General features: G+C 40.7%; 3 protein-coding genes, 1 non-coding gene and 1 pseudogene across 8 annotated transcripts; 4 read left to right on the forward strand and 1 right to left on the reverse strand.

Annotated features, from left to right (window-relative positions):
• Positions 1 to 3969: 3969 nt before the first annotated feature.
• On the reverse strand, positions 3970 to 4076 carry LOC112319188 (U6 spliceosomal RNA). Its single transcript, XR_002976291.1, has one exon. It is a non-coding gene; the product is annotated as a U6 spliceosomal RNA (small nuclear RNA).
• Positions 4077 to 14487: 10411 nt separating this feature from the next.
• LOC139440820 (small nuclear ribonucleoprotein F-like) lies at positions 14488 to 17029 on the forward strand. Its single transcript, XM_071221115.1, has 2 exons — positions 14488 to 14558; positions 16900 to 17029. The coding sequence occupies exons 1-2, from the start codon at positions 14488 to 14490 to the stop codon at positions 17027 to 17029; spliced, it is 201 nt and encodes a 66-aa protein (XP_071077216.1).
• A 5563-nt stretch (positions 17030 to 22592) lies between these two features.
• Positions 22593 to 36307, forward strand: PRIM1 (DNA primase subunit 1). Of its 3 annotated transcripts, none has more exons than XM_024576466.3 (13): positions 22593 to 22782; positions 23463 to 23620; positions 26049 to 26155; positions 26228 to 26301; positions 27122 to 27258; positions 27686 to 27744; positions 29312 to 29421; positions 29844 to 29929; positions 30113 to 30254; positions 31890 to 31959; positions 32613 to 32704; positions 33598 to 33696; positions 35168 to 36307. In XM_024576466.3, the coding sequence occupies exons 1-13, from the start codon at positions 22680 to 22682 to the stop codon at positions 35185 to 35187; spliced, it is 1257 nt and encodes a 418-aa protein (XP_024432234.2). In that variant the 5' UTR covers positions 22593 to 22679; the 3' UTR covers positions 35188 to 36307. The 3 variants fall into 3 exon arrangements, with proteins under 3 accessions (XP_024432234.2, XP_045040588.2, XP_045040587.2); XM_045184652.3 differs by lacking the exon at positions 22593 to 22782 and adding an exon at positions 22837 to 23223; XM_045184653.2 differs by lacking the exons at positions 27686 to 27744; positions 29312 to 29421; positions 29844 to 29929.
• A 1709-nt stretch (positions 36308 to 38016) lies between these two features.
• NACA (nascent polypeptide associated complex subunit alpha) lies at positions 38017 to 49323 on the forward strand. 3 transcript variants are annotated; one of them, XM_024576329.3, is made up of 9 exons: positions 38017 to 38160; positions 39005 to 39076; positions 41449 to 46023; positions 47198 to 47283; positions 47453 to 47530; positions 48000 to 48146; positions 48544 to 48672; positions 48887 to 49009; positions 49195 to 49323. In XM_024576329.3, exons 2-9 carry the CDS (start codon positions 39007 to 39009, stop codon positions 49207 to 49209), a joined length of 5223 nt encoding a protein of 1740 aa, XP_024432097.2. In that variant the 5' UTR covers positions 38017 to 38160; positions 39005 to 39006; the 3' UTR covers positions 49210 to 49323. The 3 variants fall into 3 exon arrangements, with proteins under 3 accessions (XP_024432097.2, XP_024432096.1, XP_071077117.1); XM_024576328.3 differs by lacking the exon at positions 41449 to 46023 and having other exon boundaries at positions 38021 to 38160; XM_071221016.1 differs by lacking the exons at positions 38017 to 38160; positions 41449 to 46023 and adding an exon at positions 38227 to 38245.
• Positions 49324 to 49466: 143 nt separating this feature from the next.
• Positions 49467 to 53082, forward strand: LOC112319128 (small ribosomal subunit protein uS11-like; annotated as a pseudogene).
• The last annotated feature ends 6808 nt before the right edge of the window (positions 53083 to 59890 follow it).

Below are 59890 nucleotides of genomic sequence, written 5' to 3' on the forward strand. Positions count from 1 at the left end.
TTGGTGTCGGACCCCTTTGCCGTTGGATTCTCTGTGAGTTCTGGTTGTGCGAGGAGGCGCAGTGTGTCTACCTACGCCACCATCTTGGTTCCGTCCATTATTATATTTTTAACAGTGCAGACGTAAACATACCTTGTACTGCAGTCAAGTCTTTGCTTCACCCATACCTTATTTCCATAGAATAAAGACTTAAATAAATTGCTGTATTCATAACATTATAATTTCTAATGATGTGTAAACAAACGGGCCCCTAAAAGGTCACATCAGTTCACACGCCCACAGGCAGTGGGTGAAAGTGCCCTGAGCCAGGACATTAGATTTTTTAGGGACTTGCTGCTTTCATTTGGAGGGTGGCAGTTGCTGCTGGCCCGGAGGTGAAGATGAACCCTGAAAACCATTCCAGGACTTGGCTTCCTTCAGCTGGAAGACGGAGTACTGTCAATACTGTCAGGAGCTGCTTACTTGATCCTCTTGCAATAAGAAGCTATGCAGGTGGTAAGAAGGTCAACCTGGCTCTTAAATTACTACAGAGGCTTTAGGTGCTGCTCTCCCCAACTCCCATCCCATCATCTACCCCAAGTGTCTTCCCCTACTCCCTAAGAACAAGAACCCCACCACACTGATTAACAGACTGGTCTTCTGGCCCGCCAGAAATCAGTTAAATATAAATATCCCCCATCAAAAAAACAATATAAGTTATAAAAAACTCAAAGATTATTAAAATGTACAGTGCAAAAAGTGTAGGCTTGTTTTGCACTGTACAACCCCCATCCCACTTCTGTGACAAACACCAACATTTGGGATTATTTCACACACACACACACAACCCACATGCACACATGTATGTATATGTACATATATACATTTGTTTTTACAAAGGTTTGATACTATATATGCTACTCTCTATTTTTTTACTTAATAATTACACAGCTTTCCACATAGATAAGAAGTTGATGACTTAGAGATTTTGTCGAAGTAATTCATTAACAGGAAGATCAATGTTTTGTTTATCCTGTCCAGCAGATCTAAATAAATGTTTAGAGGCTTCCGGTATTACACAATAGTGTAGTCAGTGGGGAAAACTCCTAAATATTTACTGAGAATTCTCACTCTTTTGAGTTCCAGTTGGCAATTTAAATCGATTCTTGTTCCTACTACAATAAAAACCTCCCCCTAAAGCATCAGTGAAACAGCCTTTACATTTCACATAATTTTTTTAAGCAAACAATTTTAATCATTAATAGTAAGCAGTAAAAGTACAATTACATGAATAAACCCATACTTTACATGTTTAAATTATTTTTCATTGTCTTTACTTTTAAGGTGTTGAAGGTGGGACCCACTCCTGAATCTTCTTCCTAGGGGTAGGGTAAGGTACATGTTGGTCTGGAGGGTCACACTCCTTGAATTTATGCTTCATCCTCATTAATTTATGAGCAGTAGGTGGTTTTGTTGTTAGAGGATCGCCAGTCACACAGTGAAGCCAACAATGCCATTCAGAGGGCACCAGGCTTCCATCTACAACCCAGCGTGTGTTTTTGACATTCATTTCAGTAGTATAGACAACCCATCAGTGACGGCCAAAAAACTGCTTACTGTCTTCATAGCTTGTTTCTATACCTGTCTGTCCCCACGAACGCACCAACCTTCACATCACTTGCCCTGAGGAGAGTTCACAGGCAGCCCCCAACCTGCTGCAGCCCGCACTTCAGGACCTGCAGGAACTTCTTCGGAAAGAGGTATTCTAGGTGCTCTGGGGACAATAATGAGGGGTGCTCCCTAGGCTAGAGATTCAAGCAACCTTGCTGGAGCAGACAAAGCCCAAGTTGATGCCGAGGAGAAATGTGTGAAAGAATGGTTCGCAGGAAGGTAAATCACAAAGCATCATGACCCTCTAATGTAGCGAGTGGTTCTCAAAGTATAGGCCCCAAATCAGTAGCATCACCAGCAACTGGGAACTTGTTAGAAATGCACATTATTGGGCCCCAGTCCAAACTCACCGAATCAGAAACTCTGGGGGTGACACCCAACAATCTGAACAAGCCATCCAGCTGACTCTGAGGCACACTAAAGGCTAAGAACCACTGTTCTAGAGGAAAACCCTACATTGTCAAAACAAAACCTAAAACTTAATCAGTTAGAGCTTCAGAAAAAGATCCTGGGGTGCCTGTGTGTGCTCCTGAAGAGGGACTGTGCAAGCCAGAGCTGCCCCTGCCCTGTAAATTCTAGCAATATCTCCCCTCACGGCTTTCTCTCTCTGACTTCCACCACCGAACATCATCTCCATTCCCCTTTACGTATTGATTTTTTTTAGAAAGAGAGAGAAAAATTTGTTGTCACACTGATTTATGCATTCATTGGTTGAGTGTTGTACATGTCCTGACCAAGGATCAAACCCACAATCTTGGCTTATCAGGACCAGGCTCCAACCAACTGAGCAACCTGGTCAGGGCTCGATTCCCCTTTAAAGCTCTAACTCAAATGTGGGACAAAACTTCCATCCCCTGTTAATCCTTAGCACAATAAGGCAAACTGGAATTTTCTAAAGAAGTTAAATAGTGATTTGAATGTTGAAAGGACATTTGATGTTCAAATCACTAGTTTGTGATTTGGTCTGGGGATGAGTCAAGGAGTCTAAGAGACCAGTTGTGGGTGGTGGTAGATTAGCAGGCAGCAGCCCCATGGAAGTAGACATGACATTGTGTAGGCAGGAAGCAAGGAGAGGCACCTGCTCATGGTAACACTCAAGTAATCTTCTCAATTATTTCCCTAGTACCTTCCTAGGCAGGTAATATAATAGGCACACTATAATAGACATATACCAGTCATGGCATGTGGTAGGCTAAGTAATGTTCCCCAAAGATATCAGGTCCTAAACCCTGGACCTATAAATGTTATCTTATATGGCAACGACTTTGCAGGTGTAATTAAGTTAAGTATCTTGAGATAGGGAGATTGTACTAGATTATCTGGGTAAGCTTTAAATGCAATCACCACTATCCTTGTACAGAGGCAGAGGCAGATCTGAAGATCAACAGAGGAAGAGAAGGCACTACCTCAGAATATCTGAAAGAGCTTCTACCCCATACTTGGAGCTACAGTAGACTCCTCCATGGAAAGCAATTCTTCCCAGCACGCTGGAGACGTGGACAATCACTCCCCTCCCCGCTCTTATCAACAAGGGAGGCATGCTCAAGGTCACCACTATCACACCAATAAGGTTCACTTTGTGGACATTCACAAAGGCCTCAATCTTCTGCCACTCACTGTGGCCAATTGTGGGAAAGTGCCTGCATTGTGGACCAGGCCCCAGTGTCCTAAGACAATAAAAGTCGGAGCAGGAGTTGATTTGCAGAGAACAATGACAGAGTGTTTAGCTTGATCAATCTACCTACTGAAAACAACTAAAAATGCTAGACAAAATACATTTTTAATCTTCTTAACTGTATCTATTAATTAACAAAAGTAAAGAAAGTTCAGGTCCAAAAACTACGAGGAGACACATACAGAGAGAATAAACAGAACACCAACGTTGGCTTTTGTTTTGAGGGAATCTGCTAACCAATGTGCACTTGAACTTCAGTTTTTATAGCCTCAAAAAACATATACATTAAGAAGATATAAAGTCCTGGGCCTATATAATGTAGTGAATCTAATAAAAGACACTTTCTTGATTAAGCTGAGATCCTAAATAGCTATACTACCAATTTAAGGATGAGGGAGAAAGTCCTTCCTAAGGACTGAAAGTAAAACTGTCTTGAACATCGGTATTGGAGGGAAGGGGGAAGAATCACCCCTGAGGAACTGTAACCACAAACCATCCGTCATGAGAGTTTGCAGCCAAATTCACACTGTCTAGGTGGTCCAAAAAACCTCAAGCCAAGAATTAAGTTCAAGGTAGCCAAGGATTCTGAGTGCCCCCTGACACCTGATAAAAGCAAACATACATCCTTTCTGGAGAAATATATTTTTTATATGAAACACTTCACAAATTTACATGTCATCCTCGCGCAGAAGCCCTGCTAATCTTCTCTGTATCATCCCAATTTTAGTATATGTACTGCCAAAGCAAGCACTGGAGAAATCTTTATGTCAGGCCTTAAGGAATCACCAAACAGAGTTATTACGAAAAACAGCAATTCATTGTCCCAAATCACTAAATATGCAAGAAAACAAAGCATCATTTGCAATAACCAACAAAAACAAAAAGGTAAAAAAAAAACCTCACAAAGACTTTAGATATCATAATATAAAATACATGTGCTAAATACAACTTTAAAATAAAAGAGATTGCAAATATAAAGAACATGTCTATTCAGTCTTTTGTCCATTTTGAATTGGTTTGTTTATCTCACAATTAAGATATAAGTGTTCTAGCCCTTACCAGGGTGGCTCAGTGGGTTGGGCATTGTCCTCCAACGCAATAGGTCACTGGTTTGATTCCCAGTCAGGGCCCGTGCTTGGATTTCAGGCGAGTCCCGGTTGGGGAGCATGCAAGAGGCAACTGATGGATGTTTCTCTGACACATCGATGTTTCTCTCCCTCTCTTTCTCCCTCCCTTCCCCTCTCCCTAAAAATAAATAAATAAAACCTTTTTTAAAAGATATAAGTGTGCTTTGTGTGTTCTGGATACAGTCTTTTATCAAACATTTTTTAAAAGAAAATATTAATAGCCCTGGCTGGTGTGGCTCAGTGGATTGAGTGCTGGCCTGCGAACCAAAGGGTCGCTGGTTTGATTCCCAGTCAGGGCACCATGCCTGGGTTACAGGCCAGGTTCCCAGTTGGGGACGCATGAGGGGCAACCACACATTGATGTTTCTCTCCCTCTCTTTCTCCTTCCCTTCCCCTCTGTATAAAAATAAATAAAATAAAATGTTTTAAAAACAGAAAATATTAATAAAGACAAAAATACTATAAAATTGATCAAGCAGATTTAGAAGAGAGCCAAATAGAACTCCTAGGGAAAAAAATGGTATGGCAACTACAATTCACCTGTGAAGCCATCCAGTCCAGGGCTTTTGCTTGTTAGGAATTTTTTGATTACTGCTTCAATTTCAGTAGGTGTAATCTGTCTATTCAGATTCTCTGACTCTTCCTGATTTGGTTTTGGAAGATTGTATGTTTCTAGGAATTTATCCATTTTGTCCAGGTTGTCCAGTTTGTTGGCATACAGTTGTTCATAATATTTTCTTACGATCTTTTTTATTTCTTTATTGTCGGTTGTTATTTTTCCTCTTTCATTTCTGATTTTATTTATTTGGGTCCTCTCTTCTTTTATTCAAAGATTGATTTATTTACTATTATAGAGAGGGGAAAGAGAGGAAGAGAACATCAGTGTGTGAGAGAGACATCAACTGCTTGCATCTCACGTGCCCCCAGGCCCCCACCTGGGGACTTGGCCTGCAACCCAAGCATGTTTAGCTCTCCCACACCACATTGTCAGTCTCTTCACTTCTCATCCACAGATTGCTGCCTGGTTAATTTATTTTAATCGGTTTTTATTTATTTATATTCAGAGAGAGGAGAAGGGAGGAAGAAAGAGAGAGACATCAGTGTGTGGTTGCCTCTTGCACGCCCCAAATGGGGAGGGGGCCTGCAGCCCTGACTGGGAATCAAACTGGCAACCCTTTGGTTCGCAGGCTGGCACTCAATCCACTGAGCCACACCAACCAGGGCTATTTTAATGAGTTTTGAAACAACCTAGAAAAACACCTCCATAGTCACAATGCATTAAGTTATGATCTTCTGTTACTTATTACAGGCTTGACCCCCATCTTGGTCTTCATTATTTCTTAAAGCTGACCTTCTGCAAAGACCTTGAAAGCTGAAACTGCCTTCTCCGACCACAAACCCCTCATATCTTTAGGGCCCTTCCTCTCCTTCTCTCACTTCTCCCAGTATCTTTCCTCCCACTGTGCCCTCCCATTCTGCAGCATCTGTCTATTATCGCCATCCTCTCATGGCTTCATTTACCTCCTTACTCAGCCTGGGTCCTACACCTGCCATTTGAGGGGTGCTTTACTGGAACCCCAAAGCCTTCACCATATACATTCTCTAGTTGCCAGCTGCCAAGTGGTTCTAGAGAAAGGCCAAATACCAAACTAGTTATTTCTACAACAAAGCAATGATATCCTGTCTCAGCTGGTGTTCACTGTTATAAAGCAAACCTGTTTGCTTCTGACTCCTCCCTTATGTTTTCTCACCAAAAACCTGTTCCAAATCTTTTCCAGCATTCTCAATCTCCCATCGTCATGTTCATCTATCTCTCCTTCCATAAATGAGTTCACATATCGCCTCCCTGCCCAAATCCCCATCAGCTCAACCTCCATCCTCCTCACTTTCAAACCAATGACTTGGACACTCTAATTTATACCCAACATTTTGCCCATCATTTCAAGGGTTCTGCATCCACTAAGGGTATCTCTGCTCTAAACATTTCTATATTGTCCTCTATGCCGCTGCCTTTGACTTTCCTCCTCCTGAGACCATGCTACCCAGCCACCCCTTACATGACCATCCTCCCTCTTACCCCATATGTCCAAAATATTAAAGAAGCATATGCACAGGACCCCATTATCTAGCCACCCATGTGTTCTCCAACCCCTCATACTCCACCTTCCATTCCCATACCTCTCTGGAAGCTATCTCAGAGCTCACCAAGGTTCTAGCAGCCAGTTCTCAAGGTCTTTTATCTCTCCTCCTCCTCAAACCTCACTGCAATATTTAGCACTTTCTTATTTTAAGTGACTTTATCTGATTATCAGATTCCAACTTAGTCTTGTGTACAGGAAGAGATTGCTTTCAGATCGTGCCATGCCTTTATTGGAACCGGTCCATGTCTCCCTGTCACCCACAAGACAAAGTCAAAACTCCTCAGCTTGCTACATAATAACAGTGAACAGCAACGTAGGGCTCAGCTTGTGCCAGGCACCGTTCAAAGCAACACATACATACACATGTGATCCTCACACAACAACCTCTTGGGTTATGTACAATTATTATGTGCATTTTTCAAATGAGGAAACTGAGGCACATATTAAGGTAAAAATTAAGTGAATTGTGTAAGGTCAAATAGATCGTGAGTAGTAAAGACAGGATCAAATCTAGGGTATCTCCCTGAAGAAGCCTTGTGTCTAACCACAACACCACACTACTTCCCCTGGAAGAACTTTTATAGGCTGGCCTGGCCTACTTTTCCCACCTCAGCTCCTGCCTCTCACAGTCAGAAGCCATCATTTGATACTTCTGACTTCCCAATTTGGGAACACCTTCCTCCCTTCACTTCTGAGATACTCTACTCTCCTGATTCCGCTTCTGTCACAGCCCCTTCCCTTTCTCCCCCTCCACTCCTCCTTTCCCTCCCATACCCTAAAGGCAACGTTCTGTCCCAGAATTCTCCCTGCCAATCTCATTCCCTCTTAAGGCTTCAACTCTCACCTCCACACAGCTACCCAAATCTATACCTCTGACCTGACCATTTTCTAAGGTTGTCTCCTATATTTCTAATTTCCTTAAGTATTCTCCAGCCAGATGTTTAGCCAGATACTCAACATATCCAGGACAGAACCCATCACCTTCTCTCTTAAAACTGCTTCTCCTCTAGTATTCCCAATTTCTATCTGTATCACTTTTTAAGATGAAGGCAGTGATATTTTTCTTCCTTGCCCCATTCATTCCCTCAGGAGGCAAGGCTGGAAAGTCTAGCTCTCTAGTATCTGGTGCACCTGTCCCCTCCTCTTCATTCCTTTGGCCACATCCATAGTTCAAGCCTTCAACACTCAGTACCTCTTTCCTGTCTTGTCATAGACCCCCTCAATACCCCCCACAGTGGCAGTCTCTTGCCCTGGACACAGTCTTGTTAATTTTCCCAAAGCACAGCTCTGTTGATCTCACTACCTGAAAAGCATCTAACTTACTGAATAAAATCTAACTCTGAAACATTAGTTCTTCTTGGGTGTATGTGATCCTCCATGATCAGGCCTCAACCTTATCTCCCCTGTTCTGCCCACTCACACAGCTTATGATCCAGCCAAACCAAAGAGCTTTCTGCTCTCCATTTATTTGTGCTCTGCTCTTTACACGCTCCAGGTCTGTGTTCTCACCATTCCCTTTGACTTTAATGTCCTCTTTGCTCATCTCTGCATGTCAAATACTACCTGTCCTGCAAGGCTTAGCCAATCACACTTCCTCCATATAAATTCTCTGAATCATCAACCAGCAAGTCTGTTTTCCCACACCAATCTATTCATATCTCTTCCACATAACTCAGTTCTCCAACTAGACTGGTACACCCGGGGCAGTTCTGTGATTGATTCATCTTTAAAACTGACACAACATGTACTACAGGGCTTTGGTCCAGTATATAATTGAATTGAATAAACAATGACCACTTCCGGAAGAGCCTGTTTGTTTTTGACACACTGAAAAAATGATGTCATTGCGTCCAATTGATTGACTAGAGTTACATGTCACAGTTCTATTCTCTGCATCATTTTTCTTTTTCTTGAAGGGAGCAACTACAAAACGATATATTGTAAGTATTTTTACAGACTCTTTCCTTCTCTATAGATATTTAAAAAGTGTCTAACTTCACAATGACATATAGTGAAAATCAAGTATAAATCAAGTCTGGGCTTATTCAGCCTGACCATCTGCCTGGCAAAGCCTTTGACCTGTCTTTGGCTCCTCCATCTCCCTCACTCTTCATATTCAATCATTTTCCAAGCCCTACAAATTCTTTAATATTGTCTCTCACATCTCTTCCCTTCCTTATATTCTACCTTGACTTTTACCTAGGTTCATCTCACCTGGCTTACAGCCTCCTAATTTGTCTCCCACCTTCCAGTTCATTCTATGCACCACAGCTGGGTTAATTTTTTTCAAGCCCAGCCACACTCATGAAACCCTGCTTCAGCAGTTCCCAGTGGCCAACCAGAGGAAGGATAACCTTCTCACCAGATAATTCTAGGCCATGCAACTATAGTCCAACTCACAGATGTCAGCTTGTAGTCAAGTTGGGAAACTCTGTTTCTGAAATCTGCTTGCTATTTCCTCTGCTTATTTATTGAAATAAACATTTATTAAATACCAACTCTGTACCAAACCCTGGGTAATTGCTGAGGGTACAAAGATGAGAAGAAACTAGTACCTATCCTTGAGGAGCTCACAGAACTGGTGGGGGATATAAAAATAAAAACAAATTATTAAGAACATGCAGAAAGTGCCTATTTTTGCCTAAGATGTCAGGGAAGAGGTAGCATTAGAGGTGAACAGAAGCTCAACACACTAAGCAGAAGGAAGGGAAGCATACCCCAAGCGGTAGAAATGGGGCGTGAGGAGGCACAGAGGTTTGTAAAGCTATCAACCATGGAGCAGTGAGAGGCAATGTTTGAAAGGTAGGTAAGGGCCTGATCAGGAAAGCCCTTAGATGGCATGCAGAAGAATGTAGACTAAATCTTACAATTTGTTATTCATACACTCAATAAACATTATTGCATACCCACTATGTGTCAGGCACTGTGTTAGGTGCTGACCCCTTATGCCCTGTCAGTGGGAATATAAGAATGGTGTTGTTCTGGAACCTCGAAAACATTATGCTCAGTGGGATTGACGTGAACTGTAGAGGTCAACGTGAACTGTAGAGGTCAACGTGAACTGTAGAGGTCATCTGGCCATCCTCCAGCCTGAGATTCTCTTCCTTTTCTCCCCACTTTCTAGGGTAGTTTTTTTCCAAGGGAAGAAAATTGGACCCTATTCTCACCACTCACAAATATTAACTCAAAATGGATTAAAGGCTTAAATGTAAGACCTGAAACTAAAACTTCTTGAAGAAAACAGGAAAAAATTCCTTGACATTGGTCTTGGTGACAATTTTATGGATATAGTACCAAAAACACAAGCAATAAGGAGTTAATATCCAAAATACAAATATATAAGGAACCCATCCAATACAATAAAAAATAATCCAGTTAAAAAAGTGGGCAGAGAAACTGAAGAGATATTTTTCTAAAGAAGACATATAAATGGCCAATAGGAACATAAAGAGATGCACAACATCACTAATCATCAGGGAAATTCATATCAAAACAATGGTGAAATATCACCTCACACCTGTTAGAATGGCTATTATCAAAAAGATTAGTGTTGGCCACAACCTTGATGTATTGGGATGATGCTCTAACCAACTGAGCTACCCAACCAGGGCAAGGATGTATCATTTAGAATGCTAATTGTTTTGCACAGCGGCAGTATCATAGCCGATGAGGTTTATACAAGGGCAGGGAGCAGGAAATGAACCCACACCAGCAGTGCCCAGGCAGAACAACTAGAACAACCTGAAGGGAGTTGGAAGAAGTAAAGGGAAAGCCTGGGAGAAGCCTCCAGGGAGATGGGCAATACTGAGGGCTGGGCTCTGCTTAGCAGGTGTCTTCACTCAGCCACCTCCTTGGGCTAGAAATGCTCAAGTCCAAACATCACTCTGTAATTGCTTCCCTTGAGCCTTTACTTTACCAACAGTACAGTCATTGGCTCCTTCTGTCCTGGAGCCTTGGTCCTGAGGTTATCAACCTGAACTACAGAGGTCATCTGGCCACTCCTGCTTGAGATTCCCTTCCTTCTCTCTCCACTTTGTAGAGTGAGCTCTTTTCTAAAGGAAGGTTATTTATTTTTGTGATGGGGACAATGTACGTATGGGAGGTGGGGGAGAAGGAGAGGCTAGGAAAAGAGGAAAGAAAGGTATAAAAATAATTCTCGGTATATTTACACAATGGAATTCTACGCAGCAAAGAGAAAGAAGGAGCTCATACCCTTTGCAACAGCATGGATGGAACTGGAGAGCATTATGCTAAGTGAAATAAGCCAGGTGGTGAGGGACAAATACCATATGATCTCACCTCTAACTGGAACATAATCAACAGAAGAAAAAAGCAAACAAAATATAACCAGAGACATTGAAGTTAAGGACAATCTAACAATAGCCAGGGGGGAGTGGGGTGGGGACAGTGGGAAGAGGGGATTACAGGAACTACTATAAAGGACACATGGACAAAATCAAGGGGGAGGGTGGAGGTGGGGGAGGGAGGTGGGTTCAGCTGGGGTGGGGTGGAGGGATGGGGAGAAAAGGCATACAACTGTAATTGAATAACAGTAAAAATTAAAAAATAAAAATAAAAAAATAATAAAAGAAGAAGTTCTTCCTGCAATTACAAAAATAATAATAATAATAATTCTCTTAGCCATTGTAGGCAGCATTTTTTCTTCTCTCTTCTCTTTCATTACTTTGATTTTCTATTTTTTTGTACTTCTGTTTTCATTTTAATAACCTGATTGTATAAGGTTACCTCAAACTCTTTTTGAAGATACTATATTTGTCCAAGAATAAAATTTAACACAATCCAGTCTCAGCCTCATTCCAAAAGCTGACTCAAGCCCTCTGCCAAGGGGGGGAAAAATTAGCAAATACTCCAGCAGCTGATTCCTTATACCAACACTGTTTTTAATATCACATCTCATTTCATATCAGTATATAAGATTCCACAAAAGGAAAGAAAAAATGTTACCTGAGGAATTCTTGTTTGAAAATATATATCAGATTTCAAACACTTCTTGTTTAACTGCCTTTGGATTTTACTTCTTCTCTGTTCTCCACAGGATTCAAAATGTAACAAGCGGAAAGAAATAATGGGACTATTAAACCATTGTTTGCTAGCCACATGTGTAAAAAAAACTCCACAGACAGAGCAGTCCCTCCCAAGTGGGATTTACTTCTTTATTTTGAGGCTCATTTAACCCAGGGGTAGGGCCTTCAATAACAAGGAGCAATATTCAGGATTTTTCAGAAGAGCCCCATGGCCATTTTGTGTCCTTATACGTGCTCTCCATTTCCAGTCATGGTGGCAGGGGTGTGTCATTTTTTTTTTAATTCTTATTTATTGATTTAGAGAGAGAAGAAAGGAGAGAGGGAGAAACATCAATTTGTTGTTCCGCTCATTTATGCATTCATTGGTTGATTCTTGTATGTGCCCTGATTGGAGACTGAACCCACAAACTTGATGTATCGGGTTGATGCTCTAACCAATGGAGCTACCCGGCCAGGGCGGGAAGGTGTCATCTAGAATGCTAATGTATTAAGCTTTGTGCAGTGGCAGTATCATAGCCAATGAGGGCTATATGAGGTGTATTATTGCTAATAGAATGCTAATGTACTACTGTTACCAAAAGGGGTTGTACCACCTGCCACCTATCAGGCAAGACTCCAAGCAGAGTTTAGTGGAAAGAAAAAAGGATTTTTTAATTTTAAGTATGCAATTTGAAATAAAGACAGGCAGTTTCTGCCCCAAAACCCATTTCCTGGCAAATAAGGCACAATCAGAAAAACAAAGCCCTACCACCCTCTGCTAGGCCAGGCCAGCCCTAGGCTGCACCCAGAATTCACTCTCCCCTTTCTTAGAGCACCTCCCTGGGGAAAGGTGCAGGTGGCTGAAGCATGCTTACAGTCCTGGTCATGACGGATTCCAGGCCTCTGGTGCAGGGGAAGGGTGCAGAGTTTTTCCACCTAGCCATGTGGCATCCAGGGTCTGTGGGCCTGGGCCTCCTCCCCTAGTCTATTTGGCTGCACTCCAGGCAGGCCCCGGAGCACAGGACAGGGCCCCAGGAACCTCCCCAGGCTACACAGTCTCTTGATGGCCTGGGAGCTTGAGACTCCCATGTCCAACCAGCCAGGGAAGCAGGGTTTCAGAGTGCACACCGTTTAGGTGCACCATGTTATGTCCCTCCGTCCAATCTCCTGCTCAACTCTAGCACGCTGCTGCTTCTTCTTCTTTTTGTTTTTTTAATGACTGTAGTCCCTCGAGTGGGACCAGGTGCTGGGCAATGAACGCTTGCACAGTTCAAACCTCTCCCCTTTTGGAGGGGAAGTGTCCCCCATTACATTACAATGAGCATATAATGAGGATAGGGGTAACCATGAAGTGAAATTAGGTGCCATGTTGGGTAAGCTGGTCTCTGCAGTTCTAAGCCATTAATCTGTTGGAAATTGGTTTTACTAATTCCTTGACAGTCCCTGTAACCCCCCTTATCAATAACTGTCATTTCACTACATACCTTACCTCACCAGCATTAAACCCAAGAAAGCTGATTTTCCCCACAGTCAAGAATCCCAATTTACAAAGCATAACCAGGGGTTCCCATTTGTAAGTAAAATCACTCCCAACTTCTAAACAATACTTTCCCTAATTCTGTTACAGATGGGGAGAGAGAGACCCGAGTCAAGAGACTCTCTCTCCTGCCTCGGTTCTTGTCTCAAATTCAAGCGAAAGACAAACACGTACAGTGGAAATGAGATACCAAGTTTATTTATGAAATAAACACAAGCACAAAGCTGCAAGCAGGCACCTGGCAAGTCTAAATGTCCCACGTATAGAGGAAAGAAAGTGGTTAGTAAGTTAGTGAGTTTGTTCTATTCACTTGAGGGGGGGTGGGCTACAAGTGGGTTCTTAAAATGTTAGCTAGCAGCTAGGAATGAGCAGGCAGGGGGGAAATAAAGGCAGGGCCCTTGCCATTACAATCTAACAAAGAACTTAATACAGGAAGCTAGAAGCAAAAGGAAGACACGTCTCACCAATTAACTCAGCAGTCCTGAGTTCTTTTTGATAAGATTGCCCAGTGCCCCCGGCATTACAAGCAAAATAGCACAGGAGGAGGGGAGAGTCCTTGAGTCTATGCTGAGAAAAGAGGTTTCTGTAACAATCTTACTAAGATGCTAGGTGTTCTGAACGTCACAAGCAGGAACTGCACAAGAGAAATGGGGGGGGCCTATGCTGGGAAAGGGGACCTTTGTAACAACTTCACTAAGACAAAGAACTTTTACTAACTGAGAAAGAAAGCCTTTGTAGCCGTACATTATTCCCAAGGGGAAGGAGGGGGAAACCTAGAAGCCAGCTAAGGTATATAACCCCCAAACCCCAATAGTCGGTGTGCTTAGATTAGCTAAGTACTCACGTGTAGCCTCTGCTCAAGTGTATAAACAAACTTACTAACAACTTTCCTTCCTCTATATGTGGGGCATTTAGAATAACCAGGTGCCTGCCTGCAGCTTTGTGCTCATATGCGTTTCATAAATAAACTACATATCTCATTTCCCCTGTTTGTCTCTCGTCTTTCCAGTGAGACAAGAACCAAGGCAGGGGAGAGAGCCTCTTGACCAGGGCCTCTCTCTCCCCACCCATAACAATTTCACAGGAGTGAATATAAAAAAAACAGAAATAGTAATGGTGAAATTTCTTTCAGGAATCAAAGTTGAAGGATCTTTTAAGAAAATAACCATAATCGTGACCTCTTTCCAAACAGACCTTATTTCCTACCCGATCCAACACACACGTACACAGTTCACTCAGGAAGATTCCAGTCTGGAGACTGGAAAGCACTTCATGAATCCCTGTTAGTCAGCATCCCCCTCCTTTGTTCCATGCTGCCCACCCCCACTCCCCGATGACCTCCCCCATAGCTCCCGACCCCACCACCTTCTGCACTGCTTTCATAACACCTCCCTCTGTGTTAAGGTCTGTGCTGCTCCTCTCCTGGCCCAAGTTGGCAGATCTTGCCAGTGTCATCCTTGCTCGTCTGGATAATCAGACATTAGAGACAAAATAAAAAGCAGAAATAAAGAAAAGAACTGCTTTGGCCAGCCAAAGAGTTTCCTGTGCCCTTCAATGCCCATCCCCTGATTTAAGTTGTAATACTAGTATGCAAAGTTCCTGCTGACTGGGGAAGGGGGGAAGGCAGGCTAATTCTAGCAGAGCCTACTCCAACTGCCAACCTGAGATCAGCTGCTGCAAACTGAGGTTCTCAGCCTTAATGCTGGCACACCTTTCCAAGGGAGCTAGAGCTGCTTTGTGTTTTGAACCCTGCAGCCAGGCTTCGGGATATTTTTTATATATTTTATATATATATATATATATATATATATATATCAGCTTTAATGAGACATAATTCAGATACCATGCCACACAACTGTTGACCTTAAACAAACAGGCAGATATTTCTCCAGCAAAATGGGTTTATTTTGGAACAACAAAGAATTGTTATTTGGAACATGGAGGCTAATGGCAAAACATGTACAAGTCCAGGAAAACAAAGGAGAGGAACGTTCTTTTATGGACTTCAGAGGGGCTGTTGTAAACAAAGAGTCCATCGGCAGAAAATGAAAATGCAAAGTATAGTGACTTTTCATTGGCTGAATTATGGCAGTCTCCCATTGGCAGAGCTGTTACTGGGAAAGGAGCGATCTTCCTTCTGCTGAGGTAGGAATGTGGTATGACTTCCTTTGGAAGATGCAAGGGAAGTTTCTTCCTGTTGGGGTCAGTGGTGTGTGTTGGTGACAGGTGTGTGCCAGTGCTCTCTTCTAGACTCCTGACTCCATTTTAAATGAGATTTGTTTATTAATTTTCACACAATTCACCCTTGAACAGTGTACAACTCAGTGGGTTTTAGTATATAAACAGATTATTTAGTTTGAGAAACTTTCATCACCCTGAAAAGAAACCCTGTACTCCTTTGCAATCGCTTACCATCCTTCCCTCCCCCCTTGCTTCCGGCAACCACTACGGTAATCTACTCTCTACATCTATGGGTTTGCCTATTCTGAACATTTCACATAACTGGAAATACGTGGCCTTCTCATAACACAGTATGTGGCCTTTTGTAACTGGCTTTCTTTCATTTGGCATAAAATATTCAAAGTTCATCCATATTGTAGCATATATCAGTATGCGATATTGTGATTTATGAGAAATGTATATTTGGTCATTCAGATGGTCAAAATACATTTTTCATATTTATTCAGTCTTTCTCCACATTCCTGGCTCATAGCTGCCAAAGCCTTTGGGATTTCCTGAGGGGCAAGGGCAATGGGAGTATCTTTTGTTACAATAGTTTTCCTTTTGTCCTCAGTTTCTGAAATCATTTCAGAATCATAGAGGTGAAATGAGTGTCTTGTTATTCATAACAAGCCCTTTTCACCAGGCTGTGTTTATGTTAACGAGGTAACTTTTGGAAAGCACTTAAGGATGAGGGCTGTTTGCCAAAGGAACCAATCATTAATAGAGGGTTAGAAATTTCAGTCCTACCCCCCAGACCTCCAGTGAAGAGAAGAGGTCCAGAGATTGAATTCAATAACCATTGGCCAATGATTTAGTCTGTCGTGCCTGTGTAATGAAGGCTCCATAAAAACCAAAAGGAGAAAGTTCAGAGAGCTTCTGGGTTGGTGAACACATGGAGATTCAAGAAGAATCTGGAGAGGGCATGGAAGTTCCTCACTCCTTTCCACATACCTTGCCCTTTGTATCTCTTCATCTGGCTGTTGATTCATATCCTGTAATATACTTTGTAACTAATTGGTAGTGAGTAAATAGGTTTCCTGAGTTCTGTGAGCTCCTCTAGCAAATTAATCAAACACAGGGGGTTGGGGGACATTCTTATGGGACTGCATCCTTAACCTGTGGGATCTGATGCTATCTCTAGGTGGAGAGTGTCAGAATTGAGTTGAATTGTAGGATACCCAGATGTTGTCTGAAGAACTGGTTAGGGTGTGTGGGGAAATGCCAGCCCCCCACACACTGGAAGTGGTATCAGAATCCTTCAGCCCCCTTTCACAACTCTCTCCTCCCTTGGCTCCTACGAATTCATTCTCTCCTAGGCTCTCCCTCTGCTTCTATTCCTATTCATTCTCATTGTCCTTTGCTAGCTTCTCTTCTACCCTATATTTTTTCTTCTACCCACTTTTTAAAGTTAATACATTTAAGAGTTCTAGTCTGCCTCTCTGCTGTAAGTACTCCAGTGAAGAGGGACAGACGACAGCTGGGTTAGTGGCAAGTAGCCTTGCAGCATTTGCTCTTGGTCAAGATTAAGTTTACCTCTCAATCCCAAACCTTTCCTCAATGGATTAACAGGAAAACAAGTAATGGAGAAACTTAAGTGGGGAATGGAGTACGAAGGCTACCTGGTATCTGTAGATGGCTATATGAACATGTAGCTTGCAAACACAAGAATACATAGATGGAGCACTGTATGTACATCTGGGTGAAGTTTTAATAAGGTGTAATAATGTCCTTTATATCAGGGATGTTGAAGAGAAAGAAGATGGGGAAATGAGAGAATAGCATCTTTTGTGGGGAATTTTATATAGAGATAGATATAGCTATATCTATATCTATCTATCTATATAGACAATAAAAATTTGTTTTTTTTTTTTTAAAGAGCTTTAGTCTGACCCTTCTTCTCACTGTACACCCCTCCCTGTTTAAGACTTCAGTCACTGTCAGCTTCAACCCTGATCCTGGTGCTAATGACTTGCAAATCTCTGCCTTCAGTCTAGATCTCTCCAAGATCCAGATCCTCATATCCAACTGCCTACTGGACATCTTCCACCTGGGTTCATCTATTCATTCCATAAATATAGAGCCCCTACTGTCGGAGAGGAAGAAATTTTCCTCTACCCATCTAGGTTCTTCTGGCTAGTCTAAGAATTAAATTAGCATGTCACAGGTTAACGGGAAAAAAATCCAATATAATTTTATACACACGAGGGCTCCACAAGAATATGGGGTGGGGGGCACCAAGGAAAAATTGGGCAGTTGAGGCTTGTGAGCCATCTTGAGCTAAGGAAAAGAGGGTAGTAGTTTATGACTTCAAAGAGGAAGAAGGTAATTCAAATAGAGATGAAAAAGTAAACGTCTGATAAACAAATGTTTGCTGGACCCTGCAGAGACCATGGGGCTCGAAGCAGGCTCTGGTCTCTAAGGTCCTCAAGTCTCCCCCACCGCACCTAGCCTACAAAGAATATCTACACACTCTTTGTAGATATCTCTGGTGGTAGCTCTATTCCAGGAATAGGCCCTTTATCTAAATTCTTTTAGGCAGTTAAGAGGAAGATTTTAAAAACTTACTGAGTCTTCTGTTTCTTAAAAATAATCATCCTGAATTTATCCTCATGCCAGAGACATATTTTGGGTGGCAATTTTTGCTCCCCACACTACTATTTGCTAGGTCCTATACTAGTTACTGTAGATACTAGAGGTGAGTAAAGTAGACATGATATGTGAACTCTTAGAATTTAACATTTTAGTAGGGAAAATACACATTAAATATATATACACTCACAAGTAAATAAATAATTACACACTGTGATGAGGGCTATGGGAGAAAAGCAAAGGGCAGGTAGAGGGTATTATAGCAGTAACTCAAACCCAACTTTTCAAAACTGAAATAATGATGATTCACTGCAATCTGATCCTCCTCCTTATTTCCATGTTATTTCCTATCCCTACATGTATTCAGTAGATACCCAACAACTTTAATGAGTACCCACTAGGTGCCAGACAAACCCCCTTCCATCCAATTGCTCAAATGGAAACCCTGGGAAATCCTCTTAGGCAACTTTCTCATTCCCTAACATCCAATTGATATTAATTCTCCATCAAGCCAGTTATGTCCACCCAATCCACCCACACCCCTCCATCTCCACTTTACTGCTTTAGTTCAGGCACTAGTATTTGTCACCTGAATTCCAGCAACAATTTCCTACAATTACCTCTGGTTGCTCTCTCCACAGGGCTCCAGAGTTTATTTCTAAAACACAACTTTGATTATGTTTCTCCCCTACTTAAAAGCCTTCTAAGCTCCTCACTGTCTTCAGACAAATCCAAATTCCTGTGGAGGAACAAGGTTTAATGTTGTATTCTGATGTGGACCTGCCATCCTTTATTTTAAGCAGTCTGCAAGGAGAAAGCTAGGCCCAAAGAGTATGTCGCTTTATGACTAACAAGAGAACCTACACAATATGTATACTGGCAGGTTACTTATCAAAAATCTGGTCAGTTAATTGATAACTTAGGTGTAAAAATTCAGTTTCATACATCAAATTCATTATATAGATTAAAGAACAATTGCAATGTACTATAATACATGCTTTATTAGCTTTGTGGTGATCATTGACTGTAATTACAAGAAACGTTCCTATGAGATCAAACTAAAACTTAGGCATTAAACAAATATGATGGTGCTCTTTATTGCTTTTTCAGTAGTTTATGATAACAAGAGACAAAACCTAATATAATTTAACTTAAATATGCCATGGGCCCCACCTAGATAGTCTCCATGTTTATTATGCTCTTGTATCAATAGAACTTATTCCCTAATCTTCTCTCTCTTATCTTATCCAGGAGGAAAATAACCAGCACTGGATTACTGCAAATGTTCAATTTCTTCTTTCAACAAGATTATTTATTCCCAAGATTTCTCATCAAATATTAATATGATCAATATTTTAATTTTAACCAAAGTTGAATAAAAGCAAAAAATGAATAATTTTTATTTCTATGCTTGTTGGAAATGAAATGCTTGACATGAAATGCTCTGGCCATGGCTTGCCTCTTAGCTCCATCTCTCACTATGCCTTCCGTTGTAGTCTGAGCTCTATCCATATGAAACCATTGGCAGTTTCCTGAAAGTGCCATGCCATTTGCACTTTTGTGCCTGTGTTCCCTGTACCAATTTTATCCAAGTCTTAAGGAAAATGCTGATGCGAATAGACTGTTGGTTTACAAATGCATCTATAACACTTAATTATACTTTTTAATTTGTGTCTATTGCCCCTACTACACTATAACTTTCTCAGAAGCAGAAATCATGCTATTAATTTTTTTCCCAGAGCCTAGCTAAGTGCCCAACACAAGTGTTCATTAAGTGTGGAATAAATGCTTGAGTTAAAGAATGAATGAATGAACCATATATTTAGAGAATAGATCACCCTTTTACACGCTAAAAACATCCAGAATAACAATGGGAGTTGAACAGGAAGGGAAGTCCATAAGGTGGGTGTCCAAGTCTGCAAAGACCTTGGGGAGAGAGATGTAGGGCTGATACATTCATTACCCAAAGAGGGTGATAGTACACACAAATAGTAAATGTAAAGAGGATGCTAGAAAGTGTAAGGCTTGAAGGACAAAAGGGTTTTGTACCGATGTGGAGGCACAAAGAAAACCAACTGAATGGCAATACTGCCCCTCAGTGGCACCTGGGGGAAAAGCCTCCAAACCAGAGTACTTGCACAGAATACGTTTTCTTATACTGAGTAGCTCTGGACCATGAACTGTGCCAGGCACCTTTACCTCATTTAACCCTCACAACCACCCCTTGTTGAGAAGACATGGCATGTAGCTTAGGGGTTAAACACGCAGACTCTGGAGCCAGGCTGTCTGATTCCCACTTACTGGCTGTGTGACCTCGGACAAATTACTCAAGCTCTCTGTGTATTTCCCCATCTGTAAAATAGGGATATTTGTACATACCACATAAGGTTCTTATGAGGAATAAATTCTTTTTTTAAAGATTTATTTATTTATTTATTTTTAGGAAGGGGAAGGGAGGGAGAAAGAGAGGGAAACATCAGTGTGTGATTGCCCCTCGAGCACCCCCTACTGGGGACCTGGCCCACAATCCAGGCACGTGCCCTTGACTGGGAATCGAGCTGGGGACCCTTTGGTTTGCAGGCCAGCACTCAATCCACTGAGACACACCAGCCAGGGTATGAGGAATAAATTCTTAAAATGGTACTTGACAGCATGGCAAATGCTATATTAATGTTAGCCTTTATTTTTCCTTTTCCTGATGAGAAATAATGTTGAATAAAGCAAGCATACAGTAGGAATTCAAGAAATGTAACTTCCTTTTTTTTCTCCCCTTATGTCTTAGCTCCTTAAGCTGCTGCAGTCCTTAGTGTTCTTGAAATTTAAATAGGGGACTCCCAAATAGCCCAAAGAAGTCTGTTCCTAGAGGCAGTAATGAGGAAGCTGAGAAACTTCCATTTAAAAAGTCCAGGAGAACGTGGTTTTGGAAAAGAGCACTCTACAGCAGGGGCACTCTTGTTACTTTTATTATAGTGAAGACCTTCCCAGCAATGAAATTCACCCTACCCAAAATAGGATGCATAGGGATTGTGAAAATCAACTAAGATTTGCTCAGGAAGCCAGGTTTCTAGGAACATTCAAAAAAATATGATCTTCCCAGACCCCTTTTTAAAAAATATTTTATTTTTGATTTTAGAAAGAGGGGAAGGGAGAGAGAAAAAGGGGGAGAAACATCAATGTGAAAAAGACTGGCTGCCCTACTGAACCTGCAACCCAGGCTGGGTTGCACCCTGCCTGGAACTGAACTGGCGACCTTTCAGCTGAAGGGACAATGGTCAACCAACTGAGCCACATCAGCCAGGGCCCAGACCCCATTTTTTTTTTTTACCACACTGCTAACAGGAGCTGAGGGACCATATCATTTTTAAGATTAGGCTAATAATAACTTACTACAGACTATTCCCTCCTTGCTCTTCTACTATTATTGTAAAAATAAAATTTATGAAAATAATGAGGGGTTTTTTTAGATTTTATTTATTCATAGAGAGAGGGGAAGGGAGGGAGAAAGAGAAGGAGAGACACATTGAGATCTGCTGCACACCAGATCAGGGACCAAAACTACAACCCAGGTAACCGGTAGCCTTTCGCTTTGCAGAACGACGCCCAACCAAGTCAGATTGCCCACTTCAAGTCCACATTTGCAGTAAGGTGTATCTTTACCAGGTAAGACTGACCAACCTGCACGTCAATAGCACACAGACTCCTTTCATACTTGTAAAGTGCTCCATGATTCTGCAAGCTTCCTCTAATTCAGGTTTTAGTATTCCTGGGTGTTCTATTTGAGAGCCTGAATATACAAACAAACAATAGCCAGAGCATATAAAGAACTGTGACCCACAACCTGCAAAAGCCTACCCAGGAAACCAACACTCTTACTTATAATAAATACCCAGGAAGCCAGCCTGCTATAAATCAGACCCCCTGTCTCTAGTGATAGTCCAAGAAGCCAAATAATAACCCATGTTTATTAACATTTGGCCCAAAATTGCTAGAACCTGATTAATAACTTGCATCTTCCCTAATTTTTGTCCCTACTTCTAACTTAGAGGGGGCAATTGGCATCCCTAATCAAATCACATAGGATGCCCCACTCCTAGTTAGTCCACCTACAGCTTCCCGAAGCAAACAGCCTTGAATCGGGGCACACCTGAAACCTCCTTTTTCCGCCCTAAAGCTTCCCCTGCCTTGAAGTCTCTGTCAAAATCCAAGTGACGGTGACTGACTCCCTATCTTTATAGCAAACTCTGAATAAATAGCCTTTGCTTTTCGCATTTGGTTGAGAAATATTCCCACATGTTGGACCTAGTAATTCTATGACAAACTAATTTCTAAACACTTTTTAAAAGGTATTGGTTTCCATTGGTTAAATGTATTATTTCTATAATATTCATAAATTAGCGAACATCTTTTTTACTTCATCATTATAACCTAAGTCAATATGCTCAAGGGCTCACCTTTTCGCAGCCCATCTTCCTGGAATTGGAGGGTCCTCTTCTGCCCACCTGATCAGAGGACCCTTTGTCAGAGCCGGTGGGCGGAGGAGAGAGCGGGAGAGCCTGCCATGCCCAAGCCAAACCCCCAAGTGGCGACTACAATTCCCAGAGATCCCTGCAGACGGCAGGCCGCGGCCACGACGCGCCTGCGCAAAGGTGGAGGCTCCAGTGAGGTTCCCGCCAATTCTTGCTGTAATTCTGCGGGGCTTGAGTACCGCACTCCATGGAGCCGTTTGACCCCGCCGAGCTGCCCGAGCTGCTTAAGCTTTATTACCGGAGGCTTTTTCCCTACGCTCAGTACTATCGCTGGCTCAACTACGGCGGAGGTGATGGCGGCCGGGAGCGGGGAGGGTAGTGGATCGGCAGGGAATGTGAAGAGGTTCAGGGAGGGTACTTTGGCATGACAGCATGAAGTCCCCTCTGCTTGCGAGTGTTGGACAAGGCGCCTTCACGCATTATGTCGAGCCTTCCCCACCACCACCTCTGAAACGTGAATAGGTTGAGAGAGGATATAATGACCAGTCTGCGGCCACACAAAGAAAAGTGGAGCTTCCGGTCCTACCACTGCGTGGCAGGACTCGCATTGGGTGCTGGATTTACCTGCCGCGGTTCCTGAGCCAAAGGGTTTCAGGGTGGTAGTATGAAGCTGCAGCGGCTTGATCTGCATCAGGGGCAGAGGGACATCGCCCAGAAGAGGAGAGGTGCTTAACTCGTCCCAATTGAGTTGCCCACCGAGGAGACAGAGGTGGCCTACCGAGGTGACAGAGGTGGCGTTATGTATTTAAACTATTTCTGCATATTTTTGCATATCAACTATTCCCTATGAAATGCCGTGTGGTAAGCACCTTCAAATTAGGGACTAGGTCTTGCCTGTTTTTATTGTTTACATCTAGCACAGTGTTGGGCACGAAGGGCTGATTAAAAGTATCTTCTTATTGGTTAATGTTATAAGGCCCAGAGCTGAATAAAGTACCAAATTAACTTAAAATGTACATTTATTTTGCAGTGATAAAGAATTACTTTCAACACCGTGAATTTTCATTCACATTGAAAGATGATATTTACATTCGCTATCAATCCTTCAACAACCAGAGTGATCTGGAAAAGGAGATGCAGAAAATGAATCCATACAAGATTGATATAGGCGCGGTGTATTCCCACAGAGTAAGATACCAGTTTTTTATGTATTTTGTTGGTTGGTTTTTTACATCAAGAACATGCAGCGTTTTGAGATAAATTGTTAGAGTTTATTCTGAAAAATAAATAAAGCCACACTTCATTTAACTGTTTTTACAAGTAAATTGGGGTTTTTTGTTGTTTTTGTTCTTGTTCTTCGATACTCTGCATTACTGACTGGAAATTATTTGTAAGTAAATTGGTTGTGTTCTCACTGGGACAAAAAAATTGAGTTATCTGGCTAAAAGACTGAATGTGGAAGTCAGCATGGTTTAAGGAGGGAATTATAGGAGAATTAAACTCTCTCCCTGCATTGGAGTCATTCTTCACTTCTCTCACACACCTATATCTCTTCTATTAGGAAATCTGTGCCATAATATCTGAAATCCAACTAGTGCTACCAGGTTACTACCATCATCATCTTTCATCTCAATGACTAATGTCTTCCTAACAGTTTGCCCCTGTAGATTCTATCATCTCAATACAGCACTCAGAGTGATCCTTTTAAAACAAGTCAGATCCTGTGATTCCTCTGCTCAAAACCGTTCTCCAGTGGCTACCCATTTCACTTCAGAGTAAAACCCCCTTTCTCCCCCTCACTCATTCCTCCCCTGCCACACTGCCCTTACTCAAGTAGTTTCACTGCCTAGAACCCATTTCCCCAGATATCTTGGTTCGTTCCCTCACTTCATTCAAGTCCTTACTCAGTAAGGCCAATTGCAACATGCCATCTCTTGTATCCCCCTGCCACTGCTATATTTTAAGTGCCTGGCTGAGAGAGTACACCCTACATACTTGCTCAATGAATGAACATACCAAAAATTGCCCTTCTTCCTCCTTAAAAATGCACAGATAGGGGGAAAAATACACATATAGGACAATAGCATATATATGGAGGCTTTTTTATGTTTATATAACTTGTTTTATATGTATAACTTGCTTTTCATATCAATTCTCACTGTTTTGGTGGGGGGGGAGTGTTTTGTTTTTGTTTTGTTTACAAAGGAGAAAACAGGCCTGTAGAACGTTAATAATTTTTTCATAGGTTACACAATTCCTAAATGATAGTCAGGTTTTCTGACTCTAAATCCCAGGGGAAGGAACGAAGATGGGGTAAGAAAAAGCAGGCAGGAAAATGCTTTGGAGCAGTTTACTCCTCTTTAGAGGTGGATATTAAAACTGAAGTCTTTCTTGAAGGGCCAGGGTGTCACTGCTCCTCTCCAACACCGAAGGGGGATGGGGGGGGATACCTCATTTTTTTATTGGGCCACAAGGGAGCCATCCATAGACCTTTCTTTAAATATTTTTTTGTGACCTTTATAGCTATATATGCACGTAATTTACAAAATCAAGTAAACTATGGAAGCCTTTTACTTTAAAATTAAAAAAAAAAAAAAGTCTCTTACTCCACCTGTTTTATGCTCCCCAGACGCAACCACTCTCTTTTAGCTGATTCTTACGGTATTTGCCTCCTTGTCTCTAAATAACATGCTTATATTTCTTCCATTTTTTCATTGAAAGCATTATCTACTGATTTTTCCACTCTGGCAGATGAGGATTTAGCTTTTTTTTTTTTTTACCTTAACCTGTATCCTCACTATACGTACAACATTCCTATTCACACATCCCTAATATGTTTGTTAGGTTAAAAGTTGTTAGACACAAATTCAACATGAAACTCTTTGCCAGTTGTCTAAATCTGATATATTCAGACCCATGGGGTAGTTTGTCTATTTCAATTCTGAAGAAATTTGTCCTGCAGTCTTCTGACCTCCAGACTGGACTGAATGCTCACTAACCATGATGGATAAGTGTGATTTTATAATCACCTTGGTTTCTTTTCACCTCTCTCACATGTTGGATCTCCTGTTGCCCAGATCCCATGATCTCTTATTTTGGTTTACTCCCTTGTTTTGATGGAGCACATCCTCCAGGAGCTCCCTGAGAAAAAGCACATGGAAGACAAAATATTTCAACCTTCTGTATCTGGAAAATGCCTTCATTCCACCTTATGCTTAACTAATGGTTGAATATCTAAATCATTTTCCCTCAAAATTTTGAAAACATTGCTTCCTTAAGAACACCCTGCAATAGAGCATTAATTAACTATATGTACTTTTCCTTATCATTAACCTTAAAAAGCTTTTAAATACTTTTTATGCAATGTTATAAGTCAATTATCTCAGTAGAACTGGAAAAAAATTTGATGATATTTACCAAGCCCCATTTAAATAGATGAAAGTTACACTGTCATCGATTCTGGATGTATAGGATTTGAATTAATGAGCTGACGTCAACTTCGCATCATATGGTTTCTTCGCTTTTCTTTGGCCACTTTTTCTGTATGGGTAGAAAACAAGCATATTTGGCAGCGTGGCAGGTCTTACAGAGACTGATCGATATTTTATACTTGTAGCCCAGTCAACATAATACAGTGAAGCTGGGAGCTTTCCAGGCTCAGGAAAAAGAACTGGTGTTCGACATTGACATGACAGACTATGATGATGTGAGGAGCTGTTGTAGGTAAATAACCGGGTGCCTTGTTGGTAGGGTGGGTAATATCACTGACAGTGAATAATGATGATTCTACTCCAGTTCTGCAGACATATGTTCTAAGTGCTGGACCCTCATGACGATGGCCACTCGCATCATTGATCGGGCATTGAAGGGCAAGTATCGCCTATGTCTGAATGGGGTCAAATGCAAGAGTCTGCTTTCCTCAGAATAGTAGTCTGTCTATACCATTTTATAATCAAATGCCATAAATTTCTAACATGTTTCCTTAAAGCATGTAATAAGAAAGTAAAAGATTACAATAAAGTTATAGTTGAAACTCTGATAAAGCTGTGATCAAACCAGTGCTTTTCTTTTTCAATTCAGTCATCTATTGAGCAACTGTATGTGCTAGGTACTGTCCTTGATGAGGGCAATATGAAAGCAAACAATTCTTACCTCAAGTAGGTTACACAGTCTAAGGAGACAAATAAAAAAATTAAGGATCAGCTTTGTGTTAAGTAATATGCACAGGGTGCTATGGGAATATAAAACAGCAGGAGTGCATACAGGATTGGGAAGAGACTGGATGAGAAAAGGCTTCCTAAGAAGGCAGTGATAAGGATGATAATAAATAGTTGGTCTTATATAGGGGGCTTATTATGTGCCAGGTACTGTTCAAAGCACTTTAATTTTATTAACTCCTTTAATATCTTCTAGACTGAGTCTTTAAGGACAAATGGCATTTGGTTAGGGAGAGAAATGGAAATGCTGGGGCAGGAGGAAATTCTTGGCAGAGACCAGGATAAATAAAGTAATGAAGGCAAGAGCATGGCGGGTGAGTGGGTGCAGCACAGGAAACTACAACTAACTTAATATAGCTCAGGTAAATACATGTAGATAAAAAGTATTAAAAAAAAAATGAAGCTAAGGAAGTAAGCAAGAACCAGGAGTTTATAGATTTGTTTTAAAACTTATTATGTCTCCCCTCCTCAGAGGACTTTGGATTTAAGCACCGCCTTTGGGTATATTCTGGAAGAAGAGGTGTTCATTGTTGGGTCTGTGATGAATCAGTCAGAAAATTGTCCTCTGCAGTACGATCTGGGATAGTTGAGTATTTGAGTCTTGTGAAGGTGAGATTTTTTTTCTTTTTTTTTAAAGGTAAGATTTTAATGATAATTTTTTGTTAGATGTATCAAGCCTCGTATGTTCAATAACAAAATTACACTATCTTTCATAGAATCTACTTTCCAAAGTAGGCGATCTTACCAGTAGATCGATTTAAAATGATAGTAGCTATATTTTTAAAAGATATTTCATATTTTGTTATAAGTATCCTTCTTTGTGGCATAAGGAAGATTAGTAGTTTACTTTTCTGATTCAATTAAGTCAAGTAAGGTTAGCTCAAAAAGTTATATGTATTGAGACTATATAAAATAGTATATGAGTTTTTTATACTTTGACATAATTTAATCAATATCTTTAGAACATATAGAAATTTTTTAACTATTTCTTTTATGTTATATACATGAAGGTCTTTCTTGATGATTTATTTTTCAGGGTGGTCAAGATGTTAAAAAGAAAGTTCACCTAAGTGAAAATATTCACCCTTTTGTCAGGTCTGTTGGAAAAGACTTCATGCAGTTCATGTCCGCCAAACCTGTACATGCATGTCGAATTACCTTGTGTCATGAGCAAGGAAGTGTCCCCAAAAGGACTCACTCACATAACGTCTTTCCACAATGCCAGGTTTATTAGGAGAGACCTCCTGAACAAGCCAATAGTCACATGCAGGTTGCTCACAGAGGGGGAGGTTATGTGGTAGAAGTAGAGTGAGTGTACGGTGCAAAGCCCCAGTTACTAGCGGCATCTGCAGGTGGAGAGGTAGGTGTCAGTGTCAAGCTAGGGGGCTCTGCATCCAGTGGAGTGGAAGTTCAGCAGGGCATGACCTGTGGTACAGCCAAGCTTGAACATTGGGAGGTCAGAACTCTGAGTTTTAATAGCCCACCAAGGGTAGAGGTCCCACTCATCTGTGTCCAGGTGGAGTCCTTATCCAAGTGTTCAGACTCGTGGTTTTGGGTGTTTCAGGTCCCTAATAGGGGCACTCCTGTTACACTCCATTACCTCAGTCTTGACATAACTGTCATGGCTGACAGTGATTCCACATTGGATTGTCAAAGGTGTCCAGAAAGTCTACTGTGCTCTTGTTCTGTACACCTTGTTACCAATCTTCTCTGCTGGGGTAGCATTTTACAATAATAAAAGCTAGAGTTAATTGAACGTCTCTTGTATGCTACTGCTTTACAACTGTTGTCATTGGTCTTCCCAACAACCTCATGAGGGATGTGATGATGGTACCTCCACCTGCAGATGAACAAAGTGAGATTTGGAAGAATTGTATAATTAGCTTGGCATCAGACAAGTAATTGTTAAATTCAGATTCATGTCCTCCACTGCCTTATACCAAAACCATACTTTTTCCATTGAATTCACTACTTCTCTAGGGTAGTGGAAAGAGCATTACATTAGGAGCAAGATCCATATTCTACCACTGACTATGACCTTGATAAAATATTAGAGCCTCCCTTTCCTTATCTGTATAAAGGAGAGAACAGCATCTGCTCCATCTATCTCAGAGTTGCTACAAAGATTAAATGAAACAGTAGATGTGAAGTCTATTTGCAAATTGTTAAGCACTATATAATTGTTGAGATGTTAAAGCAAGCAATTCAGAGTAGAATCAATAGGCTGTGTCCCATATTCTACTACTGATGTATTATTATGTTGTCCTGAATTGGTTGCTTTCTACCAAAAAGTAGTTTTACAGTTGTTCTTATGGGAAAAAATGTAAGAATAAATAATGATACAAGAATAAGCTCTTTTGTGTACTCATAACTGTAAACCTACTTTTGCCCACCCCTGTATTTATGTTAATATTAACATTCTAAGTTGTGGAGCTTAGAAGTAAACATTTCTTGAATATCTGTTATAAGTCAGGTAGTATGCTAGGTTCTTTCCCCGTAGAAGTTAACTCTCATAACCCTGTGAAGGGGTATTATTCCCATTTTACCTAGTTAAGTTCCAGAAATTCAATGAAAATAAGCCCTAGCTCCCAAATGTCAATAGAAGCTATATGGGGTATATGTTACTAATAGTATTGGGACTTGGTTATTGTTATTCCTACAGAAAATCTATTAACATAATAAATAAATACTTTGAAGAATATGCCTTGGTTGAGCAAGATATTCTTGGAAATAAAGAAAGCTGTGATAAGATTTTGGCCCTTGTTCCTGAGAATATCCTTTCCTAAGACCATTTCTATGTGAGCTATTTGTATTGTTCTATGATACTGTAGATGAGTTCTGCCTGCATATTCTCATTTCTACATTTTAGTTTACCTAGTCTGGAATACAATAAGACATGAGGCCATTTCATAAATAAATTTCCTCTTTATGGTAGTTGATCCTCCCAGAATTAATGGCTATTTAAAGAATGCTCAATCATTTTGCCAAAATATATACAGACCAGGGAAAGATTTTACATTACACTGTATAGTTATTTTGGCATTCTTTCTGTCATACATTAATGTATTTCTACAGGGTTATTTTTTAGTGTTTATTTTATTCATATTTTAGAAAACAATAATTACTTTCTATATAAACAGATAAATTGTTTGTTGATGGGCCCTAAACGAGTATGTTCCTTAATGACCCATCACCAATTCGTGATGACCTACAAAAAATCTTCCAGAAGCATCACAGTTCACTTCAGCGTTGGAAGCATTTGAAGGAGTATTTGAAGAAGGTAGCCAAGATCTGATGTATTCCATTGAAATCTGTATTACAAATTTAATAATATAATTCTTAATTAAATTCTGATTGTTTTACTCTTAAGTTAAAGATGGTTGAAGATTATCTTATAATCACTTTGAAAGAAATCCTCAAAAGTTCCTATTGATCCTCATGCTGGACTTGCATCTGCTTTTAGAATGACATCAAAAATGAAAAATGTGGACCCTGGCTTGAGTGGGAGATCATGCTCCAGTACTGTTTTCCACGGCTGGATATCAATGTTAGCAAAGGAATCAATCATTTGCTGAAGAGCCCTTTTAGTGTGCATCCTAAAACAGGTATGTAAAGAAAACAAGGAAAAGTAAAAGAAAAATGAAAGTTATTTTTTGTTTTAGCAAGCATGTCACTGGATGTGAATACACATGATATTTGACATTTTAAAGGTTGAATTATTGTTCTGTCAGCTAATACCTATTTTAACTTATTTTTAAATTGTTGATTAGTAGCCACTGGGTGAGTTTCCACTATGTAAATAATTTTCAGTTGAGTTTCGGAGGTGCACTGTTAGAAATTATAGGACAATAGCTCTCATTGTACAGATGAGGAAACAGGGCCTATGAAGTTAAAGTGACTTGTCCAGTCTTAAAACAAATTGTGCCACTGCATGTAAGATGTTAGGGAACTTATTCTGTGTTGCTTTGGTTTTCTCATCTGTAACAAGGAGATAATAACAGTACCTACATCAGTGGGTTATTGTGGCCATAAAATGTAAAGTGCTTAGAAAATTGTCACACATTCATTTCTCACAAATTGCCTATATCCCTTAATAATCTATAACGACTGTAGTCCATACATTTATGTAGCCCTTTTTACAAACCTGTCAACTGTTTTTAGCTTCTTTTGGTAATAAGCTTAACATTTATTTTAAGATTCATTGTAAAGGTTCAATGGGTATCCCCTTATTCTAATATTCAAGGTTTGGGTAAGTAATTATGTTCATTCATAAGTATACATTTTGATTATATCCTTTTCCTGTTGATTAGCTGCAGTCTTTTTACTCTGTCTTTAACATCAACTCTCAATTTCGTTATTTACTTATTGACCACCTGGCATTCTTTAGATTCATTATCTCATTTTTGAGATGTAATGAATTTTATGTAGTGTCCCAGGTGTGGATATTATAAAAGGGTAGTACTTATATGTCTATTTTATCTCCAAAGTGCTTTCTCAAGATGCCCAACATATAAGTGTCTTTTCTTTTTCTTTTTCTTTTTTTAATCCTCACCAGAGGATATATCCATTGATTTTAGAGAGAGGGAAGGGAGAGAGAGATACATCGACGTGAGAGAGAAACATCACTTGGTTGCCTCCTATACATACCCTGACCTGAGATCCAACTGCAACCTAGGTTATTGCCCTGACCGGGAATGGAACCCTCAACCTTTTGGTATATGGGACAATGTTCTAACCAACTGAGCCACCTGACCAGGGCCATATAGGTTATCTGTTTTGATTTCTGCAAATAAACCAAGGTGATGAAATGAACTATTTCCATCTATTTCATTCAGTTTTCAAGACTCACTCAGTTTAGGGGGAAAATGCAGACAACTGTACTTGAACAACAATAAAAAAGAATTTTTTTAAAAAGACTCACTCAATTTGACAGTGTTCTGTACTTAAATATAAGAGGATATTAGGAAGAGGGAGAAAAAATAAAATTAGATGTTAGGCCAACTAGATAATAGCTTAATGGTCTTTCACACCTATGTTTTAGGTGTTTTTTCTTTAAGAGAAATAAAAGGCACAGCTAATGTGAAAGCGCTTTTCATTTTTAGTTCTATTGCTCTTAACAAATAAGTCTAACCTTTTTTCTAAACCTTAGATTAAAATTTTAGCCAAAAGTAACTTATAGGAGACAGCCTACAATGATTTTTATTCCACAATCATCCGTTTACAACTTTTGGTTCTTACAGGTCGAATTTCAGTGCCTATTGATTTACAGAAAGTGGATCAGTTTGATCCGTTTACTGTTCCGACTATAAGGTATGTTCCAGATCATTGATCATTCCTTTTCTATTTGTGATTGTTCTGAGTTTGAAGTAGATTGGGTTAGATCCCTTCCAGAGAGGCTGCCGCTTTGAGGCTAAGTGATGATGCCCTAGTAGAGCAACATTTCCTAGTGAGTTCCACAGAACACAAGTGTTTCAACTGCTGTTATGCAAGAAAAAGATTTTTAAGTCCAGGCACGCTATCCCTCTCGGGAGCACACCTGCACCTTTCCCTTCTCCCTTTTCTTCCCCCAACGTGAGTTATCTTTGCCTTTCTCTCTCCTAAGCTCCAAGGGCCCTTCTTCCGCTTCTGTAACTTGTTTCCTGAGCCTACACAGCCCAGCTGCCTCCCTTCTACTACCTCTGTAACTTTAATCTTTTTGAAAAAAAGAAAAAGATTTATCAAGGTCATATAAGTTTGGGAAATGCTTACTTAAGTGCATTAAAAGTTCTTTACTGCAAGATTTCCCAGTCTTTAATATGCTAATATGCATGGAAAACTCTAAAAAGAGATTATGGTTTTTAGAATATCCCAAATTTAGTGGCCACATAATTCACAGAAAATCTTAAGGGATTCATGTGCTGTGATACATTGGGTAATGTTGACCAAGAGCCAACTTTAAAATTCTGTTATTCTATTATTTGTAGCTCCATCTGCCATGAATTAGATGCCATTCCCACTAATGAAGAGGAAAAAGACGAGAACAAAGCTGAATCCAATATCAAACATAGAACCAGAGGTAGGTTAATATATTGAAGTTTCATTTTAACATAAGCTTTTTTATGTAAACATCTTTCCGTCACTCCAGTAATTAATTCTTCCAGGATTCAGCCCAGAGTGAATCATTGTTTATCCTGAAACCAACTAAGTAGCAAATAATGTTATAGCAGTCTTTCTTTCCTTTCTTCAGCAATTGACTGCCCAAATGGTGCTGTTAAATGCAATTTGTATCGTCAGATACTTCCTAAGCAATATCTAAATGCCAAGATAAATATTGTAAGATTAAGTTGTCAACTGGTATTGATAATTGTTTGAATCTCAGTCTTAGAATCAATAGTCATTTATTAAACAACTACTATGTATGCAGTACTTTTGCTCTTTACTTTGGTTTTGATATACCCAGATGAGTGTTATGGTAAATATATGTCTAAATTGTGACTGAACTGTACATTCAAGAATTTGAGCCCTGGCTGGTGTGGCTCAGTAGATTAAGCACTGGCCTTCGAACCAGAGTCGCCGGTTCGATTCCCAGCCATGGCACATGCCTGGGTTTCTAGCCAGGTCCCCAGTAGGGGACGCACAAGAGACAACCACCCATTAATGTTTCTCTCCCTCTCTTTCTCCCTCCCTTCCCCTCTCTCTAAACATAAATAAAATCTTTAAAAAAAAAAAAAAAAAAAAAAAAGAATCTGAGCCCTGACCGGTGTGGCTCAGTTGGTTGGGTGTCATCCCACAAATTGAAAGGTCACCAGTTCAAGTCCTGGTCAGGGCACATGCTTGGGTACATGTTTCTCATCATATTTCAATTTAACAGTATTGTCCTAGAATTCTTACAAGAAACTTAAAAGGTATACTTTCATGTTATTCTTGCTGTTAAAGTGCTAATTATAATACATGGTGTTTATAATTTAGATTATAAGAAGACCAGTCTAGGTCCTTACATAAAAGTTTTTGAACAGTTTCTTGAAAACCTGGATAAATCCCGAAAAGGAGAACTTCTCAAGAAGAGTGGTAAGACTCTATACCTTTCCGTTTTAGCTATTTAGATCGTAGTATGGTAGTTTAAAGCATCCAGTAAGTGAGCAATTTTAGAACTCTAATGTTTACCCTCCCAAAAATGTTATTGATTTATCTCACTGTCCTTAGGGTTTTTCAAAATTAAGGTCCCTTAATTAAGTTCAATGCATATTCATTAAACACCTTCTAAGCATCAGGTACTATGAGGGAAATAAAGGTGAATTATAGAAAAATGAATTCCACACCATGCCTCCCTGCCCTTAGGAAGTACTAACTGGTACAAAACAAAACAAAAAAAACAAAATGCTAAGAAAGAGATCTCATCCGATTGAAATAACCTGAGAAGATTTCACATTTAAAAATAAAAATAGGTGTTATTGGAACTCTTTTCAGTAAGCTGCTATATGAAATCTAACCCCCCACTGCCAGTATACCATGTTTTGAAGTATGAGTTCGATTTCCACAAGCAGAGAGTTGTTGAGATCCGGGTATGGGAGTGGAAAAAGGAGACAGGTTGTTCATTCCTGAAGGAGTAGCAGGAGCAAAGGCATAGAGGCGAAAAAGCATTGGGTCACTACGGAGGTCATCAATTAGTACAGCTAATCAGGAAAAAGCTGTGTTAGGAAGTGATGAGATAGAAATCTGAAGAAGCAGACTAAGGAAGGAAGTGTCGTGCGTGATTTGTAGTTTTATCTAGAAAGATAAATCTAACATCAGTCTATCTGGAGAGCGGTAGAGGATAGAAAGAACCCAAGAGGCCAGTTGGAGTATTACCATTAGGACAGGAGCATTGGAGATCTCCAACAGGTGCAATCCTTGATACTCAGTAATGATTTGGAAGTGGAGAGATGAAAGATGGAGGTAAAAGTGCCACAGACGACAGGAGAAAGTTAAGTTTCAGGAAGATTATCAAGTGTCAAATGCAGTAGGTAACTGATAAAATATTGTTGCATATAGGAACTAGAGGGAGATGCTGAGGATAACAGTGTCAAAGAAAGACTTCTTTGGATAGGAGAGATCTGAGCATATGTGTAAGCCAAAAGGAAAAAAGTCAGCAGTGAATATTATTTAAGAGATTGATGAATACCATAGAAAACTATAGCAACATTATGGAAATATAAACTGCCTTTCTACTTCATTTTAAAATAAAATGTGTGATGGCTAAAGAGCAGTGCCTAAGATAATGCATAATAGATCCTCAAATATGTGCCTATTGAATGAACAATGATGACTCTGAACTTGGAACACCTTGTTGAAGCTGCCATTCAACCTGGCCATATTAAATCCTTTGTATTCTTGTTCTATACTAGCCTAGCCTATAATGTGGGCTTCAGTACATATGAAAGCAAATCTTTATGCATGATGTGAATTTAATGGATGCATTAAGCATATCAGAATGTGAAAGTAAATGGGCTTTGTTTTGTTTATCTTTACTATCCTTTGGTAAAAATCTATTCTATTATAGATTTACAAAAAGACTTCTGAAGATAACAACTCCCCTCCAGCCAATATGGATAACTTCTACTTTCAACCAAGAAGCAAATACTTCAAGAGCCATTTAATAAATATGGCAGAAGCATGTATGCATTTAATGCTCCAAGCAAAATTTTTTCTTGAGAAATAATTATGTTGAAAAGATTCCTGAGACCACCAAAGGAGAGTGTCCAAGTTCCTGCAAGGAGCAATAATGGCAGGAATAAATGCAGATAATTGTAACTTTTAATATTATACAAAGATAATTCTAAGATTTCTGATACAAATACTCACCTCTATCAGTTTCCATATGTAGAGGTAACTGAGCAGTAGTATGTCCAATACTTTAATCTCAGCTCACTGGGTACAGCCTCCATATTTCTGGAGTGAATATTCTAGGTGAATGATGGCTTTGTCCTTAAGTCTTAGACACTTATGTTAATTATACCTATAGTGTATATTCATTCACTTCCTTGCTTAGTGATATATTTATAGGTCAAGCCAACAACCCACCGCCCATCTTTTAAAAATCATTTTAAACTGAGCATCTAAACCTACCAAAACTTTAATTCAAAAGATGTGAGTTATTAGATTATAATATTATGACCTAGTAGAGTATTGTTTACAACTGCTGCAATTGCAGCTCCTTCTTCCCTTAGAGAAACCATTAGTCTACATTGTAAAGCAGCAGCTTAGAAAAAATAACCAACTTCATCTACATAAAAATGTTATACTGTCAAAACACTTGGACTTTCTATATATCCAGATACTTAAATTTAGTTGTAAAGTTTTCATTTCTCCTGCATTTGATTTTGTGATAGATATTAAAGTGCCAGATTTCTTTTGTCTGGTTTTACAACCAGTCTAAACAAAACAGCTATTCTGGTTTGCATTCTGTCTTCTGAGAAACACTGGAAAGCAAGCTATCAGTCTGATACTTTCCATGATTTATGAAAATTTTCCCTTCCTTTGCATTTCCTTTGATACTGTTTTATCTATAGTCACAGTCTTTTTTTTTAATCTTTTGGTTTACATAAAACAGTATAATGTAGTCAACATACTGAAATGCTTTATGTTTCTTTCTGTTTTCTAATTTTTTAAGAAAAATATTAAAGACAGTTACACAAACTTACTCATTTGAGCTTCTGTATACTATATATTAGTCAGTCTCTAGTTTGGGAAACAGTGGGTCAGTTGAAATTCCTGAATACAGAATTACTAAAGACTCTTTGGTCCACCTTAGGAACTCAGAATGAGAGTGGAAAGACTGGTGTTATGCTTTCAGTGAGATCATTTAAGCTTCCAATATGCCTAATATTGAAGTATTTTGATGCTTTAATATTAAAGCCCTGGGATAAAAGCTGGTATACTAGCCCATAAAATTAATTATAAAACATATTGTGCTCCTGTAAAAGAGTAAATGTTTGCTTCCTGAAGATAGCAGAAAAATGCTGAAAGACTACTGATTTCTCTATTGTCTGATTTGCCAACTCCTCCATATATATACACGAATTGTAGAAACAAAGGGCACAACTGGTTTCCATCTCCAAACTTGCCCAATATACAAATATACCCAAAGAAAGAAAATACAACCTTCCTTAGCCAGTCATGAACAACAGAGTTTGGAAAGTCAATGAGCTCCCTGGGAAAGAAAGGAGAATGGTCAAAATGCAAGTAGTTTTGTCTAAGGAGATGATTGGCAATTGCTGGTCTTCTCTTCTGAAGGTAAATGGACTGCATTGACAAATCTGCCAGATCACTTTATTTACTTAGTTAGAAATTCCATCTACAATTTAATAGTAACAATAAACACTTTTTAAGTAATGTATTTTAATTTAACCTTCCTAACAATCCGATTTAAGTCACTACCATCACCATCATTTCATAGGTGAGGAAACAGGCACAAATTGATTAATTAAATTGCCTAAGATCATTAGGTAATCAGGCTGAGATTCAGCCAAAGTAGTGTGACTTCAGAGTCCATGTTCCTAACCACAGTATTGCTTCTATCTGAAGAGAATTTCAGAACTTCTGATTCCAGATAAACTCTGCTACCTCATTTAATCCTAATTCTAGTCCTCACTTCATTATGGTACAGATTTTGAAAATTTTAAAGTAGCCTTCAGAGCATTTTCAATGCTTACTGCTTAAAAGGCAGCCACAATTATCCTAAAACCATAGATTAAGTGTTAGCTGGTAAGGGTAACATTTGTCAAGTCCTTTTGTAGGGCTGACAGTATCAGTATGGGAGTCAGGGCCTTTTCATAAACAAAACACTCATTTTACATGCTGCTTTTCAGTGCTACTTAAATACTTAACGTGGGATGCTGTACCCAAATGGATGAGTTTCAGGATATCTAGTAGGTGCACAAAATATTAGGCCAAAAAAAATTTGTATATGTGCCTAAGTTCTTTTTTCCGTAAAGGGACTCTATACCTTTATAATTTCAACATCAATCTAAATTGTGTATAATAAAAGTTAACTTGTAGGTCACCGCTACTTACAGTGGCGTGAATAAAATCTCTGTAGCCTTCCATATTATTTAAAACCTCATATTTTTCTGCACTATTTAAGAAAGAAAAACCAGAAGTCGAAATAATAATGCTGTGGCTATTTTGCTGACCAGAGTGCAAAGGTTGGTTTCTTATTGCATTCACCCTTCGTATATCAACATGCTACCACCTGGGGGACGGGAAGGGGGCGGCTATCTAAGGACCGCGCGTCTCGGAGCAGAGAGCTCCTGCCAAGCCAGCGCGTCTAGTACCGAATTCTTATCCTTATTTAGACCTCCACCACCCCCACTTGGGTACAGCGAACCGGACGCGGACCAGTCACTCTTTAAAGGAAGTGACTGCCCGCAGCTCCTGACCCGGAAGCGAATTCTAGCCCCTCCTTCTTTGCCAGGCTGCTTTCGGCAACAGGCGTGGGTCACGCTCTCGGTTGGTCTCTTTCTGCCGCCATCTTGGTTCCGCGCTCCCTTCACAGTAAGTTGTATCTTTCCCGCTACTCTTTATCCACAGCCATCCGCTTTTCGTGCGAACTGAGATGCCCCGGGGACTGACAGCTAAGGCGAGATGGGGGCTTTATGCAGCCACCGGGTTCCTGCACGACCCTGAGAACTGTGGCTTTGGTGCCCCCGGACAAAATGGGGTCTGCGATTGGTGTCCTGGCAAAAGGGCTGCCGGCCGGGCCGGGAATCAGGCGCTAGTGTGATGGGAGCCGTTGCGGTGTTGGGGGCGGAAGCAGAGTGCTTCTGCTATTGGGGACGGCTTCACGGGAATCTATAGGAGGTTAAGGGGTCACGGCCTTGCAAACTCCCCCCCCCGCCCCCAATCGTTGACTGTGACAAACGAGTGTTTGGGACTTACGGCAACCTTTTTCCCCTTTTGATTCCCCAAAGTCGAAAAGCTAGGACCTCCTCCTGGAAGTCCTAGCCCAGACAGTGTGAACGTAGCGGGGGGGGGGGGGCGGGGGTTCAAGGTAGCGTCTTAAGTCTCCCGTGGTCGGGAGCCAAACCGGGATCCTTTCTCGGGTTGAGAACGCAGTGCTGATTGCCGCCCGCGTGGGATAAAACGGACCGCTGGGAGCTGGAAAGCCCACTCTGCGGAGTGAAGAGGAGCGGTGAAAGTAGGGGATGCGCTGCATTAGAGATCCGAGGGTCGCGTCACATTTCTCACCTGTCGCCAGCTGCTTTGGGGAGGCTTGTCTCCAGACATCCTCATGATTTTTCCCCCCACAATCGCCCGCAGAGTGTTTAGGAATACCTGACTCTGGGTTGGGCAGCAGAACGGGTTCCAGTCAATTCAGGCGTCCTTTTTATTCCTTCAGAAATGCCCGGTGAAGCCACAGAAACCGTCCCTGCTACAGAGCAGGAGTTGCCACAGCCCCAGGCTGAGACAGGTAGGTTCCCCCAGCCCCGTGCCGATAATTACGATTGTGAGCGTAACTCTAAGACCATTTGGTGGGTAAAGTGACAAAGGGAACACACTTCTGTCTTTCAGAGTTAGCTCATCAAATATGAGGAAGCTGTAGCTCTAACAGGGAATAATACTAACTGCTGTCCTGGAGGGACTCATTAAGGAGTGGGATTTTTTTTTTTTTTTTTTTAAGTATATTTAAGATTCAGGACTCCTTGGCCTGTTTTGTGGGTGTGGCAACTGCCTCAAAGGGAGCTCTGCTGTGGAACCCACCTCACTCAGGAAAACTGGGCAGAGCAAGGGAGGGGCTCAGTGATTCTTACCTATTAGAACTGGATGGCACACTGGCTGGCCAAGGAGACCTGAGCTTTTGTGAAGTTCCAGCCAGCAAGTTGCATCAAGGGTTTAGATACCAGAGTTTGGCGTTGTGCCGGCGTCACATGTCTGAGGGGTGTGCTGTACTGGATGCGTCCTACTGGGACCGAGGGCCCTTTTAGGTCGGTTTACTTGTTTCATGGATTGGTGATGAGATGTTTCTAGTGTGCTGGAATAGTGCCTGTATCAAGAGTTTGTCTGGAACCCAGGATTGAAATCAAGCTTTCCTTTGATTGCTATTATGGTTAAAATACATCTCTATAAAACTTGAAAGGGAGTAGTGAAAAAAGTTTTTAATCATGGTCTTGCTGAGTTGTACAAAATTAAATGAGGGGAATCCTTTAGGCTGTAATCTCTTTTGTTATGATAAATTAATTTTTCTTTAAACTGCATCTGTCACTTAAGGGCAGTTTCTGTCTCCCGGAATTAAAATGGAATTGTTTATCATTGAAAGCATTAAGGTTCTCCCTCTCCACCTGTCTGATTTCAGCAGCTGAAGGGATTAATACAGCTGCTAGGAAAGAAGGAGGGGGGTCCCTGAGCTGGGGAATGAGCTATATGAAATCCTAGAACTACAAGGCACTTAAGAGAAAACATAAAGGATTGCTGGCACTCTAAAGATGCTGTAATTTCGGTGCTAAATAAAACCGTAGAGTCTCATTGACAACTTGATTTTACAAATATGAAGACTGAAATTCAGGTGAATTTAGAATAGTCTGGTTTCAAGCTTCAAAAGTAATGCCATTGTTTCTGAAGAAGCAATTCTTCAACGGTGCTGTTAAACTTATTCCTGAATAGTTTGAACTGACACAGTAGGTTTAGTAATATGAAGACAGTACCAGTGATAAATGCTCAGAATTTTTTCTGGAAATATAACTAAATAATTAGAATACATGAGAAAACTAGCTCAGGGAATTATGGTGTCTAAACCAAGTAATTTGTCCCTTATCCCATCTTGAGGTCCAGCTGGAGAAAAACATTTTAGGTTTCAAATTCTGATTATGTTTGAAAGCATTTGCACTTTAATCAAGGCTTTGGCCTACTGACTCTTTAGGAAAAACTGGTTGAGCTACCTGTCTTTTCTTTGGTACCATACACTTAAGAAAATTGTGAGTTTGAATGCTACAAGCTTTCTGTTTTGTTTTAAATACTCCCTTCAAGGTGTTGAGCTTTTGTCGCTGTACTCCTGTGTATCTCCTGAATAGTAAGCGTGGATTTTTCCAATCATTCAGAGAATCTTGATTAGCTGTAGTGCCAGATACTGGTCTATTTTGGCAGGATGACATACTTACCCAGATTAAGGGGTGGGGATTAATGTATCCTCTCCACTGCAATTCTTTTTCCAAAATAGAACCACAGTCTGGTTTAACAAGTTGGGTTACAGTTTCATAGTGCTGTCGCTACCCCTGTGACTGAGCTCTCTCCCTGGCAGTCTAATTCATCTGAGATTGATATCTGAAGAGCTAACACTACCTGGGAAGGGCTGTAGAGACTGTGGAGTACAACTTGTTTGTGATTGGTTTTTTGTTTGTTTGTTTGGAGTAAGTAAACTGGTTTTCTGTTTGTTTGTTTGGAGTAAGTAAACTGAGGCCCAGGAAGACTGAGTGGCCTGATCCCCCATCATCACCACTTAACTACCTTCCTTGTTCCAGTTGTCAGTATCTTTTAGTTAATGGTCCTTGGGTAAATAAGGTGGAACAGCTGTTCTTCTGATGGTGATTCTGTGGCCTTGAGAAAGACTTAGGGTTCATTTCAGGAAGGGAGGGAGGGGTGTGTTCTTAATAGATTACTGAAGTATGTTTTGGAATGGTTGCTATTGCCTGTCACCTTTGTCTAATCCTGTATGGTGACTTTCCTCAGATTAAAAATTCCCACGTTCCTTATGAAACATGTGCCGAGTTGGGCTGCATAACTCATCTTTTATTTTTTTTTTTCCTTCCCTTTCCTTTTTTATTCCCTTTTTTTGCTTTTCTCCTTCAGCTGTGCTTCCTGTGTCTTCAGCCTTAAGCGTCACTGCTGCCTTAGGGCAGCCTGGACCTACCCTTCCCCCTCCTTGCTCTCTGCCCCCCGAACAGTGCTCTCTAGCAACCCCTAACCAAACTACCCCATTCCTTTCTCCCTCTACTATTGCCTCACCCCCTTTTGAAGCTCCCTTTCCCCAGTCATCCTCTGGGACAGCCCTGCCTTTGGAAACAGCCCCTTTCCCCCATGACACCCCAGCTTTCCTACCAAACTTAATAGGGCCTCCCATCTCCCCAGCTGCCCTAGCTCTGGCCTCTCCCATGATAACTACAACTCTGAAAGGTGCCCATTCCTCCTCAGCTCCCTTGACTCTGGTGGCCTTGGCTCCCCACTCAGTTCAGAAGAGCTCTGCTTATCCACCTAACCCTCATAGCTCACCTCCTTCAGTTGCTTTGGCTGAGTCAGGGTCATGTACACCTCTGTCAGCTCCCATTGTTTCCTCAGAACCAAAGACCTCTCCTATTCAAATGCCTTCTCAAGTAGTCCATGATCCAAAAGTTACCCCCATCCCTGCAAATGCAGCCAGTGCTGTTCCTTCCCATCTTGTAACTCCCTTGGCCTCTGTTCAGTCTGGACTAGCCTCATGTGCTCAGACACCACCCTGTACTCCCCTAGCCATCACTTCCCCGCAGGTCAAAGGCATCCCTATTTCCTCAGCTCTGACTTCTCCACAGAACTCTGTAAGCCTCAGCCAGAAGGGACCCCTTAGTCCATCTGGTGCCTTACCTCTTTCAACCCAGTCTGTTCCTGTGGCTCCCAGTGTCCCCCCAGTTTTCCTCCCTTCTCTGGACTCTCATCTTGGACCTTTACATCAGAGTTGTCCTGACTCTCCTGTGCAACCTGTGTGTCAAATAGGCCCTAATGTCCTTTCAGACCGTGCAGTGGATACTGTTTCTGTAGATCATTCTTCTTTGGGGGCTTCTTACCCTTCTCAGCAATCTGTAATTTCTCCCCTTCCTTCCAGAAACAAGTTGGTTCCTGCTGCTGTGGCTGCTTTTCCAGTGGGGGCTCTAGCTTCCCCTCTGGCTCAATCTGTTGACAAAGGACCCTCTACCACCCCTAGTGTGTCCTCCTACAGCCCTTCTTGTTCCTCAAATGCAGCTACCTCTTCTTCCTTACCTCCTACAGCCTCTCTCAGTCTCACTTCTAATGCTACTCATCAGCAGCCTTTGGTGGCCCAGATTCCTCCTGCTTCTCCAGGAAGTCCAGGCTTGAAAGAAGCCCCTGTTTTTTCTATTGGAACCACCTCACTTGTGATGACTAACCCCTCTACAATTTCTGCAACACCTACCACCTTTGAGGTAGTAAGTGCTACTTGTGTGTCTCCTCCAGTTTCATCAAGTCCTATAAGTAGTAAGAACTCAGCTTCCCATACGTCCTTGGCTATGGCACCTGTGCCTCCCAAAGAGCTTCCTACTCCTCAGGTAGCAATCACTCCTCTGTCAGTCCCTGAGGAACCCCAAAGTGTCCCTGCTTCAGTATTGGTAAAGTTCCCAACCCAAAAAGATCTTCAGACTGTACCTGCCTCTCCCATAGGAGTCCCTATTTCACCAGCCCAGGCAGGACTCCCTACCAAGAAAGACCCTACTCTGCTATCATTGACCCTGGCAGCCCCTCAAAATCCCCCCTCTCCCCAAAGTACATCTTCTTCTCTGGAGGTATCTCTTTGTCCTGAAGGCACCTTAGCAAACAAAAGCCTAGTAGAGCCGCTACAGGTGGTTAAACCAGCTGCTGCTAGTCCCTCTCCCCGGAGTGTTACTTCCCCAGCCTCGATCATCAAGACAGAGCCTTGTGCAAGCCCAGACCATGCTAGTCAGCTTCTCAAAAGTTCTCTTACTACCCCAACTGTAGCTACATTGCCTTTGGAAAGTACTGCCATTTCTGGTGAAGCTCCTACAGCTGCCAAAGGAATCTCCACTCCTGCAACTATAGCCAGCTCTTTTCTAGAAGGAACAGTCTCTGTAGCTCCTAAAAGCCACCCAGCCAAGAAGGGTACTTCCCCTCTTACTATTTCTCCCTCCTCTGAAAGTTACTCTGTGGCTCCAGGTATGACTTTATCCCCACAGAATCTTTCTGCTTATCCAGATACTGTGGCACTGGCTTCTGAAATTTCCAAATCGGAACCCTTTCCCTCTCTTCCCCCAGCTGGTACTAAAGTTGCAAAGAGAGTTCATGGTATTTCTCAGACTTCAGTATTGGCTTCCTCTCCTGAGGGGTGCCCAACTGAGGACTTAGGTGTTTCTGTTACTTCATCTTCCAAAGGAATTTACCTTGCTGACTCCCCATCTCCTTTAGGGACTAATGTGTCTCCTCAGACTAAAAGACCTCCAACCAAGAAGGGCTCAGCTATTTCTACTACCTTAACTCTTGCTCCTTCTGTTTCTAAAAGTGTATCTGCTGTCTCTGATACTCCTGCTGGAAATCTCTCATCTCCTGTTTCTCTGATCGAAGTCCCTGAAGGATTGCTAGCCAAGAAGCATTCTCCCACTCCTCCATCCCCTAAAGGGTCCCCCGCTTTGCCAGCTGTGGCCCCTCCCTCCCCTAAAGGGGGGCCAGCAACCCCATCCCATAAAGAGACTCCTACTCTTCTAGCTACAAATCCTTCCTCCCCCAAAGGAGCCCCGGCTACCCCACCTCCCAAAGTGGCCTCTACTCCCTCAGCTATGGCTCCTTCATCCCCGAAAGGGGGCCCAGCAACCTCATCCCCTAAAGAGACCCCCAAATCCCCAACTATGACTTTGTCCTCACCCAAAGGGGGCCCCACTTCCCTGGCTGTGGCCTTTTCCCCCACAGGAGCCTCAGCAACTTCATCCCCCAAAGTGGCCCCCTCTCCCTCATCTACAACTCCTCCCTCTCCCAAAGGTGCCCCGGCAACACCATCCCCTAAAAGAGCCCCAGGAACCCCATCCTCCAAAGGGGTCCCTACTCCTTCATCTGTGGTTTCTCCTTCCCCCAAAGAATCTTCAGCCCCCAAAGAAGCCTCAGAAACTTCATCTCCCAAAACAGCCCTAGCTACACCAGCCCCCAAAGGGATCCCAGCAGCTCCATCCCCCAAAAAGCCCTCAGCTACCCCAGCCCCCAAAGGGTCCCCTACTCCCTCAGCTGTGACTCCTCCCTCCCCCAAAAAGGCCTCAACAACTTCATCCCCCAAAAGAGTCCCAGCAAATTCATCCCCCAAAGAGCCCTCAGCTACCACAGCCCCCAAAGGGGCCCCTGCAGCTCTATCCCCCAAAGAGCCCTCCCCTACCCCAGTCCCCAAAGGGGCCCCTGCAGCTCCATCCCCCAAAGAGCCCTCCCCTACCCCAGTCCCCAAAGGGGCCCCTGCAGCTCCATCCCCTAAAAGAACCTCAGCTAAAACTTTATCCCCCAAAGAGAACCCCACTCCCTTATCTGTGCCTTCTCTATCTCCCAAAGAGCCCTCAGCTACCCCAGCCCCCAGAGAGCCTTCAGCTACTCTAGCCCCCAAAGAGACCCCAGCTAAAACTGCATCCCCCAAAGAGCCTTCAGCTAGTCCAGCCCCCAAAAGGGCCCCTGCAACTCCATCCCTAAAAGAACCTTTAGCTACCCCAGCCTCCAAAAGGGCCCCAGCAACTCCATCCCTAAAAGAGCCTTCAACTACCCCAGCCACCAAAGGAGCCCCAGCTAAAACTCCATCCCCCAAAGAGCCCTCAGCTACCCCAGCCCCCAAAGGCGCCCCTGCAACTTCAACCCCCAAAGGGGCCCCAACAATTTTATCTTCCCCAAAAGTCCCAGGAACCTCATCTTCCAAAGGCAGCCCAGCAGTCCCATCTGTCAAAGACTCCCCTGCTTCCCCTGTCACATATCCCTTGGGATCCATTGCTCCTCAGGCATCTAGAGGGCTCCCAATAAAGGAAGGCTCAACAGCTCTCAAAGCAGTACATGTTGCCCCAGCTTCCGAAAGTGCACCAGTCATCCCAGCTCCCACTCAGAAAGGCCCACCAGCCAAGAAGAGTTCACCTCCTGTGTGCCCTGATCCCTCAGCTAAGAATGGTGCTAAAGGATCCCTTTCTACAGTGGCTCCAACTCCTCTACTGACAGTCTCCACTCAGAAAGGCACTTCTCCAAAGACTCCAAAAGCCCTCCTTGTTTCTCCCTTAAAGGGCAAAGATTCTTCTCATTCTCCAAAGAGTCTCTTGGGTCCTCATCCTAAGTCTGAGACATCTACATCTCTAGCAACAGCTGCCTCTGAGAAGGTCCTTCCCAAAGCTAGGGCAGCATCTGTCTGTCCAGAACCCACCCCATCAGCCTCTCTGCCTCTTGCTTCTTCCCCAGTTCCCCTTCTGCTTCCTAAACAGCAACCTCTGCCGTCCTCACCTGGGCTGGTACTGGAATCACCCTGTAAGCCCTCAGCCCCTGCTGATGAGGATGAGCTGCCGCCTCTGATTCCCCCGGAACCAATCTCGGGGGGAGTACCTTTCCAGTCGGTCCTCGTCAACATGCCCACCCCCAAACCTGCTGGGATCCCTGCCCCAACCCCCTCTGCCAAGCAGCCTGTTCTGAAGAACAACAAGGGTATTTGCCTTGGTTTGCCGTGTGCATGGTGTGTCGCCCACACCCCTCCTGGGGGCTACCCACCAATACTAACCCTAGGATGCGCCACTTTCTCCAGAATATCTGCTTGTGTTTGGACATAGAACATAGAAAGATAATTTTAAATGCAAAAGCTCTAGGAATGTGAAATGGAATCTTGGTTTTCATCACTTCAGATAGTCCATCTTGTGTAATGGAGTCTAGACTAACCCTGAGTGTGCCATCGTTTTACCTAACTGATGTGACTTTGAAAACCAAGACCTACTAGACCTTAAATCTGCTCTAATTTCTACCACATAACTAACCTTGTCCCTGGGCCTGGGATTTGCTAAAATACTGGGAAACTCTTGAATATTGGGACTATTTAAATTCCTTTAGTAATAACCAGTGCCCAGGGACTTCCTTTTCTTAAAAGACCTATTTTTCCTAGTCTGAGAATGGTGCAGGTGTATGCTTTTTCCCCTCAGTAGTCTTTATTGATGCTTGGCCTTTCACTTGAGGAAAACTTAAAATATGTTAATTATGTCTGAAAGAAATGGGAGAGGTCACAGGAAAATAACTAGTAGAGGTGACTATTGGAACTATAGGTTGGCATCATTGAGAATCTTTGAACTATGTTGATTGGATCAAATTGCTAGGGTGAGTGGTTTGAAAATAAGGCTAAATGTGTGTACATAACTGCTTCTGGCCTCCCCCAACCCAATTTAAAGGATGAGGGGAAAGTGCCCTTCCTGGTCTGCTGCCACAATGTGATCCTGTTTTTTACTTTGGTGTACCTGTAGACACCTTGTCTGCCAGAACCTTTCTGGGATGATTGGGCTCTTGGGTAGGGTTTGGAGTTACATAGGTCATTGGTGTTTGCCTATGCCAAGAAGTGAAGACCTTGAGGGAAAGGAAGCAGTTATAGTATATAACCTGTTCAGCTGTATCTAGTAATTACCTCTCATTTCTGGGGCTAAGTCTTTAATGAATGTATGCATACTAATTTGTAAGTAAGTGGGGGGCTATCAAGCTGACATTATACAAGTCAGCTGATTTTACATTTTACTTTGCAAGGTTTAGCATAAGCCAGTGACCTCTAGTCCAGGGAGGGTGTGGTGAAGTGCCTCCTTTTATAATCTACTATAAAATAGTGAAAATTATTTTTTCATCTTAGGGTCTGGAACAGAATCTGACAGTGATGAATCAGTACCAGAGCTCGAGGAACAAGATTCCACACAGGCAACCACACAACAAGCCCAGGTGGGTGTTTTCTTAGTCATTGGTTATAAGTACTTAGGTCAAGGAAGCATTGGAGAACCAGGGTCGATCAGAAAAGATGAACTTCTATTTGGAGCTGTAAACCTTCATAAAGGGAAAACCACAGGGAGATTGTCGAAGCCAAGTCTTACAATTCAGCTTACTGTTTTAGCTGGCGGCGGCAGCTGAAATTGATGAAGAACCAGTCAGTAAAGCAAAACAGAGTCGGAGTGAAAAGAAGGCACGGAAGGTAAGATTTTAAGTTATAAACAAGGATTAAACCTTCTGATGAAGCAACTTGAGAGGGGAGGAACTGTAGTGGAACTCTTGGTGGTAGTAGAATCATTAGTTGAAATAACAAGTTACTATGGCAAAAACCCAGAAGTCCTGGAAACCAACTGTATATTCTACTAGAAACTTTTCTTAGCCCAGAAAATGACTTTGTTTGGCATGTGATATTATTATGGTCCTTACTTTCTGAAGCTGCTTCTAAAAAAGTTGAAACCACCCTGACTGGTGTGGCTCAATTGGGCGCCATCCCACAAAACACATGTGCCTGGGTTGCAGGTTCAGTCCCTGGTCTGCGCATGTACAAGAGGCAACCCAATCCGTGTTTCTCTCCCTCTTTCTGCTTCCCATCCCCTCTCTCTAAAAATAAATAAATAAAGTCCTTAAAAAATAATAAAGTTGTAAAGCTAGTATACTTTTCTGTTCCTTAGGCTATGTCCAAACTGGGTCTTCGACAAGTTACAGGAGTTACTAGGGTCACTATCCGGAAATCTAAGAATATCCTCTTTGTCATCACAAAACCAGATGTCTACAAGAGCCCAGCTTCAGATACCTACATAGTGTTTGGGGAAGCCAAGGTAAAGAAAGTTTTCATGGGAGTTGCTCTAGAACAAGGTTTTTCAATCTCAGCACAGTTGGCGTTTGGGGTCAGTAATTCTTTGCTGTGGAAGGGCTGCCCTGTGTATTAAAGATGTTCAGTAGTACCACATCCAGTTGTGATAACACAAGAAAAAGCTCCAGTTATTTGATTGATGTTCCCTGGGAGACAAAGTCCTCCCCCCACAAGTTGAGAATCACTGTTTTAAACCTAAGCTACTTCTATAGTGATACGTAATCTGAGTGAGGGCAAGCAATTTAAAGCTATATAGCATGTTAATCTGAAGTGGGTTTAGAGTGAAAGCTTAGGAAGGTGTAAATGATTTCTTTCATTTACTACAGACCGTTCCACTCACATGAATGTTTTCTGCTCTGCAGATTGAGGATTTATCTCAGCAGGCACAGCTAGCAGCTGCTGAGAAATTCAAAGTTCAAGGTGAAGCTGTATCAAACATTCAAGAAAACACACAGACTCCAACTGTACAAGAGGAAAGTGAAGAGGAAGAGGTATACAAGGAAATCTTTTGTACTTTTCATCTTCTCCACATAGTCATATGTTTGTATTGATGGGTAGATTCTGTATTGTTTTAGTCTCATGAATTTCAATGAGTGAAATAGTTTTTGAGCTAAATTAAGTACTAGATTCAAAAGACTCCTGACTCCCAACAAACTATACTGAAGTTGTTCTTGTTTATTACATGTACAATATTTTCCCTCTCAGGTTGATGAAACGGGTGTGGAAGTTAAGGACATAGAATTGGTCATGTCACAAGCAAATGTGTCAAGAGCAAAGGCAGTCCGAGCCCTGAAGAACAACAGTAATGATATTGTAAATGCTATTATGGTGAGTGTCCAGTCCTTTATTCCTTGGTTTCCTGTGAGCTGGCCAATTACAGGTGGGTTTATTTTCTGTGCTTAGCAGCCAATTAGGAAGCCTCGTTCCAAAGCCCATCCTGAGTTGCCTTAAGTTTTAGTGACCTGAATTCTCTTCATTTGCCTGTACCTCTGATTATCTCTTTTCTCTTACAGGAATTAACAATGTAACCATCTAAAAAGGAGGACTTTTTTTTTTCTTGGTGTTTCAAGAGTTACTGCAGCTTGGTTTGAAATTTGTACTGTTTCTATCATTAATAAAGTTATGGCTTCTTGTGGGATGAACTCAGTGGGTGCTTTATCTCTTCCCCTATCCCCCACCTCCAGAAAGCATGAACACTCTAGAAATGAGATTACATTTGTTACTCTTAATACCTCAGTTTCAATTGAAAAGATTTAATACCACGGATTGATTACCCCTTAAAATCTCAGCCTTTTCACTGCTTGTAAGAAGGAAGGTATTGTGCTAGGCTATCAGGACCTTCTTGTCTTAGGAAAATACAACTTAATTGTAAGGTTTCTCATTTGCAGTTTCTTTCCCAGATATTAACCATTAGCAAATGCTGATTATTTATTTAATAATCAGCCCCTTCTCTAACGTATAATCTTTCTGAACACATTGGGCCTCATCTTTCCTCTGTGAGAGGCAGTTCACTTTGGTTACATTTTGACTGTAAGAGCTTGGTAGAGAGTTGGAGAGAGTGCATGGTAGGTGTAGGTGAAAAGAGAGCACTTTGAGCCCTGCCTGGTGTGGCCCAGTGGATTGAGCACCAGCCTGTGAACCAGAAAGTCACCAGTTCGATTTCCAGTCAGGGCACATACCTGGGTTGCGGGCCAGGTCCACAGTTAGGGGCGTGTGAGAGGCATCTGATCCATGTGTGTGTCTCACACGTTGACACATCAGTGTTTCTCTCCCTCTCTTTCTCCCTACCTTCCCTACCCTCTAAAAATAAGTGAGTAAAATATTTTTTTAAAAAGAGAAGATAGCACTTTGTATAACATCAAAAGGTACCTCATAAAGGAAAGGATTTTGACTTAATATACAGTGCAGAAGCTTATGATAAATATACATAGTGCTATAGAAAGTCCTAAGAATAAAGTTTGAGTTTGGGTTGTTAGAATATAGTCTGGGGGGAAACAGAGGACTAAGTTTTGGTAATAGGAAGACTACAAGTAACTCAGAAGCAAGAATTTTAAAATGAATGAGTGATACTATCTCGAAGGAATGTTAGAATGGAAAATAAGTTAGATTAGTATCATCAAAATCTTTTGGAATAATTTATAGACATTTTTATTATTAAATTCAGTTCTCAATTCCTGTGAGAGAGTAGGTGTTTTAGCAATGTGAGTGAAAGCTGAGAACCAGAGATTAAATGACAGTTACTGAAGATCAAGGCCTTTTCTCTATGGTAGGCTATCTTGGACATGCACAAAAATAAATTTAGGGATATTAAGTCATAATTTCTTCAATTTTATGTACTGTTAACTGCCAATTATATTGATTTTCGAGAGGAAAAAAAAAAGGAAAGAGAGGCAGATGCGAGAGAGAACCATCAATCAGCTGCTTCCTGTACATGCCCCAAGTAAGGATCAAACCCACAACCTTTTGGTGTTCAGAGATCATGTTGTAACCAACTGAGCCACTCAGCTAGGCCATACTTCTATTCCTTTCCCTCAACCATTTTTCCCACCATCTTTGAAATGTATAACTAACTTATTCTGTCACACAATAATTAGGGAGTGTGTAGTTTAAACAGAGGAATTAATGCCTATATTCAAATACTCAGTAGACCATTTAACATTGATACCTTAACCTCTGGCTTTGTCTGTAAAAATAGACCTATTGCAAACCATAGGATTGCTGAAAGCATTTTCTAAGAAATCTAGTGGACCAGTTTAGTTAACTATACTCTCACCGTGCTTCTACCATTCACTTAAGCAACCTAAGTGTCCCTCACAGACGAACAAATTAACGATGTGTTAGCCTTAGAGGAAGGGATATTATTCAGCCTTAAAAGGAAGGAAATTCTGGCACATGCTATAACATGGATGAACCTTGAGGACATTAAGCTGGATGAAATAAGCCAACCCCAAACAGACAAATAAAGATGCCACTTAAAATTAGTCAAATTCAGAGACAAAGTAGAATGGTGGTTGTGGGGGAAGCAGGCTGGGGAAGAGGGAAGGGAAAATTATTGTTTAATGGTGTAGAATTTCAGTTGGGGAAGATAAAGTTCTGGAGATGGGTGGTGGTGATGGTTGCAAAACTGAACATATTTAAGTAATCCCACTGAATTGTGCATTTTAAGTGTGTATTTTTATTTTTTTAATTTATTTACTTTTAGATGGGGAGAAAGTGAGGGAGAGAAATACTGATGTGTGAGAGGAACATTGATTGGTTTCCTCTTACACAACACCAACTAGGGACCTGGCCCACAACCCAAGTATGTGCCCCAACAGAACTGAACCAGCAACCTTTAGGTTCGTAGGCTGGTGCACAATCCACTGAGCCACACCTGCCAGGGTGAATGTATATGTTTAAAGAAAAGAAATTTCAGTGTTATCCTAATCCTGTCACAGTCTCCGTTTTTCATAGACATTCCCCACCAGACTTTCAAAATATGTATTTCAGTTTATCCCCCTCTGTTTATTCCTAATGCCATTGCCTTAATGGAGAACTGCATGAGTAGGCTGTTGCTATAGTCCCCTGTTCTACTCTCCACTCAGAATCCCTCTATGAACTTGCCTCCATAAAGTGTGTTGTTTATAAAATCCTTTCCCTCTAAAAGCCCTATTGAATAAAGCAGCAACTTTCAAACTTTAATCATGAAATCCTTTGTTCAAATTAAGTCAGTGGGACCTGACAAGCAGAAATGGCACCTTGCAAGGGGAAGGAAAAGAAGGAAGAACAGGTCATCAGCCTCAGGCCTTAGGTGGCTGAAGGAGAAAATGTATTTGGTGCCTGCCACATCTTTGCATCCTTCAATGACACTTTTGTCCATGTCACTGGTCTCTCTGGCAAGGAAACTATCCTCCATGTGACTGGTGGGATGAAGGTAAAGGCTGACAGAGATTCGTCCTCTCCATACACTGCCATGTTGGCTGCCCAAGACGTGGCCCAGAGGTACAAGGAGCTGGGTGTCACTGCTCTCCACGAAAAAGCTCTGGGTCACAGGAGGCAATCGAACCAAGACCCCTTGACCAGGGAGGGGCCCAGTCAGCTCAGAGCACTTGCCCACTCAGGAATGAAGATTGGACGGATTGAAGATGACACCCCCATCCCTTCCGACAGCACCCGCAGAAAGGGAGATCGCTGTGGTTGCTGTCTGTGAACCAGAGTCCTCACATTATTGTGTTCTGTTAATAAAGTGCCTTTGTGTCAACTAAAAAAATAAGTCAGTCAAAATTCTAACAATAGACTGGTTGAAGAACTAGGTCTGCAGCCTTGCCTATTCAGTCAGCCTTGCATATTTCCTCACTGGAATGAAGGATGAAAACAAGTGAGAATCAGTATTAATTCATTTCATAAGTTCCTCAGTTCCTACTAGGGTTTGCTAAGCACTGAGGCTCCAATAGAGAATATGACACGATATCTGCCCTTGTGGAAATTACAGTCTAATAGGCAAATATGACAGTTGTATGACTTTGCCTCCACGTATAAGGCTGCACATTTCTAAACCATTCCTTCAAGGAGCATAGCCTGTGTTCCAGGCATTGGAACAGGCTCTAAGACCCCTTCTTTGTTGTCGTAAGAGTCTGGTGACAGGACTAAGCAAATATACAAACAGTTGAAATTTTCAATGTATGTTACAAAGGAACAGTTACTGACCTCTCAAAGCTATGCTCCAGCCTTCACAAACATAAAACTTGATTAAAGCAAGTTGTTTTATTTTGCAATCCTTTGCCTATGTTCTTTCCTAATATACCAGCATACCTTGTGTTTTGCCCCTATCTACAATGGCAGTGACAGGAGCCAAAAATAGTATTTGGACTTTACTGCTTTCACACTTGGCATTTCTAGGTGCCTCAGTGTCTGTATTTTCTTGCCTGGTAGCTGTAGATACATATATGCATGCCTGGCTCCTGAAGATTGGGTTTGGTGCTCCTGGATGAGATCTCCTTGTGGGAATGGAATTTACTGGTCTTTGCATCCTGATACATGTCCCATAATCTCAACTATTTTAAGGAATGGATAAAAGGTTGGTATTGCATCAATACTGAAGGCTTAGGCAATGTAAGACAAGTTTCACAAAAACTAAAACTAAGTGGAAATTTAATCCTCACAAGTATAGTTCAGTACTCAAAGATTCAAGAACTCTACATATTTCTGGACTTTATTTTTTTAGAGAGAGAATCTTTAAAATCTTTAAAAGATTTTATTTATTTATTTTTAGAGAGGGGAAGGGAAGGAGAAAAAGATACATCAACTGGTTGCCTCTTGCACACCCCAACTGGGGACCCAGCCCACAGCCCAGGCCTGTGCCCTGGTTGAAAATCAAACCTGTGACCCTTCAGTTACCCTCAGTGGCCATTCTCAGTCCACTGAGCCACACCAGACAGACCAGACCCTATTTTTAATTTAATTTTAATCAGTTTATTGAGGTATAATTAACAAAGTAAATGGGCCATATTTAAATTATACAACTTAATAAGATTGGGTATTTATATTCCCCTTAACCATTGCCAAAATCAAAATAATAAACATCACCTCAAAAAGTTTCCTTTATAATCCCTTCCTTTTCCCCACCCAAGCCTTGGCACCAGGCAATCACTGATCTATTTTTGCCACTAGAGATAAGTTTGTGTTTTCCAGAATTTTTAGAAATCTAGACTAGGATCATATAAGATATACTTTTTTATCTGGCTTCTTTCACTCAGAATAACTGTGGTTCATGTTGCCATGTGAGTCAATAGTTTGTTCCTGTTAAATGCTGAGTAGGTAGTAAGTTTGGTGCTAATATCCCCAAAAGTACTACTTTACTGAATTCCACAAATGTTTATATTTTCCTTCAGTTCAAACATTTTTAATTTTTATTTTGATTTCTTCTTTGACTCATCAGTTATTTAGAATTGTTTTATTTAGTTTAAAACATTTGAGGATTTTCTAGATACCTTCTTGCTACTGGTTTCTAATTTTAATTCCATTGTGGCCCTTGAACATAGTTTGTATGACTGGAATCTTTGTAAATTTATTGAGACTTGTATTATGGCCCAGAATATGGCCTATCTTCTGAAAAGAGTATGTATTCAAATGAAGCTAGATGGGGTGTTTTAAAATGTGAATTAGGTGAAGCAGGTTGGTAATGTATTCAAGTCTTCCTTATCCATACTAATTTTTTTATGTACTTATTCTACCAGCTATCTTAATTGTGGGTTTCTCTATTGCTCATTACAACTATAAATTTATGTATTTTGAAGCTCTATTATTTATATAAACATTTAGAATTATGTCTTCTTACTGAATTGACCCCTTTACCATTATTAAATGACTCTTTACACCTCGCAATAATTTTTGCTCTGAAAGCTACTTATACTAATATAACCACTTAAACACTGTTTTAATTCATTTTAGCATTGTATAATTTTCCCCATCTATTTATTTTTGACTAATTATAGGCTCAGAAAATTGTAAAAACAGACAGAGAAGTCACACGTATACTTCATCTAGGCTCTCCCAATTATTACAAAGCAAGGAAATTAACATTCCTAGAGTCAATAGACATTAATCAGACTTAACCAGTTTTTACTGGTACTCATTTTTAACATGTATGTGTCTAGTATCTTATGCAATTTTATCATATGTATAGGCTCATGTAACCACCCTGTTTACTTTTTTAAGCTTTATTGAGATATAATTAATTTACTCATTCATATATACAATTCAATAGTTTTTAGTAAGAACTGAACAACCATCACCACAGTCAATTTTAGAATTTTTAATTAGCCCCAAAAGAAACCCAATATCCATTAACAGTTACTCCCTGTATTCACCCAAGCTTCCCTATTCTCCCTATTCCCACCATAGGCATCCACAACTCTACTTTCTGTCTCTACAAATTTGCCTATCCCGGACATTTAATGTAAATAGAATCACACAATATGTGGCCATTTGTGTCTGGCTATTTTCACTTAACAGAATGTTTTAAAGTTTTATCTACACATGTTGTATGCATTAGTATGTGATTTCTGTTTACAGCCAAATAATATTCGATTATATGAATATACCACTTTTTTTTATCCATTGATCACTTGATAAACATTTGGGTTGTTTCCACATTTTTGGCTATTATGAATAATGCTGCTATGGTATTCATGTATAGATTTTTGTGTGAATATATGTTTTCATTTCTCTTTAGTATTATATATACCTAGGAATGGAATTGCAGGGTCATGTGTTAACTCTGTTTAACATGAACTCAGCATTCACAGGAACAAACTATTGATTTACCCAGCACCATGAATAAACCTCAGTCATTCTGAGTGAAAGAAGCCAGATGACATGAAAATGTTTCCCAAAGTGGTTCCACCATTTCATAGGCCTACAGGCGATGTATGAGGGTTCTGATTTCTCCATATCCTCACCAAAATCTGTTGTCTCTATTTCAGCCATCCTAATGGGTGTGAATTTGTATCTAATTGTAGTTTTGATTTGTATTTCCCTAGTGACTGATGTTGAGTATATTTTCATGTGTTTATTGACCATTTTTCTATCTTCCGTGGATAAATGTCTCTTTAAATCCTGTCCCCATTTTAAATTTAGGTTATTTGTGTTTTTAATGTTGACTTACAATAGTTCTTAAGGAAGCTGGATGCTAGACCCTTACCAGATATGTGGTTTGCAAGTATGTTTTCCCATTCTGTAAGTTATCTTTTCGCTTTCTGGATCGTATCTATCCTTTGAAGCACAAGATTTTTAAATTTTACTGAAGTCCAGTTTACGTAGTTTTTCTTTAGTTGTTTGTGCATGTGGTGTCAAATATAAGAAACCATTATAGCATAAGAACCTTGCAACAATATATTTTCTATTGCTCCCTTCTTGGTCTTTGAAGTTTTTCATCATATGTTTCACTTCTATATGTGATTTACTCCTATAGTTCATTGTTATTGCTTTGCTTAAACAGCCAATTATCTTTTTTCAAGTTTTTTATTGTGGTAAAATATGCATAACATAAAATTTACCATCCTAATCATTTTTAACTGTATAGTTCAGTGTTGCTAAATACATTCATAATGATGTGTGACTATCACCATTATTCATCTTTAAAACTTTTTTCATTTTGCCAAGTTAAAACTCTATACCTGTTAAAGAAAAACTCATTCACCCCTTACCCAGCTCCTGGAAGTTACCATTCTACTTGTCTGTCTCTGTGATTTGAGTCCTCTAAGTGTGGAGTCATACAGTGTGTGTCTTTTTCTGCCTGGCACATTTCACTTAGCATAATGTCTTCAAGATTCATCCATTTTGTAGCATATGTCAGAATTTCCTTTCTTTTAAGGCTGAATAATATTCTACTATACATATATAACACATCTTGTCTATCTAGTTAGCTGCTGATGTATGCTTGGGTTGCTTCCATATTTTAGCTATTGTGAATAATGTTGCTGTGAACATAATATACAAATATCTCTTCAAAATACTGCTTTTAATTCTTTTCACTATATACCCAGAAGTGGAATTTCTAGATCATATGGTAATTCTATTTTTAATTTTTTAAGGAACCATCATACAGTTTTTCACAGCATGTGTACCATTTTACAGTCCCACCAATAATGCACAAAGGTTCTAATTTCTCCGCATCCTCACTAACACTTGCTATTTTCAAGTTTTGGGGGGCTTGTTGCATTGTTTGTTGATAATTGCCTTCTAATGGGTGTAGGTAGTCTCCCTTACTTTTTTTAAAAATTTAATCTTTATTGTATTTTCTTTTCATTACCATTTATTTAGTCCCCATATACCCCCCTCCCCGCCCTGAAATCACCACACTGTTGCCCATGTCCATGAATCCTTTTTCCTTTTTTCTCGATCCCCCCACTCGCTAACCTCACCACCCCAGCTGTCATCCTGCTCTCCATCTAGGAGTCTGGCCCCATTTTCCTTATTAGTTCAGTTTGTTCATCAGATTCCACATACGAGTGACATCATATGGTATTTGTCTTTCTCTGACTGGCTTACTTCACTTAGCATAATGTTCTCCAGGGCTATTCATACTGTTGCAAAGTGTAAAATTTTCTTCTTTCTTATGGTCAAGTAGTATTCCATTGTGTAAATGTCCCATAGTTGTTTTATCCACTCTTATACTGATAGACATTTGGGCTGCTACCATATCTTGGTGATTGTAAATAATGCTGCAACGAACATAGGGGTGATTATAGTCTCCCCTACTTTTGAAAGACAGTTTACTGGATATAGGAGTCTTGGTTGACAGGGGATTTTTTTTTCTTTTAGTATTTTGAATATATCAGTCCACTGCCTTCTGACCTACAAAGTTTCTGATGAGAAATTTGCTGACAGTCTTATTGAGGATCCCTTGTATGTGACAAGTTGCTTCCTTCTGCCCTCAGAACTCTCTTTTTCTTTGTTTTCTGACAGTTTGACTGTAGCGTGCCTTTGTGTGGGTCTCTTTGAATTCATTCTACTTAGAGTTTGTTGAGTTTCTTCTATGTTTGTATTCATATTTTTCATCAAAATTGGAAAGTTTTCATCATTATTTTTTCAAATATCTTAGCCTTTCCACCTCTCTTCTTCTGAAACTCTTACAATGCATATGTTAGTTTGCTTGATGATGCCCCATAGGTCCGTTTGCCTCTGTTCACTTTTCTTCAATCTTTTTTACTTTCTTTTTCTCAGACTCAATACTTTCTATTATCCTACCTTCAGGATCACTGTTTTTTGGTTGTTTGTTTTTGTTTTGTTTTGTTTTGCCTGCTAAATTCTGCTTTGAATCCCTCTAGGGAATTTTTTATTTCAGGTATTATACTTTTCAGCCCCAGAATTTCTTTTTTATTTCTCTTTAGTTTTTCTCTATCTTTGTTGATGTTTCCATTTTCTTCAACCATAGTTTTCTTGACTTTCTCCACAGTTTCCTTTAGTTCTGTGAGCATCTTTAAGATGTTTTAAAGTACTTTTCTAGGACATCTGCCATTAGGTCTTTTCTCAGAAATAGTTTCTGTTCATTTTTTTTTAATGGGCCATACTTTCCCATTTCTTTATATATCTTGTGATGTTGTTGTTGTTGATAACCAGACATTTAAATCTAATAAACTGGTAACTCTGGAAATCAGAATCCCTTCCCCAAATTTTCTCTATTTTTCTAAAAAGTTATTTATTTATTTTTAGAGAGATGGGAAGGTGGAGAAACATCGATGTGTGAGAAAAACATAGATTCATGGCCCCTTGCATGTGCCCCAACTGGGGGCCAGGCCTGCAACCCCGGCATGCACCCTGACCAGGAATCAAACTGATAACTTTCCACTCTGCCAGACAACACCCAACCAAATGAGCCATGCTGGCCAGGGCCCATATTTGCTCTATTTTTCTTTATTTTTAGGGTTTTGTTTTTTTTTTTTTTTATTGCTGCAGTCTATCTCTGTGCCAAGGATCAGCCTAGACATAAACTTAGTGTCTTCTCATGTCTTTTCTAAGCCTGTACCTTTCTTTGGATATATAGCAGTCACTTTCTAATTTTCCCTACACATGCAATTGCTTTAGAATGTCCTTGTCCTTATTGCCTGGTTTCTAAAGGGGGAAAAGAGAAAAATAAAGGGGAGGATGAAGAGGAATTGCCAGCCAGAGGGGGAGGGGCATGCAACAATGCGGGGAGATGCTTAGAGCAAAAATTTAACTTGCTGCTTGGGGGTTTTTTGTTGATTGATTTTAGAAAGGGAGAGAGAGAGAAACATCGATTTGTTGTTCCACTTATTTATGCACTAATTGGTTGCTTCTTGTAAGTGCCCTGATGGGATTGAACCCACAGCCTTGGTGTATCTGGATGATGGTCTGAGCTATCTATCCGATTAGGGCTTGGATTTATTGTATGATTTCACTTTGTATTGTTATTTCACTTTGTTTTATTTAATTTGTTGTGTTATTTCATTCTTTGCACTTTACAGTGGACAGGTTAAAACCAAGTTAGGAAGAATGAAGTTCTGGCAGTAACTTCTAAGGAAAAAACGTACATTTTCTAAGAACACTTCCAGGGCCACTTAGTTTTGCTACAGCTCCTCTTCATGGTTCATCGTCTGATCCTAGGGATAAGAAGCTGCCACATTAGCGAATTTCTCAAAATCATTATATAGAAGAATGAGCAGATATGTTCAGCATTGTTCCATATTAGCACTAGAATAAATTAACAAGGAGTATGTTACTTTTTTTTAAACACTTTTCCCTTATGTTGAAAAACCAGTAACAGAAAGCAATAAACTTAGCCAAGACTTTTTTATCCTGACCATGTTAAAATTGGTTTTTTATCTATTTTATTTTCCGTATATATGATTTTATGTACATGCAAAAATATTATTATAAAAATTCTCATTATTGTTTTTCAGTGCACAGAGATTTCTTGAATAACTTCATTATAAAAAGTCTTAAACATTTTTCTTCATATTTTATTATTCAACCCTACTTCATAGAAATCTATTCAAAGCAACTGGTCAAACTTTTTTTTTGCCTTTTATCCTTTTTTAAAATTTTTATTTTATTTTTATTCAGTTACAATTGTCTGCATTTTCTTGGTCTAACTTTTTGTTAGGTACATAATAATGGTTGGGACGTGGCACAATTTAGTCAAGCATTACTGTCGATGACATTTGCATTGTTTGCAGGTTTTTGCCACCATGGGGAATGCTATCTGTA

Source organism: Desmodus rotundus, chromosome 3, assembly GCF_022682495.2.
Source record: "Desmodus rotundus isolate HL8 chromosome 3, HLdesRot8A.1, whole genome shotgun sequence".
NCBI lineage: Eukaryota > Metazoa > Chordata > Mammalia > Chiroptera > Phyllostomidae > Desmodus > Desmodus rotundus.

Coding starts and splice junctions, on each gene's coding strand:
- PRIM1 (XM_024576466.3), top strand. CDS start 22,680: ATGGAGCCGTTTGACCCCGCCGAGCTGCCCGAGCTGCTTAAGCTTTAT. Junction 26,156..26,227: donor GATGTGAGGAGCTGTTGTAG/GTAAATAACCGG, acceptor ATTCTACTCCAG/TTCTGCAGACATATGTTCTA. Junction 26,302..27,121: donor CATTGATCGGGCATTGAAGG/GCAAGTATCGCC, acceptor TCCCCTCCTCAG/AGGACTTTGGATTTAAGCAC.
- NACA (XM_024576329.3), top strand. CDS start 39,007: ATGCCCGGTGAAGCCACAGAAACCGTCCCTGCTACAGAGCAGGAGTTG. Junction 39,077..41,448: donor ACAGCCCCAGGCTGAGACAG/GTAGGTTCCCCC, acceptor TTTCTCCTTCAG/CTGTGCTTCCTGTGTCTTCA. Junction 48,673..48,886: donor AGGAAAGTGAAGAGGAAGAG/GTATACAAGGAA, acceptor TTTCCCTCTCAG/GTTGATGAAACGGGTGTGGA.
- LOC139440820 (XM_071221115.1), top strand. CDS start 14,488: ATGACCTCCCCCATAGCTCCCGACCCCACCACCTTCTGCACTGCTTTC. Junction 14,559..16,899: donor ACACCTCCCTCTGTGTTAAG/GTCTGTGCTGCT, acceptor CTCTTGGTCAAG/ATTAAGTTTACCTCTCAATC.